The following is a 72089-nucleotide window of genomic DNA, read 5'->3' on the forward strand; positions in this document are numbered from 1 at the left end:
GATAGAGCAGATGAATGCATGGCTGAGGAGATAGTGCAAGAGGGAGGGCTTTATTTTCCTGGATCACTGGGTCTGTTTCTGGCAAAGGTGGGACCTGCAAAATTTGAACGGGTTGCACCGGAACCGAAATGTGACCAACATCCTTGCTGGGAGGTTTGCTAGTGCTGTTGGGGGAGGGAGTGTTAAACTAATTTTGCAGGGGGGTGGGATACGCAGTGGAGGTAGGAGGTGATGCACAGTCAAATATAAAACAGAAAGTGAGTCTGTCTGGAAGGCAGAGCAAATAGACCTGTTAAGGCACAAGTGAAAAATGCAAGGCTGGATTGCATCCATTTCAATGCAAGGAGTCTTACTAGTAAGGCAGATAAATTGAGTGCGTTAATTAGCAAATGGGATTATGATATTATTGCTATCACAGGCACATGGTTGAGGGAGGGGCAGGTCTGACTGCTCATTATGCCAGGGTATAGAATCTTCAGGCACGCCAGGGGAGGGGGTAAAAGGGGAGGGAGCATTGTACTGTTGATTAAGGTGTCAACTACTGTGGTAAGGAGGTATGATATCTTAGAAGGTTCCTCAAATGAGGCCATTCAGGTCGATCTTAAAAACAGAAAAGGGGGCAATCACTTGGCTGGGCGTGTACTACAGGCCTCCAAACAGTCAGGAAGAGAAGGAGGAGAAGATATGTAGGCAAATCTCAGAGAGGTGTAAAAATAATAGGGTAATAATAGTAAGGGATTTCAGCTTCCCCAATAATAACTGGGATAGTCTTAGTGCAATAGGCCTAAAGGGGGCAGAATTCATAAAGTGCATACAGGAGAGTTTTTTGAGCCAGTACTTAGTAAGTCCAACAAGAGTAGGGGCAGTACTGGACCTAATTCTAGGGAATGAAGCCGGACATTTTGTAGAAATGTCAGTGGGGGAGCATTTCGGGGATAGTGACCATAACTCTGTAATTTAAGGTAGTTATGGAAAAGTACAAAGATTGACCAGCAATTAAGATACTGAATTAGGGAAGGCCGATTTCAATATGATTAAACAGAATCTGGCCAAAGTGGACTGGGAACAGCAACTTGTTGGAAGGTCTCCATCACATTAGTGGGAGTCATTCAAAGAGGAAATTGTGAGAGTTCAGTGCCAACATGTTTCCGTTAAGGTGAAGGATAGGACCAACAGGCACAGGGAACCCTGGATGTCAAGGGATATAGAGGATTGGATCAAGAACCAAAAGGAGGCTTATGGCAGATTCCACGTGCTGAAAACAGCAGAGGCACTGGAGGACCATAGACAGTGTAGGGTGGTACTTTAAAAAGTAATTAGAAGAGCAAAGAGGGGACGTGAAAAAACACTGGTGGTCAAGGTAAAGGATAATCGTAAGGCGTTTTATAAGTATATTAAGGGTAAGAGGATCACCAGGGAAAGAGTAGGGCCAATATCTCTGCATCGCAATCCCCGACCAGGACGGTTTGAGGGCTCTTCCTTGAACAGAGGCCCAACCAGTCCCCATCCACAGCCACCCTTCTCTGCTTGGCTGAGCTTGTTCTCACATTGAATAACTTCTCCTTCAACTCCACTCACATCCTTCAAGTAAAAGGTGTTGCTATGGGTACCCGCATGGGTCCTAGTTATGACAGTGTTTTTGTGAGATATGTCGAACATTCCTTGTTCCAGTCCTACTCAGGCTCCCTCCCCCAACTCCCTTCCGGTACATTGATGACTGTATCGGTGCCGTTTCCTGCTCCCGCCCCGAACTGGAAAACGTTATGAACTTTGCTTCCAATTTCCACCCTTCTCTCACCTTTACATAGTCCATCTCCGGCACTTCCCTTCCCTTCCTCGATGTCTCTATCTCTGGAGATAGGCTGTCTACTAATATCCATTTTCAGCCCACCGACTCCCACAGCTACCTCGACTACACGTCTTCACAACCTGCCTCCTGTAAGGACTCCATTCCATTCTCCCAGTTTCTCTGTCTCCGACGCATCTGCTCTGATGTTGCTACCTTCCATGTGCTTGTGTGACTATGCCTGTTTTATCTGTAGGTTTATGTGTGTGTGTCTGTGTGTGTGTGTCTGTGTATGTGTAAGAGATTCTCAGAGTCACTGGTTCCATAATGTAATCCCAGTGCCCCCTCACACCCTGTCTCCCCTTCTGTAGGAACATAGGAGTAGGAGTAGGCCATTCAGCCCATCGAGCCTGCCCCGCCATTCAATACGATCATGTCTGATCATCCATTTCAATGCCTTTTTCCACATTATCCCCATATCCCTTTATATCATTTGTATTTAGACATCTGTCAATCTCTGTTTTAAACATACTCAATGGCTGACCTTCCACAGCACTCTGAGGTAGAAAATTCCAAAGATTCACAACCCACTGAGAAACGAATTTTCTCCTCATCTCGGTCCTAACTGGTTTTATCCTTATTTTGAAATTGCATTCCCAGGTTCTAGCCTCCCGAACCAGGGGAAACATATCATCTGCATCTACCCAATCTTTCCCTTTAGGTATTTTGTAAGTTTCAATGAGATCACCTCTCATTCTTCGCAACTCTACAGAATACTGGCCCTGTTTCCCAAATATCTTTTCAGAGGGCAGTCCCACCATCCCGGAAACAAGTCTGGTGATCCTTCGTTGCACTCCCTCTATGGCAATAATATCCTTCCTCAGGTAAGGGGATGAAAACTGCACACAGTCCTCCAGGTGTTGTCTAACCAAGATTCTGTACAATTGAAGGAAGACTCACTACTCTTGTACTCAAATCCTCCTGTGATAAAGGCTAACATACCATTAGCCTTCTTATTGCTTGTTGCATCCGCATGTTAGCTTTCAGTGATATATTGACGAGGACACCCATGTCCCCTTGTACTTCTACATCTTTCACCTGCTGCTAAAGTGTCTCAGGGTCTCCCAGCACTTTTGCACTTCCCACTGACAACATTTAAAGAACGAGAGTTAAACAGAACCTCAATTTCTCCTCTATTATTTACACTCCCTGGTGTGCAGCAAGGTTAGACTCAAACCAAAAAAGTTAAATCACTCCAAGCAGAAGGGCCGTGTGCACATCAACACTGGCAGAATTTCTCATCCACAGCTGTTACATAAGTTTCTAAATTCACTTGAAAAAGCCCTTCAAAACACTCCCACAGGGGATGCAGAGACCAAGTGGGCCCACATCAGAGATGCCATCGATGGCTCAGCAATTACCACCTATGGCAAACGTGAGAATCAGAATGCAGACTGGTTTCAATCTCACTTTGAAGAGCTGGAACCTGTCATAGCCGCTAAGCGCATTGCACTGCTGAAATACAAGAAAGCCCCCAGCGAGTTAACATCCATAGCACTTAAAACAGCCAGAAGCGCTACACAAAGAACTGCCAGGCGCTGCACAAATGACTGCTGGCAACAGCAGTCATATTCAGCTGGCCTCTGACTCCGGAAATATCAGAGGAATGTATGATGGCATTAAGAGAGCTTCTGGGCCAACCATCAAGAAGGTCGCCCCCCTCAAATCTAAATCAGGGGACACAATCGCTGACCAATGCAAACAAATGGACAGCTGGGTTGAGCACCAGCTAGAACTGTACTCCAGGGAAAATGTTGTCACTGAGAGCGCCCTCAATGTAGCCCAGTCTCTGCCAGTCATGGATGAGCTGGACGTCCAGCCAACCAAATTGGAACTCAGTGATGTCATTGATTCTCTAGCCAGTGGAAAAGCCCCTGGGAAGGACGGCATTACCCCTGAAATAATCAAGAGTGACAAGCCTGCTATACTTTCAGCACTGTACGAACTGTTTTGCCTGTGCTGGGACGAGGGAGCAGTATCACAGGACATGCGCGATGCCAATATCATCACCCTCTATAAGAACAAGGGTGACCGCGGCGACTGCACCAACTACCGTGGAATCTCCCTGCTCAGCATAGTGGGGAAAGTCTTCACTCGAGTCGCTTTAAACAGCCAGAACCTGGCTGAGCGGGTCTAACCTGAGGCACTGTGTGGCTTTCGAGCAGAGCATGAAATAGCTTGGCCATATGAGCCACATGGAAGATGGCAGGATCCCCAAGGACACATTGTACAGCGAGCTCGTCACTGGTATCAGCCTACCGGCCGTCCATATCTCAGCTTTAAACACGTCTGCAGACGCGACATGAAGTCCTGTGACATTGATCACAAGTCATGGGAGTCAGTTGCCAGCGATCGCCAGAGCTGGTGGACAGCCATAAAGGCGGGGCTAAAGTGTGGTGACTCAAAGAGACTTAACAATTGGCAGGAAAAAATACAAAAGCGCAAGGGGAGAGCCAACTGTGTAACAGTCCCGACAACCAATTTTATCTGTAGCACCTGTGGAAGAGTCTGCCACTCTAGAATTGGTCTTTATAGCCACTCCAGGCGCTGCTTCATAAACCACTGACCATCTCCAGGTGCTTACTCAATGTGTCTCGAGTCAAGGAGGCTAAAGAAGAAGAAAAGAAGATAGACATGACAAGGGACTTCTCTCCTCCTGATAACTCAGGGACAAGATTACTACCCACTGAGCAACATTTGGCTTCAATATTTCCTTTCAGATTGCATTGTTGAGTGCAGCCAGTTGTTTTCAGTGTGGAGTCCCAGGAAATTTTTATGAAAATTTGTTTTCAACATTATGAGCTGAAAATGTTTCTCCTACAACTCTCCCTCTCTGTCACTCTGCTTCTCCCTCTGTCTTTCTCCCACTGTCTCTGTCTCTGTCCCTGTCCATCTGTCTCTGTTTCTCTCCCTCTCCCTGTGTCTCTGTTTCTGTCCCTCTGTCACTCTCTCTCTCTCTCCCTGTTTCTCTCCCTCTCTCCATGGGGAATAGGAGGAGGTAGCAGTAAGTGTAGATCTGGGGGAGACAGGGACACCAGCAGATGGAGATGGTGAGAGTCGGCAGTAACTGCAGTGAGAAAAGGGACACCAGCAGATGGAGATGGTGAGAGTGGGCAGTAACTACAGTGAGGCAGAGACACCAGCAGATGGAGATGGTGAGATGGCGGCAGTAACTGCAGTGACACAGGGGCACCAGCAGCTGGAGATGGTGAGAGGGGCAGTTACTTCAGTGAGACAGGGACACCGGCAGATGGAGATGGTGAGAGTGGGCAGTAACTACAGTGAGGCAGAGACACCAGCAGCTGGAGATGGTGAGAGGGGCAGTTACTTCAGTGAGACAGGGACACCGGCAGATGGAGATGGTGAGAGTGGGCAGTAACTACAGTGAGGCAGAGACACCAGCAGATGGAGATGGTGAGATGGCGGCAGTAACTGCAGTGACACAGGGGAACCAGCAGCTGGACATGGTGAGAGAGGGGCAGAGCAAGTCCCACCTCAGTAGGTCAGATTCTGAATGAAATATAATATCAGGAACAGATTTAAAATCATTTCAGGGCTCTGTGCTTTGAATATAAAATGTGCTTTGTGTCCTGTGGGGAGTGAGGTGAATGGAATATGAAATAGGATTTAGTTCCAGTGTTTGTCTCTTTCTATGATTTCACTAATTTAACAACGAGATTGAGAGGGTCTTTCGCCACCCTCTTCAGCACCTCTCTGAATTTAGTTTGGGTCACAGTGTAAATACACGTGTTGGTGCAGGAACTGAGAAGCTGCAGTATCTTTGATGTATGATCTGTGATAAAGTGAGGGTCAGTGTCGGAGTAATAATGCTGAATATCTGCAATTCTCCTATAAATGATAAACGCAACCTGGGTCATCCACAACAATATAAAACTGCCGGATATAGTGAACAGTAAAATAATTGATTTTCTCCGATTCTCCATCTCTGCATCTTTGTAATTCACTCCACTGCTGTGGCCCCGGAATCCCCTGCGGACTTTATTGGAGAATAAAATACGTCTGACCGTCAGAACATTGAGCAGCAAAATCAGAAAGAACGGGACACAAGGGGTTAAAATGTAATTAAATAATTCAAATGCCCCCCATATGGGGGAAGTGAAATAGCTCTGTTTAGTGGAACAACCCATGGGAACATTATCAATAATGTAATCTTCTTCCTGTGTGAAGTACCAGGGGAGAGACTCGAAGCAGCCCAGCACACTCACTGTTCCTACAATCACAGCCGCCGTTTTCTCGCTGCAATATTTTGTTTTCAGCTTCTCACAACAAATGGCCACAAACCGATCAAAGGTGAAAGTGACTGTGAGCCAGACAGAAATAACTGTAGCTGCAGAATACAGAACGGTAATGAGAGAACACACGGGAGTAATGTTCAGGAATGAATGTGGGAAATAAATTAAAACAATCATGTACAATATGGGATCAGTGATAACGACCAGGAGATCAGACACTGCCATTCCCACCAGGTAGACACTGATACATTTGGAGAGACCGCACTTTCCTCGGGACAGGATCACAATCGCCACCAAGTTAACTGGAAGAAAGAGAAAAGGAAGCAGAGAAATTACTGATCAGACCTGCAGGCAAAGCAGCAGTTTGACAGGATCTGGGCTGAAATTTCCAGCTTTGTTGTTGCATCGAACAGTGAAAGCTGATTCATTGACCTGGGAAGTGCAGTGAAATGTTTGAGACACAATTATTAATAATTAATTTGGAGATCGATGCAGTAAGTGAATCTGGTCAACATCAGATTTACTGGAAGTAATGTGTGAGGATGCAGTGCAGGTGGCGAAATGAGAAGGGGTTTTACAGAGATGGAATCCAATGGGTTAAATGGGAATTTATCTCCAGACTATTGGTCAGGAAGGTTTGGGGACTGTGGAAGGTGCAGCTGGTTTGTTGCTGTGAGTTCAGAGAGCCGACAAGGGCTGGTACAAAATGGGATAAGGCTGAAAGCTGCTGCGGTGAGTTTGAGGGTTGGGATATATTTGGAAGAGGCAGCTGGAGCTGGAGCCAGTGAGCAATATTGGGAGGGAGCGAAGGAAAAGGACATGTTGGAGCTGGAGGGGAGACAAGATCAGATGGTTTGGGAAAGTGGATAAACTGAAGCAATGGATGAGGAGACAGCGGATTCAGTACAGTGAGAGGAGAGGCTGAGATTCACAGGGAGAGACTGCAGCAGAATGTTCGAGCAAATCTAATCTATAGATCCCAGTAACACAACTCAATTAATACATTCAAATAATAATTCATGTGGTTATTGGTGTTGGAGAACAGTTCATTGTTCATACAATATAGCCATTATATTTAGTTTGCACAGTCAATTAAGTATAAATTTAAATATATTTCTGATATCAGCCTCGCTCTTATTGAATTCATCAGTCACAGAGATTTTAAAGTGCAGTATTTAAATAATGAGTTCCCATCAGTGAAGAACTGATTCTTTGATGTTTATTCAGTCAGTAAGGAGTCAACAGGAAATTTCTACAAAACAAAATGAGGACCTGAGAGAAATATACACAGAGGATCAAGTCCAACAATAAAATTAACACAATCTGACAACAGACAACTTCAACTCAGTTTCTCTCACTACGTTTTCTGGATATTTCAGCACTTTGTGATAATTCATTATTTACACCGCTGCTTCTTTCTCTTTCTGTTTCCTTCTGGTTATTTTTTTCCATCGGTTTCGTTCTACCTGCCCCTTTTCTCCTTCCTTCTCTCAGTCACCTTCCCTATCTCTCTGGAGTACTCACACCCTGCAAACTGGTAGTTAATGCAGCTTTTCACTTATGATTTATTCCTAACGTTCTGTGCCTGTGTTCTGTTCACCAGCCCGCTGTTCGATGATTCGATTCTCAGAGTCATTTTGTTCAATGTTGAAACCTCTGTGAATAATTTACTCTGACTGCAGAACACACAAGTCTCCACCTGTTCATCAACACTCTTCACTTCATCTACAATGCATGGAATAAACAGAACCGAAAGCTTCTTCCAGACAAACCTCACAATCATTGAAATTCCTTCTCCTGGTATTATAAAGTACGCCGTTAGAATGTGGGATTGTTTAATTAATAAAACACCAACATCAGCGATGCAGCTAATAATCTACAGATAAATGGAAAGGCTCTTGATTCCAACTGATAGAGTGCAAACCAATAAAACATCACATCAATATTTTCTACTTTACAATGCTGTCCAGTGACAGTGAAGGCTCCACAGTGAATCTGAGAAGGAGATCTGAAAGAAGCAGCAGCAAACTCAGTTCAGAGCTGCGTCAGACACACACAGCATCAAATAATACTTTATAACAGTGATAACCAATAAATACATTGAAATCCCAGATAAATTATACCATTTTATTGTGGATGGAGGACATTGTGCTGTTGCCTTGTAACTCTGAGACTGTGAGATGTCTTATTATCAATAAGGGAAAAAAAGTATCATTAAAAATATTCCAGGACCAGTTACTTGCACATCGTGAAACTATGAAAATCTCCTGACTGTCTGATTCTTGATCCTAACTGAGACATCTGATTCAAATACATTCAATACACAGAATAATCCAGCAGAAATGCCAGGGTTACTTAAGCCAATACAATTGAATACAGCTCCTGCAAGACTGAAAGAGTAGACAATGAGGAGATTCCATCAGCAAATTGCTGGACAATAACAGGGGCTTGTGCAACACACACAGTGAGAAATCATATTGAGTACAGCAGCACAGTTAATATAGATTGACACCATTAACAGCTGAGATACAGGCTTACCTGGAACTCCAGTTGCTGCAAGTACAGGATAATAAATGTCTTCTATCCGATACATTAATGGATATCCCATTTCTGTGAGAAGCAGAGACTTCTGTTCGTCAGGAATCCACAGCTCCAGCAGGCACTCTGAGCTGCTCCATTCCAGTTGGTCCTGATTTATACAGGGGATACGTCTCTACTTAGACGGTTATACCGCTGATCATTGCTATTAGTTACACTCACCTGAACAAACACATTACATCAGCAGCTTTGACTCTAGTAAATAATGTGGTGGATTAAACACAATAATTTCAATGGTAAAGACTTTTTGTCAGTAAGACCTCTCTCGGGAATAAACCTGAAATCTGTACTCATACTGGACGGATGCTGCAATTATGAATGGCGTCATTTACATTTTGCATATTGTTGTATTGAACTTGTTCACTCTTGGCGTTTCTATTGCAAATGTAACTGATCTGACAGCAGTGGACACTGAATCCAGGGGAAAATGCAATCATGTTTCACTCTTTCCCTGCCTTTTCCCAGTTAAATGTGAACTTTGAGTCTCTCATTTGAGACCACATTCAGGGTTGCAGCCTAGAAACTGCTGTGGGTGATATTAGGGACAGACACTGTACACTTCCACTGGGGAGGAAGTCACGGAGTGACAGTAACACTGGGCTAGAAATCCAGAGGTCCAACTTAATGGCCTGGGGACAGGGATCCAAATCCTACCATGGCTACTGCAATTTGAGTCCAATTAATTAACAAAAGTCTGCAATTGAAAGCTAGTCCGTGTAATGGTGCCATGAGACTATCATCGATTGCTGTAAAATCCCATTTGATTCGGTAATTACTCTCAGGGAAGGAAATCTGCCATCGTTACCTGGTCTGGCCTACATGTGGCTACAGATCCAGAACAATGACTCTTTTATGCCCTCTGAAATTGCCCAGCAAGCTGTCAAGGGCAACAAATACTGACCTTACCAGCGGAGCTCACATCACATGAATGAATAAAAGAGAATCTTCGCTCAGTTATTTCACTGCAGATATTTCCCTGTTTATTCTAGAGTGGTTAATGCTTACAGTAAAATTAGAACTGTGCCAACTCCTGACACCTTTCCTGCAATTCACTGCTGACCAGACACCCAAATTCCACCTTCCCTCATTATCAACTGCTCCAAATCCCTGTTTCCATGACCAATCCTAGCCAAGTCCATTTCACCCAACTCCTTCAGCCTACCTGAGCTGCATTGGATCCCAGTCCTCTAAGTACTACAATTTATAATTCTTATCATTGGGTTAAAATTCGTTCCTGTCCTCACCACTCCTGATCTGCATCCACTCCTCCAAACACGCAGTAAACCCATCCATGATCTCCCCATCCCTCTGATATTGGTATCTTTCAGTGGGACTGCCCCGCCTGGTTCCAATATTACTGATCTGATTGGTCCCTCCTCTTCCTCATCTACACACTGCCCGCTGACGACATCACCTACAGATATGCGGTGAGCTTCCACATGTGTGCTGACAACACCCAGCTCCAGCTCTCCATCATCTCTCTCGACCCTCCACTGCCGCTGTGTTATCAGACTGTTAATATCTCTTTCCCATGAGCTGCTATTCCCTCCAATTTAACATAGTGCAGAACGAAGCCTCCACCTTTGGTTCCACCACAAACTCCATACCTTTGTCATTGATTCCATCAACATTCCTAGCTGTTGTATCAGACTAAATATGATGTTGTGTAAAATATTCTCCCTATTCATCCCTAACATGAGCTTCTGACCTGATATCGTCTCCATCAGAAATGACACCTCCTTCCACCTCCATAACACCTCTGGCCTCTGTCCCTACCTCAGCACATCAGGCACTGAAAAGGCTCAATCACTCATCTGTGTAAGATTATTAGGTTACTAAAATTTACTAGCCAGTTTACTGACTGTTAAAATCTAGTTATTATATATTAAAAATTGACTGATAATTATAAAGTAAGTACCCTTCTTTGTAGTATGGTAAAGTGGGGAAACTTAGGAAATAGGCACAGTATAGACAAGATGTCAACGTAGAGGGATTCTGGGAGTTCTTTGTCAAAAAGGATGAGACTTTGAGCGCAAACAGTGAAAACAGCTTCGGTGTAGATTTGTCTCGAAATGAGATAAAGAACCTCGAAATGTAAAAGTGTTGAGATAAAGTAGTCAACACAAAGGGATACTAATTGCACAAATACGAAAGGTTAGCAACCATCACAAAATTATTCCTGGTTGGCTCAGAAAGGCATCCTTTAATACAAGACTAATCACTGATTGGGAGAGAAGAAAGTTAACTGGAAAGCTGCCAGGATAAAATAAGTCATGTGCTGTATGGCAGAGACTTTTCGAACAACAAAGTAACAAAGTGATAAGAGAGTGAGACCGACCAATAACTTGAAGAGCAAAAATTGCAAGAGAATGAGTTCTGTGCTCTGCTGTCCAGTCTCTAACACGGGTACGAGAACTAGGGGTCACAGTTTAAAAATAAGGGGTCGCCCATTTAAGATAGAGATGAGGAGAATTTTTTCCTCTCAGAGGGTCGTGAGTCTTTGGAATTCTGTTCCTCAAAAGGTCGTGGAAGCAGAGTCTTTGAACATGTTTAAGGCAGAGATAGATATGTACTTGATAAGCAAGGGGTTGGAAGGTTATCGGGGGTAGGTGGAAATGTGGAGTAATCAGTTCAGCCATGAACTTATTGAATGGTGGAGCAGGCTCGAAGGGCCGACTGGCCTACTCCTGCTCCTAATTCGCATGTTCGTATGCAGTATCTGTGTTAGACTGTTTCCTGCCGAAGCTTGTGACTATGGCTTATCTGAAAACTGAACAAAGTGTCTTTCCCTTTATCTCAATAAAGCTGTTTCACAACATGCTTTGTGCTGCCAAGTCTGTTATCACTTTAGAAGAAGGTATAAACTACCCCTATCTTATTGAATCTTACATTCTGACACCCCAGATGGGACTTGGCACTTCGTGAATGCTTTTTGAGAGAAAAGACGGATCTCGAGTTAGAGAGACCGGCCAACAGGCGTCTTGGGAGGGAAACCCCTTTGGCGAATTTGGAGAAATTAACGGACCCACCAGTGATCAAAGGGACTTATACGAAAATATATAAAAATAATAAATGAATTCATGCTATTAAAGACGTTGAAACAGTCTTCCATGAAATATACAAGGAAGTTATAAAGTTCATTCAAGATAAGGGAGGACAGAAGAGGTTTTTCAGTCGAGATTTTTTTTCAATGAAGTTACATAAAGTAACTGAGAATGTTTTGCTCTGCCCCCTTTGGGAACAAGCAAAAAATTAGCCCCGCTGCAGCTGCTCTTTTCATTTAATTCACCACACAACATTTTCATTGCTGGGAGTAAAATTTATATATTAGACATGATTAGACTTTCAATTTCTAAATTGACAAATTAAATGGAAAACATTAACTCATTGGGTTTTGGAGCAGAACTATAATGTGTTTGTGTTTTTATTTAAACAGGTGACACGATTCTCCAGGGTCACGTGAGAGCAGATACCACAGCAAGAGATCCAGCAGCTTTAAGAATTACAGAACCTATCTGCAGACATCTAATGTCACAGCATTGTCACAATTTGGTTTAAAGGCTTCGCCTCCTCAAAAACTTTGGTCATTTGTTATCTTCAGAGACAAAATGCTTGAGAAGGAGAGACAGTTGCAGCATTTCTGTCATTAATGTAAAACTCCACGCAGTACCACCAAGTCTAGGCATAAGAAATAGGAATCTGTTAGCAAAATTAAATTCATATGAGTACGTTTTTCAAGCAATCATCAGATAATTCATTTGATGTTCAAGTAGATCCACAGAAACCTGGTGAATTATAGAGAAGCAGTGCGAGAGAAGCAGATTTAAAAGGCACAACAACCTGATGAATAAGAGAGAAGCAGCGTGTGAGGAGTGGATTTAAAAAGCACCAAAACCTGGTGAATAAGAGAGGAGCAGTTAGAGAGGAGCGGATTTGAAAAGCACCAAAACCTGGTGAACAAGAAAGGAGCAGTGGGAGAGGAGCGGATTTAAAAAGCATCAAAACCTGGTGAATAAAAGAGGAGCAGCGGGAGAGGATTGGATTTAAAAAGCACCAAAACCTGGTGAATAAGAGTGGAGCAGCGGGAGAGGAGTGGATTTAAAAAACACAAACACCTGGTGAATAAGAGAGGAGCAGCAGGAGAGGAGCGGTTTTGAAAAACACCACAACCTGATGAAAAGATAGGATGCTGACAGGAAGTCAGAATTTTTGCTGGGAGGAAAGTTTGGACAGGCTGCAATTGTTTTCTTTAGAATATAGGAGGCTGAAGGGGAGAATTAATGGATGTGTATGAAAGGAGTTCCGAAGAAGGGTCACTGACCCGAAACGTTAACTCTGCTTCTCTTTCCACAGATGCTGCCAGTCCAGCTGAGTGGTTCCAGCATTTCTTGTTTTTATTTCAGATTTCCAGCATCCGCAATATTTTGCTTTTATTTTAGAGTATTAAATGATGATGAGCCTAGATAGACTGGATAGGAAGGACCCATTTCCCTCAGCAGAGTGGTCAACAAGCAGGAGGGATAGATATAAAGTGATTGTTCGAAGGATTAGGAAGCGAGCTGAGGGGTAATTTTTTCACTCATGTAAGGACGGGAACTCGCAGCCTGAAAGGATGGTAGAGAAAGAATCCCTCATCATATTTTAAAAACACTTGACTATCCACTTGAAGGAATAACTTCTCCACGTCTACTCTGTCCCATCGAACACACTCAGAGAAGGTACAGCACGTGTTAGCTGCAGAGTAAAGCTCCATTTAAACTGTCCCTGGAGTATTGGTTTAACACGGGTCACTCACCTGCCTCAGGCACTGAGACGCTCCTGCATCACTTGCCTAAATGTAAGCAGATGCTGGGTTTGGGATCAGGAAAGGAACCCAGGATTAGGACGACTGCTCATGTGGAGGATAAGCACCAGGAATCTCTCAGAGAATCAGAATAGACCAGCGAGAATAAAAAAAAAGAAACTTGCGTTAAATTTGTGAGCCTCGCTTTCTGGAATGCTTTAGTATTTAGCGAGTATGTTGAGACAGTGAAATTTTGCCTCTGTACGATGAATTGATACTATATGAACTTATTGCAACAGTAAGGTACCGTGTGTACTGTAAATATCGACCTAAATGACTGAACTGAAAATGTAAATGATCAATTGTCAGCTGAATAGTATGACTACTGTTATACCTGCTATCATGTGAGAATGTACACAACACACGATTGGATGAAGTCAAAGTGGCCACTGTTGAATTTGCTAGCTTGATTTTTGTGGGAACACAAGGGTTAAGTAAGTTTAAAGTATTAAAGGGTCAATTCGCTTGTACAAGTAAACACTTAACAGACTATGGAATGTCCCGTGTGCTGCATTCTTACGACAGGAAATAGACAGTAAATGACCAAAGGCCTGGAATTACAAGGCAGGATATGGGTAATAAAATGGAGTCTTAATTACAAGAAATTAGGTACAGGTGAGGCTTGGAATGTTGAAGAAAATGCAATTTGTATGTGGGGTCATGTGCAGCGGCATGGGGGTATAGCTAAGTATATTGATCATACACAGTGATTGATCATGCAGGCAAAGACCCTAACACTGAGCCCAGTGGCATGGCGCACGAGGGGTGAGTGAGGGTCAGTTCTGGATACAAGGGACTCTCTTTCCTGTATCTGGCACTGCAGTCAGGATAGCTGGGCCAGCTATTGGAAGAAGATCCCTCCTGATTGACTGATCATCGATCAATGGGAGCTTGGTGAAATTAAAGACACAGACTCGGTCGGAGTCTGTGGGCATCATTTACAGAATAGATCTTTCCAGTAATATTGACTGGGATTTTAGTGCTATTTTACTGGAATTCTATGTAACCTAAGCAACGATTAATCTTTAATCTTGCAATGCATGTGCAATGTTTAATTTTTGAAAGCCATACAGAATAAAGATGATGGTACTCCAACAATATGTAGTTAAGTAGGACTAGACTTGTGAATAATTGTTTTTTTTAAGTTGTCTTTACTACAGAACTAGTTTAAATCGATGTGCAGCATTCCATCATATAATATACTTTGTTGTGTAAGTGGTATGGCAGCCACGGCATGCGGTAAGTCCATTGAGGTGAAGAAGGAGCTGCGGGACCCGAGAGAAGTCCTGGGAAAAGGTGCCCCGAACACCCAAAACATCCACGAACGGCCCCCCCGGCCGCAACTTCAAAGCGCCCGCGGGAGATGGCTCGGAGAGCATCTGCAGCGCACTGTCGGCAATGCTGCATGCCTTTATTTAAACCACTGCAAAAAAAAACCCTTAACAAATGTAATCACCTCTAAGTCTGCCAAATGATGCTTCACCTCCCGAAGGACGTGGATGAGCTTTCCGGACGTCGATGGTGGGCACTGAGGAAATGGCTTATTACCTGCACCAGATTCCACCCCCCCTCCCCCCCTTACCCCCCTTCCACCCCCCCCCCACCCCCGTCCCCTTCCCTGCTCCACCCTCTCAGCTCACCCCCTCACAACCCCGTCCCAGCCCGCCCCCCCCTCGCACCATCTTCACCCCGCACCCCCTTCCCCTGCACCCCCCCCCACCCCCTCCCTCTACCCCTCCCCCTTGCATCCCCTCCTCCCACCGGCACCATCCTACACCTGTGTAGGGGCCCCAACAACCCCACTGCCTTGTGGGCGTCTCGGGAGAGACCAAGGCTAAGGGAGTAAACCCTAACAGAAAATCCGGAGCGGAACCCCGTAGGCGGTCATGTGTCACCTTTGGCATGTTTCCGGCAGTTCCTGCAGCCATACTGGTGCCAAACGTCGTGTCCTGCACTCCTTTGGACCCCACCAGAAAGGCCGAGAGGGGGGTTTTGACGACTGGGCAACTCTCAACCTCCATAAATTTGCCCAGGCATGCGCCATGGAGAGGTCACTCCATAGTTGCCTCACAGCGACTGAAACAACACGGAAGGCAGCAGTTACGGGTTATAAGTCCAGATAAATTGGCGTAGAAACTGGGCGCCACGGGTTGCCTTTGTCGGTGGGAGAGGTCATTGCACCTCACTGGACAGCTACCGCCCGCCTCAAACCGGGCAGCCCCCGGTCAATAAGGTTCTGTCCCGCCACAGTCTGCCTGCTTCAATGGGTGCTTGGAGCTCAGGGTCATTGCCCGAAAGGTGGACTGATACACCGCACCAAACAACATGAAAAAAGGAAAGAAGGTACCAGCCCTTCGCTTTGCAAGCTGGAACGTCAGAACTATGTGTCCTGGCCTGTCGGAAGACCTTACACAAATCAACGATTCTCGGAAGACCGCCATCATTAACAACGAGCTCAGTAGACTCAATGTGGACATTGCAGCACTTCAGGAGACTCGCCTCCCCGCGAGTGGCTCTCTAGCAGAGCAAGACTACACCTTCTTCTGGCAGGGCAGGGATCCTGAAGAACCAAGACAGCATGGAGTGGGCTTCGCCATCAGAAACTCCTTGCTCAGCATGATAGAGCCTCCCTCAAATGGCTCGGAACGCATACTGTCCATCCGACTGCTCACCACCTCTGGTCCAGTACACCTACTCAGCATCTATGCTCCAACACTCTGTTCCGCACCTGAAGCTAAAGACCAGTTCTATGAACAACTCCATAACATCATTAGCAGCATCCCCAACACCGAACACCTATTCCTGCTGGGGGACTTTAATGCCAGGGTTGGGGCCGACCATGACTCATGGCCCTCCTGCCTTGGGCGCTATGGCGTTGGAAGGATGAATGAGAACGGGCAGAGACTGCTTGAGTTGTGTACCTATCATAACCTCTGCATCACCAACTCGTTCTTTCACACTAAACCCTGTCACCAGGTTTCATGGAGGCACCCAAGATCACGTCGTTGGCACCAGCTAGACCTCATTGTCACAAGGCGAGCCGCCTTAAACAGTGTTCAAATCACACGCAGCTTCCACAGTGCGGACTGCGACACCGACCACTCCCTGGTGTGCAGCAAGGTTAGACTCAGACCAAAGAAGTTGCATCATTCCAAGCAGAAGGGCCACCCGCGCATCAACACGAGCAGAATTTCTCACCCACAGCTGTTACAAAAATTTCTAAATTCACTTGTAACAGCCCTTCAAAACACTCCCACAGGGGATGCTGAGACCAAGTGGGCCCACATCAGAGACGCCATCTATGAGTCAGCTTTGACCACCTACGGCAAAAGTGCGAAGAGAAATGCAGACTGGTTTCAATCTCATAATGAAGAGCTGGAACCTGTCATAGCCGCTAAGCGCATTGCACTTTTGAACTACAAGAAAGCCCCCAGCGATTTAACATCCGCAGCACTTAAAGCAGCCAGAAGTACTGCACAAAGAACAGCTAGGCGTTGCGCAAACGACTACTGGCAACACCTATGCAGTCATATTCAGCTGGCCTCAGACACCGGAAACATCAGAGGAATGTATGATGGCATGAAGAGAGCTCTTGGGCCAACCATCAAGAAGATCACCCCCCTCAAATCTAAATCGGGGGACATAATCACTGACCAACGCAAACAGATGGACCGCTGGGTTGAGCACTACCTAGAACTGTACTCCAGGGAGAATGCTGTCACTGAGACTGCCCTCAATGCAGCCCAGCCTCTACCAGTCATGGATGAGCTGGACATACAGCCAACCAAATCGGAACTCAGTGATGCCATTGATTCCCTAGCCAGCGGAAAAGCCCCTGGGAAGGACAGCATTACCCCTGAAATAATCAAGAGTGCCAAGCCTGCTATACTCTCAGCACTACATGAACTGCTATGCCTGTGCTGGGACGAGGGAGCAGTACCCCAAGACATGCGCGATGCCAACATCATCACCCTCTATAAAAACAAAGGTGACCGCGGTGACTGCAACAACTACCGTGGAATCTCCCTGCTCAGCATAGTGGGGAAAGTCTTTGCTCGAGTCGCTCTGAACAGGCTCCAGAAGCTGGCCGAGCGCGTCTACCCTGAGGCACAGTGTGGCTTTCGTGCAGAGAGATCGACTATTGACATGCTGTTCTCCCTTCGTCAGATACAGGAGAAATGCCGTGAACAACAGATGCCCCTCTACATTGCTTTCATTGATCTCACCAAAGCCTTTGACCTCGTCAGCAGACGTGGTCTCTTCAGACTACTAGAAAAGATCGGATGTCCACCAAAGCTACTAAGTATCATCACCTCATTCCATGACAATATGAAAGGCACAATTCAACATGGTGGCTCCTCATCAGAGCCCTTTCCTATCCTGAGTGGTGTGAAACAGGGCTGTGTTCTCGCACCCACACTTTTTGGGATTTTCTTCTCCCTGCTGCTTTCACATGCGTTCAAATCCTCTGAAGAAGGAATTTTCCTCCACACAAGATCAGGGGGCAGGTTGTTCAACCTTGCCCGTCTAAGAGCGAAGTCCAAAGTACGGAAAGTCCTCATCAGAGAACTCCTCTTTGCTGACGATGCTGCTTTAACATCTCACACTGAAGAATGCCTGCAGAGACTCATCGACAGGTTTGCGTCTGCCTGCAATGAATTTGGCCTAACCATCAGCCTCAAGAAAACGAACATCATGGGGCAGGATGTCAGAAATGCTCCATCCATCAATATTGGCGACCACGCTCTGGAAGTGGTTCAAGAGTTCACCTACCTAGGCTCAACTATCACCAGTAACCTGTCTCTAGATGCAGAAATCAACAAGCGCATGGGTAAGGCTTCCACTGCTATGTTCAGACTGGCCAAGAGAGTGTGGGAAAATGGCGCACTGACACGGAACACAAAAGTCCGAGTGTATCAGGCCTGTGTCCTCAGTACCTTGCTCTACGGCAGCGAGGCCTGGACAACGTATGCCAGCCAAGAGCGACGTCTCAATTCATTCCATCTTCGCTGCCTTCGGAGAATACTTGGCATCAGGTGGCAGGACTATATCTCCAACACAGAAGTCCTTGAAGCGGCCAACATCCCCAGCTTATACACACTACTGAGTCAGCGGCGCTTGAGATGGCTTGGCCATGTGAGCCGCATGGAAGATGGCAGGATCCCCAAAGACACATTGTACAGCGAGCTCGCCACTGGTATCAGACCTACCGGCCGTCCATGTCTCCGTTATAAAGACGTCTGCAAACGCGACATGAAATCGTGTGACATTGATCACAAGTCGTGGGAGTCAGTTGCCAGCATTCGCCAGAGCTGGCGGGCAGCCATAAAGACAGGGCTAAATTGTGGCGAGTCGAAGAGACTTAGTAGTTGGCAGGAAAAAAGACAGAGGCGCAAGGGGAGAGCCAACTGTGCAACAGCCCCAACAAACAAATTTCTCTGCAGCACCTGTGGAAGAGCCTGTCACTCCAGAATTGGCCTTTATAGCCACTCCAGGCGCTGCTTCACAAACCACTGACCACCTCCAGGCGCGTATCCATTGTCTCTCGAGATAAGGAGGCCCAAAAAGAAAAAGAAAGAAAAAAAAAAAGTAAGTGGTATCAACACAGATATAAAATAGCCACAAATTGTGCTATATATGCCGCGGCAGACGGGTGAAGTGTTTATTTTGCCTGTGATTTAACTCTACCCCTAATGATAACCAACATGGCGGGAGAGAGTGATAGGCAGAGGGAGAGGGACAGAGGTCGAGTAACAGAAAGATAGGGAGAGATAGAAACGGAGAGATAACAGAAAGATAGTGAGGGATAGAGACAGAAACAAAGAGATATGAAGTGCCAGGAGACCCTGAGACACTTTTGAAGCTGGGGGCCAGGGAGACAGGATGTGTGGGGACGCTGGGATAACGTTATGGGAACAGTGACAGTGACACACACTGTTCCTGTCTACATGTAAAGTGAAGGGAACTCCCTCTACGTATAAAATGGTGGAGCTCTCTCTCTGTGTATAAATTGGAGGGAGCTCACCTTCGATATATAAAATGCACGGGTAGCCCACAGACAGCTCACCCATTTTAAATAACCTTTGATCAATCTTTATACCAGAGGCAGAGCGAGCACAATATAAACAGAGGCATGGTCAAGTCCTGTCTTCACTGCTTCGTTGATAACTGAGACTGGTGTTTAAGGTATTGAGGATGCAGAGGTATAAAGTACTAAAGTCAGGAAGTTATGCTGAACTTAATAAAATAATAGTTTGTCCTCGGCTGGAGTATTGCGTTCAACTCTGGACACAACACTTTAGGAAGGACATGGAGGCTTTGGTGAATGTACAGAAGAGATTTACTAGAACGGTTCCAGGGATGAGATTATTACAGTTACGCTGATTGACTGGAGAAGCTGGGGTTGTTGTCTTTCGAGCAGAGAAGCTTTAAAAGAGATTTAATCGAGGTGTTTCAAATCATGAGCGATTTAGATAACGTAAACAAAAAGAAACTGTTTCCAATGGCTGAAGGTGATTTATAAAATAAACAGAGGAACATGAGGGAAAACCATTTCTTTTTAAAAGCACCTGCTTCGGATTTGACATGCACTGTCTGGCAGGGCAGTGGATATTGATTCAATAGTAGCGTTCAATAGAATTGGATAAATAATTGGGGGTAACAGCGGGAGTGTGCAAATCTTCAAAAGAACCAACACAGATTAAATGGGTCGAATCGCCTCCGACTGTGTTGTACTACTCTATGATTCTACAGAGAGAGAGAGAGGAAGAGAGAGAGTGAGGGAGAGAGAGAGATGGTGTGAGGGAAAGCGAGAGAGAGATAGAGAGAAGACATGCTGATCGAGAGAGAGAGAGAGAAAGAGAGAGAGAGACGGGTGAGGGGGAGAAAGAGAGAGAGAGAGAGAGGGTAAGGGAGAGTGTGAGGCATAATATGTCCCAAAGGGATGGGAGCGGCTCTCGGGGCCCAACGGCAACGTCCTGTCTTCCGAAGAGTTGTATTAACATTACCTGTATTTATCAATTTATGAATATCCTGTAATAAACAAGGTCGTGACAATCATTTTGAACAAATGAAACTGAATTAATTAACAACAGGTTCTCCTTTAAAATTATTAATCCGAATTCACTGAATAAATGAATATTGAGAGATTCAATGTCATTATTTCCCATCCCTGAACCCAAAGACAAGAACAGGAAAGCTATAATTCTCCTGATCGCTGTGAAATCAGATTGGCAACAAATGGAAACCCCGAGAGTGAAATACAAAGAAGAAATGAGAGTTTATAATGTTTGTAAAAACTTTATTTTCACAGATGGAAGTGTCTGTGTTTAACTTTCTAAGTTGGTCAATCTGAATATATGCGTCGCTGTGTGGGTTTCTCTCTCTCTCGGTCAGTGGGAATGGATGTGCCTGGGTGTGGATTTCTATTGTGTGTGTGTGGTCTTCAGAGAGACAAAGAGAGAGATGGGGGGAGAGACGGGGAGAAAGAGGGAAGGAGAGACGGGGAGAGACAGGAAGAGTGGAGGAGAAATTTTACATCTAACAACATTAAAAATATCAAAACTTTAAAGAGACTTTGCACTGAAAATGATGGCCGCACCCAACAACTAACGTCACACACTATCCTGACTTGGAACTATATTGCACTTCCTTCACTGTCACTGGGTCAAAATCCTGGATCTCCCTTCCAAACGGCACTGTGAGTGTACCTACCCCACATGGACTGCAGTGGTTTCAGAACATGACTCACCACCACCCTCTAAAATTGCAATTAGGGACAGACACACACGTCACTCGAATCAATTAAGAAAAAATAAAAATTCGGCACCGAGCCACTTAACGAGATATTAGGCTAGGTGACTAAAATACGAGTCAAAGAGGTTGGATTTAGGGAGCGTCTTCAAAGAGGAAAAGGAATAACTGTGACGGAGAGGTTTTGGAATGGAATTCCAGAGTTCGGGCCTCGGCAGCCTGAAGGCACGGCCACCATTGGTGGAACGATTCAAATTGGGGATGCGCGAGAGGCCATAATTAAAGGATTGCAGATATTGGAGGATCGTGGAGCTGGAGGAGATTGCAGAGATAGGGACGGGTCATTTGTGGGAGACAATTCCAAACTTCTACCACCCTTTGTATGTAGAAATATTTCTTAATTTCACTCTTGAAAGAGTTTTAGAGTAATGTTCGATTTTTAGACTGCACCGCTCATCCAAGACTCCCCCAACCAGTGAGAAGAGTTTCTCTCTATCTGCCCCATTATCATCTTTTAAACTTTCATCAAAGCACTCCTTAACCTTCCTAGTTGTTGGAGCTGCGGTTTGAAAAGTCTCCGGGTCCTAGTGGTCTTAAAAGAAGTGGCTAGTGATATAGTTGATGCGTTGGGTTTAATTTCCCAAAATTCCCTAGATGTGGGAAAGGTTCCTTTAGACTGGAAAATGTCCAATGTAACTCCTTTATTCAAAAAGGGAGCGCAACAGAAAGCAGGAAACTACTGGCCAATTAGCTTAACATCTGTCTTCGTGAAAATGTTTGATGTTATTCTTAAAGACATTATAGCAGGGCACACTGAAAAATTCAAGGTCATCAGGCAGAGGCAACATAGTTTTGCGAAAGGGAAATCATTTTTAAAGCAATTTATCAGAGTTCTTTTAAGAAGAAACATGTGCTGTGCATAAAGGGAACTGGTGGATGTAATGTACTTGGATTTCCAGAAATATTTCGTAAGGTGCCACATCAAGGGTTATTGCGGAAAATAATAGCTCATAGTGTATTAAATAAACCTGGCTGGCGGATTTTATTGTGGAACTAAGACAAATCAAGTATAAAATTGGCCGTCTTCCCACCTACATCCGTGACTCTTCTGACGCCCTTCATCATTTTGACAATTTCCAGTTTCCTGGCCCTAACCGCCTCCTCTTCACTATGGACGTCCAATCGCTCCACACCTCCATCCCCCACCAGAATGGTTTGAGGGCTCTCTGCTTCTTCCTTGAACAGAGGCCCAACCACTCCCCATCCACCGCCACCCTTCTCCACCTGGCTGAACTTGTTCTCACATTGAACAGTTTCTCCTTCAACTCCGCTGACTTCCTTCAAGTGAAAAGTGTTGCTATGGGTACTAGTTAGGCCTGTTCCAGTCCTACTCAGGCCCCTTCCCCAAACTCTTTATCCGGTATATTGATGGGTGTATCGGTGCCATTTCCTGCTCCCGCCCCAAACTGGAAACTTGAGCAACTTTGTTTCAAATTTTCACCCTTCTCTCACCCTTACATGGTCCATCTCCAACACTTCCCTTCCTCGACTTCTTTATCTCCATCTCTGGTGATAGGTTGTCTCCTAATATTCGTTATAAGCCACTGACTCTCACAGCTACCTCGACGAAACCTCTTCACACCCTACCTCCTGTACGGACTCCATTCCATTCTCCCACTTTCTCCGGCTCTGATACATCTGCTCTGATGATGCTACCTTCCATGACAGCGCTTCTGATATGTCTTCCTTTTTCCTCAATCGAGGATCCCCCCCCCCCATTGTGGTTGAGAGGACCCTCAGCCGTGTCCACCCATTTCCAGCACTTCTACCATCATCCCTTGCCCTCCCTCCTAGAACATTGACAGTGTGCTGGAGTTCTGTAGGAGTTGCCACATGTGCCAGGTTGAGGGGAAGCTCCACCCTGCAGTGGAATATGCATCCCCAATTCCTGTACTGGCTTTGGGGGAATCATCCAGAAGATGGCTGGTGAATTGGGAGGGATCCCGGACCAGAACAAAAAGGGGCCGGCAAGCACTGGTCTGTCAGAGAGTTAGGAAGGAAGGGGGTGAAAAGAATCATGAGGACAGACGAAAGGACAGCTGGGAGGATTCCCAAATAAAACCCCGATCAGCCAACCCCGAAATGTTGGGAAAATTTGATGCCACACCCACCGACACGAATGCAGGGAAAAGAAGCATTCTACCACGGCTGCGAACAACCTTTACAGAAACCTATACGGACAAAGAATGCTCCAAAACAGGCATAGAAACAATGAGGGTGATGCCCCACCTAGTCGAAGTACCGCAGAGGAGTGAAATGGAATCTGGACAGAAACCTATGAGCAGAAACGTCCCAGAGGCCATAGGGAGATTAACAAAGAGGGCGTCCCCGCATTCAGGAGAATAGGTAAACAAAAATGCCCTCAGGTGAGTAACAGTTGTATTAATCACTAGAGCATTGTAAGTGAGGTCAGGATGGCTCTAACTACTGTACACTAGCATGGACATAGCTCAAGTCCAGAGCTAATTAAGTCCACCAATATTACTTCAGACTCCAGCAAGAACAAAGGCACCAAGAAAATCTCAAACATATCACAGGGGCTCAAACAAACTCAACACCAAATATTGCATAAGGAATGAATGAGCAAAGTACTGGAACCTGAAGGGTTCGAAACACATGTTGCAGAAACAGCAGCTAACGGGTTAAGCTTGTGCACTAAGAAGAACTCACCCGAGACAATTATGGAAATTGGCAGACACCAAACTCCCCCAACAAACACATGTTTATTTAGATGCCCATTCCCAGTTTATTACAAACTAATACTAAAGAAACTTTAAACCCATAGGACAACACCAAAGCATCACACTTCAAGGGCAAAGGTCCGTTTAAATCAGCACTGCTTCAGAAAGAAAAAGGCAAGCTTATACAATATTAAGATTTCTGAGTGGACGAGAGTGAAAGAAAAATGTATGTGTTTTCCTGCGTTTTCTCTTTTTAACCTATGATGAAATGTACCCCATTGTTACATTTCAGTCGTCGTGCTGTGGACAAGGATCCCACATGCCAAATGGAAAATATTTATTCATCGTATGGAACTTTGCCTGAGACTCTCACTGAGATTGCTCCAAATAACTTAAAAAAAGAACAGAGCAGAAAGGATGGCCGCGCACGTACTTGCATATGAAAAGCCAAAGGCCGACTGGAGACAAAGGCAATTGCCCAATCTCACCAGAACAATGGGGTTACTCTAAGATTAATTTGCCGAGACTGGTTTTGCTGATGTTGGTCATGAAAAACCATCAACACCCATTGGGTTTGAAAGAGCCAACCCCACTACCACACCACAGGTTAGGAGGATGCAAGCAGAGAGGGAATGGGTGACCAGCAGACTGTCTAAGAGAATCGGGCAGGCAATGCAGTAGTCACCTGACTCTGTTTTGCTTGCTAATTGTTTTTCCGTTGTGGCCATTGGTGAGGGCGATGGTTCCTCGGGGGAGAGCAGCCAGAGCAAAGTCCGTGGCACCACGGTGGCTCAGCTGCACAGTAAGAGAGGAAGAAGTGTGAAAGAGCAAATGTGCTTGGGGATTCGATAGTCCGGGGAAGCGACAGGGGTTTCTATGGCAAAAACGTGACACCAGGATGCTGTGTTACCTGCATGGTGCCAGGGTCAAGGATGCCATGGGGCGGTTGCAGGACATCCTTCTGTGGGAGGAGAAACAGCTAGAGGTCTAGGTTGGTACCAATGACATCGGTAGGAAGAAGGATGAAGCCCTGAAAGCAGATTGTAGGGATTCACAAAGGACATTTAAAAGCAGGAGTTCAAAAGCTGCAATCATGGGATTATTGCCAGTACCACGTGCCAGAGAGCCTAGGCATAGGAGGACTGAATGACTGAACACGTGTTTGGAGAGTTGCTGTAGGAGGGAGGGCATCAGATTTCTGAGGCATTGGACCCGGGTCTGGGGCAGCTGGAACCTGTACAAAATGGGCGAGATACATATTAACAGGACCGGAACTAACATCCTCACAGGGAGATTTGTTAGCGCTGTTGAGAAGGTTTAAACAGGGGGATGGAAACCTGGGAGGTAGCTCCAATTTGAAGGAAGTAAAACTGGCAACAGGAGGTAGGAAAGTAGCAAGTGACATCAGAAGACAGGCGAAACAAAGGCAAGCATCAACTAGGCTTAGAATGCAGAATTCAAGAAGACAAGTTTAAGGGGCAGTCTACCTAAACGCACGCAGAATTCGCAACAAGGTAGATGATTTAAAGGCCAAATAGTGGTAAATGGGTGTGATCTAATTGCCATAACAGAAACCTGTCTGCAGGGTGACAAGTCTGGAAGCTGAATATTCAAGGATATTTGACATCAAGGAAGGACAGGCAAAAAAGGAAAAGGAGGTGGTTTTGCGCTGGTGATAAGGGCTGGGATTAGTACGTTAGTAAGGGAGGATCTCCGATCGGAAGAACAATATCTGGAATCTGCTTGGGTGGGGCTAAGAAACAGCAAGGGGCAGCAAACATTGGCCGGAGTTGTTTACAGGCCACCAAACAGTAGTGGTAGTGTGGGACATGGTAGTAATCAGGAGCATAGAGAAGCATGTGGCATGGGTAATACAGTAATCATGCTGATTTATATCTGCATATAGAATGGGTAAACCTAATGAGCACTAATGCTGTGGAGGAAGAGTTTCTGGGGTGAGTTAAGGATGGTTTTCTAGAGCAGTATGTTGAGGAGCCGACTAGAGAACAGGCTACTTTAGATCAAGTGTTATGTAATGAGAAAGAGCTAACGAATAATATTGGTTTGAAAGAACCTTTAGGGATGAGTGACCATAATAGGATAAAATGTTACATTATTTTTGAAAGGGAAGTAGTTCAATCTGAAGCCAGGGTGTTAAATTTGAACAAAGGAAATTATGAAGGAATGAGGGGCAAAGTGGCTGAGGTGGATTGGGAAAATAGATTAAAAGGAATGACTGCATATCGGCAATGGATAGTCTTTAAATAAATATCACACAGTTTGCAGCAACTATACATTCCTTCAAGGCAAAAAAAAACCCAAAAGTAAAAACCACGGATAACAAAGGATGTTAAGGATTGTCTAAGATTAAAAGTAAAGGACTATAAAGTTGCCAGAAATAGTAGTAAACCTGAGGATTGGGAGTATTTTAGAATACAGCAAAGGAGTTCCAAGGGACTGATGATGAAAGGGGGAATAGAATATGAATGTAAGATAGCAAAACATATTAAAACGGACTGTAAAAGCTTTTATATGGATGTGAAAAAGAAAAGGTTGGCGAAGACAAATGTGGGTCCATTGCAGGCAGAGTCAGGAGAACTTATAATAGGGAACAGCGAAATGGCAGAGCAGCTAAATAATTACTTTGTAATAAAAACAAGAAATACTGGAAATACTCAGCAGGTCTAGCAGCATCTGTGGAGAGAGAAGCAGAGTTAACGTTTCAGATGAGTGACCCTTCATCAGAACTGGAAAATATTAGACATGTAAAAGGTTTTAAACAAGTAAATTTGGTGTGGGGCAATAGATAACGAAAGAGAAGGTGCTGATTGGACGAAGTAACAGAGAATAACTGACCAGTAGGTCAGGAGAAAAGGCAAGTAGTATGTTAATGATGTGCTGAAAGACAATGCGTCAGTACAGAGAGGGTGTTAATGGGCAGAAAACTGAACAGCTTGGTCCCAAGCACAAACATGAATAAACAGTGGTAGAAACAGTAGAAACAAACTAAACAGACCAAAATAAAATAAACAAAAAAAATAAAATAAATAAAGAAAAAAACTAAAAATGAAAATAAAAAGGGGCTCGTCATGCTCTGAAATTATTGAACTCAATGTTCAGTTCAGCAAGCTGTAGCGTGCTAATCGGTAAATAAGATGCGAAATCCTCGAGCTTGCGTTGATGTTAAGTGGAACACTGGAGCAATCCCAGCACAGAGATGCGGGCATGAGAGCAGGGGGTAATGCTTTCGAAATGAGCAGAGGTGTTTCGCAAAGCGGTCACCCAGTCTGCAGTTGGCCTCCCCAATGTAGGGAAGACCACATTGCGCGCAGCGAATACAGTATACTAAATTGAAAGAAGTACAAGTCAATCGCTGCTTCAACTGAAGTGAATGTTTGGGGCCTTGGATAATGAGGAGAGAGGAGGTAAATCGGCAGGTATTACACCCCCTGTGATTGCAGAAGATGGTGCCGTGGGAAATGGGTGATGTGGTAGGGGTAATAGAGGAGTGGACGAGGATGTCGCGGAGGGAATGATCCCTTCAGAATGCTGACAGGGGAGGGAAAGGGAAGATGCCTTTGTTTGTGGCATCACGCTGGAGGTGCCGGAAATGGCAGAGGATGATTACTTTGCGTCTGTCTTAGATACATAGAAACATAAAAAACAGGAGCATTACCGCAAGAGGAAATAAAAGTCAGTAATGTCGGTTGGAGTTTCTGTGTCGAATGGACAGCGTGTGTCAGTTTGGGGCGCTAAGTCGATCAGAGGAGCTGTTGGAGTGATTGTATTCATTGGATGGGGTTATATCAGTTTAGGCAGCTGTATCGGTTGGAAGCTATGCATCACTTTCAGGGCCTGCATTAGTTTTTGGAGATATATTATTTGGAGAGTTTGTATCCGTTTAGGCAGCTGCATTATTTGATGTGTTCTGTTGGTTTAAAGAGTTGATGAACTTTGCAGTGGTGCATTCTATTGCAATGCTGTTTCAGGGAATGTTGTTGCATTTCAGATGCTGTATTAGCTGAATTATGCAATGCATAGATATTATAATCCACGTTAACCACCAAACTGAATGTCCACAGAGGACAGGCACATACCAGAGTGCAGTAGAACAGGCCTGAGCGAGAAACTCTTACATTTGAAATGCAATTACTGAATTTCCACAGTTAAAGATGACAACCACATCTCAGAGTGCAGTAGAACTGCCCTAGAGAGTGACACTCTAACATTTGGAGTTTAATTACTGAATGGTCACAAAAACAACATGAGATGTAGAAATTGGGACTAGTGGTGTTTGAAAACAGAACCTCATTCCTGGGAGAATTGCAGCAACTAATTTTCATGAGTTAATTGAGTTTCCAGTTCAATCTGAGACTTCACTATATTCTAACACAACACTGACCTAACGCGTTGACATAATATATTTGTTCAATTTCAAAGAAAGTGAGCAATGTTGCAAGCTCAGTATCCCTGGGGCCATCCCACAGGGTATAAATCAAAGGTTCTAGGAATGTAGCACTTCAGAACTGAATACAGTGACATTGTCTGCAAGCAGGAAAGGACAGCTCACCTCACACAGAAAATGTATTCAACATTTTACAGTATCAGGAAAATATATTATCTGATCCTTGCCATCATTAGCATTCCTGGTAAGTGGCTAAAGGCACTGAATTTGTGTCAATATGTCTGTGAGCTTGTTTCTGGTTTTGTGATGTGACTGATGAAGTTATGACCGCTTTTGTTGACAACGCGAACGGTAGGTGGCGCTGTTTTGGCACATGCGCAAATACGCTAAAACGTCACAGCTTGCGACTGGAGCAGCTGCCAGGACTAAAGATGGCGCTGCTCAAAGAATCACACGGAGGAAACCTAACAAACACGTGGCAGCATACAATGGCCGGAGTGAGAGAGTGGAGCGGACCGGGGAGAGCAGCGCGGGGGGCGGGGAGAGCAGCGGTGACGGTGACGGCGGCGGGGGAAAGAGGGAGAGAGGGGGGAAATAGGGAGAGGGGGGGATAGGTGAAGGAGCACATCTAATCGGTGCAGGAGCAGGTGGCTGTGTGTCAACGTTCACTGCTCTGCTGGGTGCAGGAACAGAGCAACTTACAACAGGGACTGGAGCACATGTACTGCCTGTACACAGCCCCAGACAATGGAAAGAATTTTAGTGCTGTGCAGTGGACTGCAGCACATGCAGTGCCACTGACAATGAAAATGTTTTCAGATCAACTTACACCAGGGACTGGAGCCCATGTAGTGCCCCAGACAATGGAAGTGTTTTCAGAGCAACTTACCTTGGAGCAATCTCCTCTTTCTGATAAAAATGCAGCAGACTGAAATCTTCAAAACGACTAAATAATTGCGATAAAATGCGGTAAAATGCCCACAAAACCTCCCCTCCTTCCACTTTCAGAAACTCACGCCAAAGCTTGACGCATGCGTGCAATATCCAAGGGTTGGCTTTGCACAATGCGCATGCACAGAGGCCGACCAGGTGCGTTGCCCGAAGATTGACACGTCACGCGTTGGCGTCATCGGCGCATGCGATAACCTATCCTGGCAAGCCGGAACGCAGCGCATGCACAAAGAGCAAGAGACCATCTGCGCATGTGCGCATCTCGGCGCAGCCTGATGACGGCAGTGGCGGCCAGCGTTGTCAGGAATCACTTTGTTGAGAAAAAATGCGAGAAAATGGCCGACGAAACCTCTCCTCCTTCCACTTTCAAAAACTCGCGCCTGAGCAGTGAATATCGGAAGATTGACGCATGCGTGAATATCCGGTGGCCTTGCATGAAGCGCATGCGCATAGGCCAACCTGGCGCGTTGCCCGAGGAAGAGACGTAACGCGATGACGTCACCGGCGCAAGCACAACCTGGTCCCGGCAAGCCGGGAAGTAGCGCATGCGCAGAGAGCAGGAGACCGTCTGCGCATGTGCGCACCGCGGCACAGCCTGATGATGGCGGTGCTGGCCAGCGTTGTCAGGAATCACTTTGATAAATTAATTATCAACATGACCTGAAAAGAACAGTTCTAAAAGATCCCTAAAATATCTAAATGAACTTGCCAATATCCCTTTCAGAAATCTATCGTTGTAAGAAACATAGCACTGCACACTATGCTGATGCAGTCTTCCAAGCGAGGAATTAGGTAGGAGTCTGCCTTCGTTACTTCATTGAGTTTTTGGTCATCTATGAAAAGTGTGGTTGACCTATCAGGTTTAGACACCAATACTGTGGTGAGATAAAAACAAGAAGTGCTGGAACCACTCAGCAGGTCTGGCAGCATCTGTGGAAAGAGAAGCAGAGTTAATGTTGCGGGTCAGTGACCCTTCTTCGGAACGGATGCTGCCAGACCTGCTGAGTGGTTCCAGCATTTCTTGTTTTTATTTCAGATTTCCAGCATCCGCAGTATGTTGCTTTTATAATACTGTGGTAAGCTCCAGCTGCTTTGACTAGGATCAATTAAATTGTTGTCCAGCATGTATTGGATTTCTGCTTTTAAGTGGACCTATTTTTTCCTGTATGTAAGTGGTAAGAATGGTCTTTCTTGGATCATATTCCTTTACATCCATAATTTGAGTGGATAACCTCGAACATCCAGCCTCTCCCTGCTGTTTGTAGCCTCGTAGGTTTTCTAGAAGTCTTGTCTCTAAATACAAAAGCATGTTGTCCACTCTTCCTTGCCATTCAAAATTAGCTCACCAGATAGTAGCATGTTCAATTTGAGAATTGTCTACGCCTCCTTCTGCCTCATCCTCACTGTACCTTTCATTCTTAACTTTCCCCATTACCTGACATACCTGCACTTGCTTATCCTCCTCCCTGCGATAATACTGTTTTAACACATTGATATGATGCAATCGACTCTTTTCCGATGATATGGGGTGTCCATCAAATAATTTACCTTACCAATTCTTCTAGCTGCTTTATATGGACCACTGAACGGTGCTTTTATTGGTTCACCCTGGAAAGGGAATAATATGAATACCAGATCTCCCAGTTGAAATGTTTGGACCTTAGCGTTTTTGTCTGCCCTTTTTTATCATAGTGCTTTGGAATGCTTTCAGGTGTTCCTGATCCATGTTACAAGCTTTGTGAGTCTTTCCCGGAACACGGATACATCGTCTATTACAGAAAATGCATCCGTCTGTTCAAAAAAACTGTCTTTGAATAGCTTTGGAGGACCTCTGATCTCATATCTGTAAACCAATTCATAAGGAGTAAAATGGGTAGACTCATTGGGTGAATCTAATGGGAAAAGGAAGAATGTTTAGCCCGTTATCCCAATTATGGGGATATTCATAACATTAAGCCATCATCATTACTTGGAGTTTTATAGCAGTTTTCTAAAGCTCCCACTGTCAGTGGGTTTTCACTGAAGATTTTCACTGCTTCATTCCCAAATTACCCATGAAGTTTTGAAACATTTTAGATATAAAGATGGAACATTTATCAGACTGAACGTCAACTGATAATCCATATTTCATAATGAATTTGGTTAACTTCTCTACTACTACCTTAGTAATTGGCCTCAGGGGAATGGCCTCTTAGAATCGAGTAGCCATATCCATGATAGTGAGTCTATATTGGTCTCCCGCTTTCGTTTTTAGCAAGGGTCCTACGCAGTTATCCCATACCAGACTAAATAGTTCTGCAATAACTGGTATGGGAATTAGAGGTGCAGCTTTCCCACAACCTGGCCTGTATGGCATGTATTATAAAACTGCACCACGTCCTTTATAAGACCTGGCCAGTAATACTGTTGACATATACAGGAATTGATTTTCCCAATTCCCATGTGCCATCTATAAGAATAATTCCCAGTGATACTTTGATGGTACCACTACCTGTCGAACAATCATCCATTCTTCGGCTGAAGCTCGATGAGGTGTTCTCCATTTCCTCATCAGAACCCCGTCTTTGACATAATAGTCTTCTGAAACCCCTATTGCTTCAGCTTCTATCAGAGCTGACTGTGCAATTTCATGCAACTTTGGATCAGCTTGTTGTGCTGCGATTAGAGAAGCTTTGTTACACATCTCATTTGGATTTTCTCAATTCCCAAGGAATGTTTCAGATATTCAGCTGTCTGTCTGTGGTGCAAATTTTACCTCCGACAATGGAACTTGCTCAGGTTACTACACACAAACGAAATATTCCTGCTACGTTTTCCTGCAATGGCTCCATTTAGAACATAGAACATAGAACAATAAAGCACAGTACAGGCCCTTCGGCCCACGATGTTGTGCCAAAACTTTAACCTACTCTAAGATCAAAGTAACTACCTACCCTTCATTCTACTATCATCCATGGTACCTATCCAAGAGTCGCTTAAATGCCCCTAATGTATCTGCTTCTACTATCACCGCTGGCAGCGCATTCCACGCACCCACCACTCTCTGTGGAAAGAACCTACCTCTGACATCTCCCCAAAACCTTCCTCCAATCAACCTAAAATTATGCCCCCTGGTGATAGCCCTTTCCACCCTGGGAAAAAGTCTCTGACTATGCACTCAATCTATGCATCTCATCATCTTGTACCCCTCTATCAAGTCACCTCTCATCCTTATGTAATAAAAGCAAAATACTGCGGATGCTGGAAATCTGAAATAAAAACAAGAAATGCTGGTACCACTCAGCAGGTCTGGCAGCATCTGTGGAAAGAGAAGCAGAGTTAACGTTTCGGGTCAGTGACACTTCATCGGAACTCTCATGCTTCTTTGCTCCAATGAGAAAAGCCCTAGCTTCCTCAATCTTTCTTCGTAAGTCATGCCCTCCAGTCCAGGCAGCATCCTGGTAAATCTCCTCTGCACCCTCTCGAAAGCTTCCACATCCTTCCTATAATGAGGCGACCAGAGCTGAACGCAATATTCCACGTGTGGTCGAACCAGGGCCTTATAGAGCTGCAGCATAACCTAGCAGCTCTTAAACTCAATCCCTCTGTTAAAGAAAGCCAACACACCAAGCGCCTTCTTAACAACCCGATCAACTAAGGTGGCAACTTTGAGCGATCTATGGACATGGACCCGAAGATACCTATGTTCCTCCACACTATCCACAACTCCAGCAACCTTCGTGTCATCGGCAAACTTGGTAACCAAGCCTTCCACTTCCTCATCCAAGTCATTTATAAAAATCACAAAGACCAGAGGTCCCAGAACAGATCCTTGTGGAACACCACTGGTCACTGAGCTCCATGCTGAATACTTTACATCTAATACCACCTTCTATGGGCCAGCCAATTTTGTATCCAGACAGCCAACTTTCTCTGAATCCCATGCCTCATTACTTTCTGAATGAGCCTACCATGGGGAACCTTATCAAACGCCTTGATAAAAATCCATATACAACACATCCACAGCTCTTCCTTGATCAATGTGTTTTGTCACATCTTAAAAGAATTCAATAAGGCTTGTGAGGCATGACCTGCGCCTCACAAAGCGGTGCTGACTATCTCTAATCAAATCATGCTTTTCCAAATACACATAAATCCTGTCTCTCAGAATCCTCTCCAATAATTTACCCACTCCCGACGTAAGACTGACTGGTCTATAATTCCCAGCGTTATCCCTATTCCCTTTCTTGAACAAGGGAACAACATTTGCCACCCTCCAATCATCCGCTTCTACTCCAGTGGACAGTGAAGATGCAAAGATCATCGCCAAAGGCGCAGCATCTCTTCCCTCGCTTCCTGTAATATACTTGGGTATATCCCGTCTGGCCCCGCGGACCTATCCGTCCTCATATCATTCAAAATTTCCAGCACATCCTCCCTCTTTACCTCAACCTGTTCGAGCATATCAGCCTGTTGTACACTGTCCTCACAAACGACCAGGTCCCTCTCACTAGTGAATACTGAAGCAAAGTATTCATTTAGGACCTCCCCTACCTCCTCCGACTCCAGGCACAAATTCCCTCCACTATCCCTGATCGGCCCTACCCTCACTCTGGCCATCCTCTTGTTCCTCACATAAGTGTAGAAAGCCTTGGGATTTTCCTAAATTCTGCCCACCAAGACTTTTTCATGTCACCTTCTAGCTCTCCTACGTCCATTATTCAGTTTCCTCCTGGCTACCTTGTAACCCTCTGGAGCCCTGTCTGATCCTTGATTCCTCTACCTTAAGTAAGCTTCCTTGTTCGTCTTGACCAGCTGTTCCACATCTCTTGTCATCCAAGGTTCCTTCACCATACCATCCCTTCCCTGTCTCGTCGGGACAAACCTATCCAGCAGTCGCAGCAAGTGCTCCCGAAACAACCTCCACATTTCTGTCGTGCATTTCCTTGAGAACATCTGTTCCCAATTTATGCTCCCCAGTTCCTGCCTAATAGCATTGTAATTCCCCCTCCCCCAATTTCATATTTTACCATCCCGTCTGCTCCTGTCCCTGCCCATGACTATAGTAAATGTCAGGGAGTGGTGATCACTATCACCGAAATGCTCTCCCACCGAGAGTTCTGCCACCTGGCCTGGTTCGTTGCCAAGCACCAAGTCCAACATAGTCTCCTCTCTAGTCGGCATATCTCCATAATGAGTCAGGAAACCTTCCTGGACACACCTGACAAAAACTGCTCCATCCAAAATATTTACACTAAGGAGGTTCCAATCAATATTAGGGAAGTTGAAGTCACCCATGACAACAACAATGTTACTTCTGCACCATTCCAAAATCTGCCTCCCAATCTGTTCCTCCATGTCGCTGTTGCTATTGGGGGGTCTATAGAAAACTCCCAACAAAGTGACTGCTCCTTTCCTGTTTCTGACTTCCACCCATAATGACTCAGTAGACAAACTCTCCTCGACGACCTCCCTTTCTGCAGCTGTGATACTATTCCTGATTAACAATGCCACTCCCCCACCTCTTTTACCTCCCTCCCTATTCCTTTTGAAACATCTAAGCCCCGGAACATCCAACATCCATTCCTGCCCCTGTGCTATCCACGTCTCCGTAATGGCCACAACATCGTATCTCCAAGTACTGATCCATGCTCTAAGTTCAACACCCTTATTCCTGACACTTCTTGCGTTAAAATAGACACACTTCAACCCATCATACTGGCTGCAACTTTGCCCTGTCAACTGTCTAACCTTCCTTACAGGCTCTCTGAACTCTGTATCTGCCGTTTCAATAGCTACCCCATCCACTGACCCGTGGCTCCGGTTCCCATCCCCCTGCCAAACTGGTTTAAACTATCCCGAAGAGCTCCAGCAAACCTCCCGCACAGGATATTGGTGCCCCTCCAGTTCAGATGCAACCCGTCCTTCTTGTACAAGTTCCACCTTCCCCAGAAGGTATCCCAATGATCCACATATCTGAATCCCTCTCCTACACCAGTTCTGTAGCCACGTGTTCAGCTGCACTCGCTCCCTGTTTCCAGCCTCACTAGCACATAGCACCGGTAGCAATCCTGAGATTACTACTCTGCTCGTCCTGCCTTTCAGCTTCCAACCTAACTCGCTATATTCGCTTTTCAGGTCCTCATCCCTTTTCCTAGCTATGTCATTGGTACCGATATGTCCCACGACCTCTGACTGCTTCCCCTCCCCTTAAGAATCCTGTGGACTAGATCCGAGACATCCCTGACCCTGGCACCCGGGAGGCAACATACCATTCGGGAGTCTCGTTCGCGACCACAGAATCCCCTGTCTGTTTCCCTAACCATTGAATCTCCAATCACGATCGCTCTCCTATTCTCCCCCCTTCCCATCTGAGCCACTGAGCCAGGCTCAGTGCCAGAGAAGCCACTGTGGCTTTCCTCTGGTCTGTCGTCACCCACAACCATATCCAAAACGATATGTGTATTATTGAGGGGAACGGCCACCGGGGATCCCTGCACTGTGCGCCTATTCCCTTTCCGTCCCCTGACAGTTACCCAGCTACCTTTATCCTGTAACTTAGTTGTCACTACATCCCTATAACTGCTCGCTATCAACCCTTCAGCATTCTGAATGATCCGTAGTTCATCCAGCTCCAGCTCCAGTTCCCTAACACGGTCTGTGAGGAGCTGGATTTGGGTGCACTTCTCACAGGTGACGTCAGAAGAGACACAAGTGGTGACACTCACCTCCCACATCTGCAAGATGAGCATGCAACTGCCCTAGCTTCCATCCCCTCCGCACTAAATTGACAACAGATATTTAAAAAAAAGGAAAACCTTTCCAAACCCTCCACACAAGAGTCATTTTTTTTGGTTCGAGGAGGAGGATGGGTGGGAGACACTACACGTGTAGTGTTTCGGGTTTAGCCACTGCCCGAATGTATAGTTTCACTTACCCAGCAGTCCCCTTGTCCGCCGAAACAAAAGGTAAGTTATTTTAAACTGAAACTCACCTTCCCAGCTGACACCTCGCTCGCACTATCGCTGCTTCACTTGGTTTCTCTGTGACTGTGGGAGAAACTGACAGATTTGTTCCAGCCAAATGATTTCCGAAGAGCAAGTTAATTCCACCTACCGGCAAACTATGGACAACTCCTACAATTACCATCGCTGGCATTAGATCACACTCTCAGTCTACTCGATACAAAAGTATGGGTATAGACTCCCGGTCAATACCATTATCTGATAATTAAACATTCAGTGTGTCTTCTGGTGGAAATGATATACCTTTCCCCAGCAGAACAGGTTGAGTAGCTCCTGTACCCATCAGTATAACTACAAGTTTGCCTGCATAACTAGAGGGATATGGAGTTACTTTTCCTTTCTAAAAGATTTCCCTCTAACTTTCAGGTATCTTCTTCTCAATGGCTACATTCACTTTGGTTTTTGCATCTGGTTTTACAGCGGTGTCAAAGCTACATCCTGATTGCTGTACTCTGAGTCAGAGCCCCTTTCACTGCATTAGCTTTTTGCACCCCAACAAGTCCCATGGGTTTAGCTCACAACTTCCAGCATTCTGAAGGAAATTGCCCCACCTTGTTTAAAAATGATATCACTTCCATTTGTAGACCTCATTTTTACCCTCAGCACCTTTCTTTCTGGTCTGAGGAGAGGATCCTGGGGTGTTCCCGTCCGTCTATTCTTGTCCTCAGTTACCTGCCATCCGTTCACTCTCCCACCTTGTCGGGTTTGTGGGGGTGATGGAAAATGGGTTTTGGCTTAGACACGAGTTCAAATTAATCAGCGATTTTCGCTGCTTGTCTGGCTTTTGGAGCTTTTTGTTTCTCTGCATGAGTTCTCACTGCTGTAGGGATTGAATTTCTAAAATCCTCCGAGAGAACCCGTTCTCTGAGGTTCTCATACGTGGCTTCCATATTTACTGCCCATATCCAACGATCAACATTCATTTTCTTTACTCTCTCAAATTCTACATAAGTCTGCCCAGCCAATCTCTGGAGGTTCCAATACTTCTGTTGATAAGCTTCAGAGATTATCTCAAATGCAGCGAGAATTGCAGCGAGAATAGCCTTTTTTGCCAACTCATAATCTGCAGAAGACTGTTCAGAAAGCATGGCATAAACCTTATGAGCTCTACCCATCAACCTGCTTTGCGTAAGGAGTGTCCAGCTTTTCTTTGGCCATTTCATTTGTTTGGTTATTTTGTCAAATAAATGGAAATGCCTCCACGTCCCATTCCTCACTTGGTTTGAGGTACAAAGCTTCTGCACATTTAAACAGCTTTTAGCTGGGTCCTGGGCCGGATTCAGATTCGTCCTTACCAGAGTTTTCCATCGAGTCAAGACCACACTTTTATCTTAGTTCCATCGCTCTTAATTTGAATACCCTTCCTTATATTTCTTTTTGAAATGTGTTCTCTTCCTCCCTTTCCTCTTTATGAAATTCAGTTTTCTTATTGCTATTTCTTTTTTCTGTTGAAACTCTAGTGGTTTCATCTGTAACTGATTTTTAGCTAATTCAACTGCAACACCCTCTGACTTACTGACTTCTTCTTCTTCTTCTTCTTCTCCCTCTTCTTTCAATTCCAAATGTTGGGCTATTGCTTCAGTATGTCTGATTTTTAGCACTTGCTTTCAATTCCAACCCCAATTGTGTTGCAAATCTTTTCGTTTAAACTTGGTTAAAGTTTTCATTTCACTGAGAGACGCATTCTCCTTCCCCAGAAAAGTTGCAGTAACTGCGAAAGCCAGTCCACTGGTGTAGACCTTAGCCTACTCCGCAAGAAGCCTAGTTATTTTATTTTCTATTTGAATTATTATTACTCCCCTTGCAATTATCGTTCTCAAAGTTGGATTTGATCCCTCCAAAAGCTCCCAATTAAAGTGTCACGTTCGAGCCGGGAGGAGTGCGCTGTTATTTACATCCCACTTCTCAACGGGTCACAGCATATCGATTATTTTTCGCACCTACCGAATAAAAGCCAAGTGCATGTATTATTAGCCCCCAGGGTAAAGCACACCAACCAGGTTTCATTGATCAAGAACAACATTAACTATTTATTATAATAAAAGTCTCAACCAAAAAGCAAATAAATCTAAATATGAAAAGTTCGATATTTCCCTAGCCCTCACGCACGCACACATATATCCAAAGAAAATTAACATGGGGAGAAATTACTTTGGTTTACAGCTGTTTTGTAGGAAAACAAGGAATAATACAATAACTTTGCATGTCATGTTTTCGTGGGACATTCTGTGGTTTGGTGAGGAGTCCCAAAGTCGAAAGGTTGGAGGCCAGTCGATGTCAGTCCAGGTGAAGTTGATGAACAGTCAGTGATGGATGGGCATTCGAAGCAATTCAACTGCAGCAGGCTTCACATCGGTCTTCCATCAGTGGTGCAGCAACAGATCTTCTTAGGTTTTACAGCAGCAGTAAAGTATTAGAAGATTTCTTCAGATTTCAGGATTTCTTAAAACACAGGAGGCAACAGGAACCACACTTGATACAGGGATTTTTCAGAGGCAGGAGGCAATAGGAATCTTGCTTCAAACACAGGATTTCTTCTCAAGAGATGCAGGATTATTTGCAAAGAGATAACACTTTTTAGTTTAGAGATACAGCACTGAAACAGGCCCTTCGGCCCACCGAGTCTGTGCCGACCATCAATCACCCTTTTATACTAATTCGACACTAATCCCATATTCCTACCACATCCCTACCTGTTCCTATATATTTCCCTACCACCTACCTATACTCGGGGCAACTTATAATGGCCAATTAACCTATCAACCTGCAAATCTTTGGCTTTTTCTGGGCCTTCCTCTAATTTCTGGGCAGGTCAAAATGTTAATTTTAACTGCTCTTGGTCCAACTCACTGGCTTTTTAACAGTTGAAAGCTGAAACTGAAACTTTCAGAACTCAGTAATAAATTCTCCCTTGTCAATCAAAGAGTAGCCATGACGTCAAACATCTTGCTGGCTTCCATGAAATTACCTGCATTCCTGTTCTTGTGTACAATTTCAGCTCCCTTTCAAAACATCCATAGATTTCAGCTTTTGTTTTGAACATATTTTCAAAATATTCATACATTTCAGCTGTTATCTGGTGTCTCAATCGCCATTGATTTTTTTCAGCCTTTGAAATCACACAGAATTCGAAGTTTTTAATGCAAAAACAAAAGAAATGGCCTTTTAGCAACGTTTTGACTCCGATTGAGTCAGAGGCCATGGAGATGCAGTGTTGTGGATGGAGAGACAGGGGCACATTCCCAACACGTTAAGGTCACCATGGGGCACAAGGATACATGAGCAGCGATGGAGCCATGCTGCTTGCCAAGCATTCGGTGTGTACTGTGATATCCAATGTGAGGGTGTGCCTTCCGTCGGGATAGAATGCCCTTGGAATTTCAATGCTTCTGCTCTCTGACGCAGGTGACATGGGACCTACTGGGAGACCCTGCTACTCCTGAGGGGGATGACGCACCGTCAGAGGTTCCAGCGTTACCTCATAATCATGCACCCTCCCCTCACTAAGCTACATACAAAATGTGCTCATGATTAGATATAGGTGTACAACCTGGTGAGCAGATCACACTAACAGCAGAGCAACCGATGGAGACTGTGATAGCTCAACGGAATCAGTGAGTGTTTTTTTATATTCAATCATGGGCCGGGGGCGTCGCTGGCTCGGACATAATTTATTGCACATCCTTAATTTCCATTGAGAAGGAAGGAAAGAATGGGACAACAGGGCTGCATAAAGCTAAGTCTTTATTAGTCAATGTACAACTAGCAGGAAGGATCAATGTTAAAGATGATTGTATGCAGGTCTGGATGAATGTCCTACAGGCTTTGCTTGCCGTGCTGGATGTGGCTCGGTTTCTGAGTGGTCAATCTGTCAGCTGAATAAGCCACTCACGTACATGTCAGCGACACTACAGCACCCTGGGCTTGGATGGAATCCATCATTAACTGTGCTTGGGCATGCATAGCCTCTGGCATCTCTGCTGTCATGCTGCCTAACCTCTCACTGCAAAAGCAGAATTTCCAATAATGCTGTCGACACCAGAGGAAAGTCATGAGCCTGAGCCTCAACATGGGCCTAGCCTACCACTATCCTCCGACTGTCCTCAAAATGTAGACTTTGTGACCACTTCCTAGGAAGTGTACACAGACCTGTTGGATTCGCCTCTGGCAATTGCAGACCAGTTGTATATTGAGAGAGTGGAAGCTCTTCCTGTTGATGAAGGCCGCTGACTGGTGTTCAGGAGACTTGCTGGACACATGCCTGCAGTCGATGACACCCTGCACCTGTGAGAATTGGGTCATGCCCACGAATCCGATGGCCCTCTCAGCTTGTGTGTGGGTTACCTTGAGGAAGCATACACAGTAGTCGGCCTTTCTGAACAAAGCCTTTTTCAACTCCATGATACACTGATGTGCCACGAATTATGACAGCCAACGCATGTACCATTGGATCTCTGGAATGATCCAGAGATGTAGCATTCAGCGCCACGGTAACTTTCAACATCACTAGCATTGGATTTTCAACAAGACCCCTTGTGTATAGATCGTCCTGCCTCATAGTGTGCAAGACAGTGACGGCCTCCTGAGAGAGCAGAAGTCTTCATTTTCACTGCCTCTCTTCTCGGACATCTATAACTAGCTGAACCCCGACATATAGCCTAGCCCCTCTTTGTACTTCCCATCTGGGCAGTTCTCCATCGTCTGGCGGCCGCTGCTGACCGCCCTGCTTGCTCAAAGGATGTGGCCGCGCTGCTACACGTGCCTGGCTCCCCTTCTCTATTTGCTGCACCTCCTCTTCAATGGGATGACCGATCCTATATGAATTAGGCCGATGAAACCTGGCCTCTCCCTAAGAACAAGCAAAGAACAGTACAGCACAGGAGCAGGCCATTCGGCCCACCCAAGCCTGCGCCGATCTTGATGCCTGCCTAAACTAAAAACTTCTTCACTTCCAGGGACCGCATCCTTCTATTCCCATCCTATTCATGTATTTGTCAAGATGCCTCTTAAACGTCACTATCGTACCTGCTTCCACCACCTCCCCCGGCAGCAAGTTGCAGGCACTCACCACCCTCTGTGTAAAGACCTTGCATCGCACATCCCCTCTAAACTTTGCACCTCGTACCTTACACCTATTCCCCTAGTAACTGACTCTTCCATCCTGGGAAAAAGCTTCTAGCTATCCACTTGTCCATTCTGCACATAACTTTGTAAACCTCTATCATGTCAACCCTCCACTTCCGTCGTTCCAGTGAAAACAATCCGAGTTTATCCAACCTCTCCTCATAGCTAATGCCCTCCAGACCAGGCAACATCCTGGTAAACCTCTTCTGTACCCTCTCTAAAGCCTCCACGTCCTTCTGGTAGTGTGGCGACCAGAATTGCACGCAATATTCTAAAGTGTGGCCTAACTAAAGTTCTGTACAGCTACAGCATGACTTGCCAATTTTTATACTCTATGCCATGACCGATGAAGGCAAGCATGCCGTATGCCTTCTTGACGACCTTATCCATCTGCGCTGCCAGTTTCAGTGACCTGTGGACCTGTACGCCAAGGGCAGCACAGTGGCGCAGTGGTTAGCACTGCAGCCTCACAGCTGTGTGGAGTTTGCAAGTTCTCCCTGTGTCTGCGTGGGTTTTCTCAGGGTGCTCCAGTTTCCTCCCACAAGCCAAAAGACTTGCAGGTTGGTAGGTAAATTGGCCATTAAAAATTGTCACTAGTATAGGTAGTTGGTAGGGAATTATAGGGACAGGTGGGGATGTTTGGTAGGAATATGGGATTAGTGTAGGATTAGTATAAATGGGTGGTTGATGGTCGGCACACACTCGGTGGGCCGAAGGGCCTGTTTCATTGCTGTATCTCTAATCTAATCTAATCTCTCTGCCTGTCAATACTCCTAAGAGTTCTGCCATTTACTGTAAACTTCTCACCTGCATTAGACCTTCCAAAATGCATTGCCGCACATTTGTCTGGATTGAACTCCATTTGCCATTTCTCCGCCCAAGTCTCCAACCGATCTATATCCTGCTGTAACCTCTGACAATCCTCAGCACTATCCGCAACTCCACCAACCTTTGTGTCATCCGCAAACATACTAATCACACCAGCTACATTTTCCTCCAAATCATTTATATATACTACAAACAACAAAGGTCCCAGCACTGATCCCTGCGGAACACCACTAGTCACATCCCTCCATTCAGAAAAGCACCCTTCCACTGCTTCCCTCTGTCTTCTATGACCGAGCCAGTTATGTATCCATCTTGCCAGCTCACCTCTGATCCCGTGTGACTTCACCTTTTGTACCAGTCTGCCATGAAGTATCTTGTCAAAGGCTTTACTGACGTCCATATAGACAACATCCACTGCCCTTACTTCTTCATTGCATTTGCCCCCTTCTTAACCCAGCTTCTGTGCTTTGCTGAGGTTGCACTTGCCTATTGACCCCATTCCAATGCCCCTGCCCAGCAGCTTAGATACCGTTGCCCTCACTCCTCATGCAATTTGCGCTGGCATCCACCTGCAACCCTGCCTGCAATTTATTGGTTGTCCTCCTGATGGCCTCCCTAGCAGGCAGACATGCTCTCCCACCTCCAAGCGGCCCTTGTTTAAGTGAGACTTGAAGTCCCGTGAATCCGATTAGCCATTTGTGAAATGCAATCCCAATCATAAAATTGTTTTGAATTGGCCTTTTAACTATCTTAGTAGCCTGTCATTTACTTAGCTGAATCCTGCTTCCTTGCTCTTGGTCAGTAGACCTGTACTTTATAGTGCCTGAAGTGCATATCCAAGCTTTTATCTTTATTGTGACGAGGGTTTCTGCATCGCCATCCTTTCAGGCAGTGAGTTATAAATCCCACCACACTCTATATGAGAAACATTTCTCCCAACTTCCCTCTAATTCATTGATTTTTTATAAGGTTATTCTATTTAGGATCCACCTAATTGGATAAACCTCAATTAAATCTTCCCTCGTCCTCCTTTGTTCCAAAGACTATATTTCCAGTTTATCTAATCTTCCTCATTGTTAAATTCTCCAGTCCTGGCAACACCAGCTGTAAATCTAATTTACACTCTATCTAGTTTGATCATATGTTTGCTGCAATGGTTTGACCAAAACTGTACACAGTACGTCAACTGTCGTCTAAGAGTGTTCAGCACAGGGTGGTCATAAATGGGGTGGATTGCGCACAGAATATGAAAGTTGGAACTGGCTGCTTGAATATTCGGAGCTGAAGGGAAAGCTGTTTTTCCCTTCAATCAATGTGTTAGTGGTTCAAGTTCCCAGTAAATATTTAACTTAATCTACTAATAACTGATACGGGATGAAGTAATTAATAAAATAAAGTTTTCCTTTAATTTTGTGTTTTTCTCCATAGCATTATATTTTGTGTTGGTTTTGAGGCAGAAATTGTGGCATTAAAATAGAAAGCCTTGCCTTTCTGCAACGCCAGGCAAAATATTTTGAAAGATGTTGCAACTTCATTACCCCTGTGAAGGTTCCACAGGGTATGAATTATCGACTCTGGGAATATATCACCTCAGATTTGAACACAGAGCCATTACTTGCAGCACGAAGAGGCAGATCACTTCATGGATAATATGCATGAAACATTGTACCAAATCAGGAAAATATATTACCTGATCCTTGGCATCATTGGCATTCCTGGTGAGTGACGACAACCACTGAATTTCTGTAAATCTCTGTGCGAGCTGGTCTCCGGTTTTACTCTGTGAATGATAATGGTACACTCTGACCAAGTGGTCAATAACAAAACAGACACCAGAACAGTGATGTCACTTTGTTCACTCAAATAGCCTGAAATATCACCACATTTTTACGTCATTGCCTCAACCGAAATTACAAATCTGTATCTATCTCACAGGCTTCCTCGATTATCAAGCCATTGTCTTTAGTGGAGATTCGTGTACTGTTGAATCAGATCTCAGTGACGGCAGCTCTCTCAGCAAGGTGTTAGTGATCGTATCAATCAGTGTAAATCTTACTGAGTGTGGATCACTAACCGGAGTGGAACACATGACCCCAGTGGCTACATAGTACTGTGAGTACCTGTCACGGTAAAATTGTACAGAATGTGGTTACGAGCGGGACTGGACCAGTTGATCCTGGTGATCATGCCTCACTGGGAGTATCAGCCACGTAGAATGGTACTGAGTGTGTGTCACCAACGGGAATGGAACAGTTGATCCCAGTGATCATGCCTCACTGGGGGCTATCAGCCACTGCTGAATGATACTGAGTGTGGGTCACTAACGGGAATGGAACGGTTGATCTTCGTGACAATATATTACTGGGAGTATCAATCACTGTAGAATTGTGCGGAATGTGATTACGAACGAGACTGGACCAGTTGACCCTGGTGACCATGCCTCACTGGGAGTATCAGCCACTGCAGAATGGTACTGAGTGTGGGTCACTAACGAGTATGGAACAATTGATCCTAGTGACAATATATTACTGGGAGTATCAATCACTGTAGAATTGTACTGAATTTGGATCACTAACCGGACAGGAACAATTCGGTTCTATTTTGAAATAATTCTTTCAGGTGACTGATCTCTCCATTCCATGTAGCTGCCTTTATATTTTACGAATGTCGGTGATGACAAAGTGGAGGATTTTGCTGATGTTTGGTGATAAATTTACAAATTAAAAGAGATTGGTATTGCTCTGTTTCCTTTTGAACTGCTTCAACAGAAACAGATGTTGAATGTCTGCTGATAGTTAAACTGCAGACAGCACTGCGAGAATCTTCTCATCCTCTGTGGAATGACCTAACTGTACTTTGACTGTAGTTCCTGTAAACACGTTAGTTATTTTAGTGCTGATTAATCCCCTTACCCCAAAACCGTCCTGAGAATCTGTGAGTCGTGAGTGCGAAATTTTATTTATTTGCTATTGCAGTGAATGATCATTGAATATTCCACATCCATAACTGATTGGCATTTGACAGGCCTGCACTTATCTAGAATTGAGAATCTTTACATACATAACCTAGACAAACTCTGCCGTCAGCTCAGTGAAGTGTATCCCTGTGAGGAGCGACACCTGCAACTGAGGAAAATACATATCAGGATTTCATAGTACAGAAATCACAATTGGGGCAGTAGATAGCAATACTAGTTAACAATTCATTTTGAAGTAAACAGTACACTTAACTCAATTCTGGTATCATTCTGGTTAATATAATTGCATCTTCTCCAGTGCATCAGTATCTTTTTTGTAATATGGAGGATATAACTGCACACAATGCGCCAATTGTTATATAACGAAGGTTCATTATTAGTTTAATATAAGCTCGTTGCTTTTGATATTACATTCCTCTAGAAATGAAGTCCAATGAGTTGTTTGAATTTGTAGGGTCCTATTAACCTGCCATGCTACATTAAATGATTTGATAATCTGTCCCCCGAACCCCTTTTCCCCTTGAAACTATTCAGTCACTTATTTTCCAATGAGTGTTTGGGAAGCTTTTTGTGACAACAAATATCCAACAGCTCGCACTTCGCTGTACTAAAATTAATTTACCATTTAAATGTTCATGGTATACCTGTGTTCATTATTATGAATAATATCTTCAGGTTTTTGTTGCATTATTCCTTTGCAATGTGCATTCCCAATTTGAATTTGTTTGCAAAGTTTGAAATTGTGTTTCTGCATCCCAAGTAAATAGTGAACGAAAATGATCCCAGCGATGATCCTTGTGGAACACCATTTCCCACCTTCCACCAATCTGAGTAAATGTATTTAACCCCTTCATTGTGTTTGAACTTCTTAATCAAGGATTAATCAAGAATAGTCAGCACGGATGTGTTAATGGAATATCGTGTCTGATTAAATTTATTGAATTTCTTGAAAAAATGCAACAAGGAGTATTGATGAGGTAGTGCAGTTGATGTGACCTACATGGATTTTAGCAAGGCTATTGACAAGGTCCAACATGACAGACTGGTTAAAAAATAAAAGCTAATGGGATCCAGGGAAGTTTAGCAAGCTGGATATGAAATTGACTCTGTGGCAGGGAACAGACACGGTAGCCAAGTTGCCTTGTTCTGTGTTGTAAACTTCCAATGATTCTATGAATCTAGGATTATTATAATTTAGTAAAAGCATTCACTCAGCTGTATATTGGAAGAGGAGTAAACGCAGATTGAGTGATTGCTTTGTTGAAATTATCCATCAGTCCACAATGGTCGTGAATGCTGTTGGACAATTAAACAACTAACAGGTGGTGGAGGCTCCACAAGTATTGCCAACCTTAACCATGGGTGAGCTCAGCACATCAGAATAGAAGGCAAGGCTGAAGCATTTGAATCCATCGTCAGTCAGACGTGCCGAATGGATAATTCATACCAGCCTCCTCCTGAGAGTAAATTTGAACTATCCACCCAGCTTGTCTGGCGCTTGCAATTGGCCAAAGGATCGTCTTCTGCGACCACACTTCTGCCTCTGTGGCCCCAGCGCAGCCTCTGTGCCCTTCACACCCACACTGCCAAACACTCCAGGATCATGTCGTCCCACTATCCCAAATCGACTCAACAACCTCACACTAGCCGATGGTTCCACTGTCTCATCTCCACTTGGCAGAATCACATCGACATAGAAGAAGGCATGTCAATTCAATATATTTGCCTTAAATGTTTTCAAACATGGTATGTCTACAACCCTCTAGGGTAGCGAATTCCAAAAAGCCATAAGACTTTGAGTGAAGAAATGTCACCTGACTCCATCCTAATTGATCGACCCCTCATCCTCAGAATGTGCCCCCATGTTCGAGATTCGCCAGCCAGCGGATACAACCTTACAGTGTCTACCATGGCAAACCATTTGCGAACCATTTCTATTTCAATGAGGTAACCTCTCATTCTTCTAAACGAGAAAAGATAGGCCCAATTTACACAGCCTTTCTTCATAGAACAGACGTCTCATCTCAGGAACTGAACGAATGAACCACTGCTATAGCCTCTTTAATGCAGTATATCGTTCCTTAAATGAGGAGACCAATACTGCAAACAGTATTCCTGGTGTGCTCTCGCCAAAGCTCGGGATAATTGCAGCCAGACTTCTTTATTCTTGTACACCAATCCGCTTGCAGTAAAGTTCAGCATCAGTTGTCTTCCTAATTGCTCGCTATAACTGCATGTTAACTTTAGATGTTCCTTGCATGAGTACCTCAACGTTCCTCTAAACATCAACATTTACAAGTTTTACACTGTATAAAAAATAACATTGCATCTTCTATTCTTAAGGATAAACATAAGAATTTACCCGCAATTCACCACTTCATACTGCATCTGCCATCTTGTTGTCCAGGCACTTACCTGTCTAGATCACACTGCAGCCTCTTTTTGTCGACCTCAAAACTTACTTTCCCACCTAACTTTGTATTGTCAGTAAACGTGGATACATTACACTCAGTCTCTTTGTCTAAGTCAGCAATTTGGATTGCAGCTATCTGAGGCCACAGCAGTGATCACTGTGGCATTCCACTAATCACAGTCCGCCATCTTAATAATGCCCTATTTAAAGATGAGATGAGGTGACAGTGATTGCCCTTGGCATCAAGCCAGCATTTGACCGGGTATGGCATCAAGGAGCCTTAACAAAACAGGAGTCCATATGAATCAGAGGGAAAACTCTTCGCTGTTTGGAGGTCTCGTCATCTCAGTCCCTGAGCATTACTGCAGGAGTTCTGCAAATTAGTAGCCTAGGCCCAATCATCTTGAGCTGATTCAACAATGACCTTCCCTTCATCGTAAGGTCTGAAGTGGGGATGTTCACTGATGATTACACAATTTTCAGCGCCATTCGTGATTCCTCAGATACTGAAGCAGCCATGTCCATATGCAGTGACGCCTGGACAAAATCCAGTCTTGGGCTGATATGTCTCGAGCAACTTTTGAGCCACACAATTGCCAGGCTTCTGAAACTAGCAGAGTGGTCAGATCCCAGGAGAGGGCGTCCGAGTCTGCTGGATGGTCTGTTCATGCATGGAATTCCAATACTGTGCTGGTGGTGGTGGTGGGGGGGGGGGGAGGGGTGGGAGGGGGTGGATCCTGGGGAGGTGGAGTCCAATTCTGAGGGTTTTGATGTCTGCGGAAGTGCTTGCGGAACCTAGGGGTTCTGGCTGCGTAGTTTGTGTCCTATCCCATGGAAGCTTGTATTCGATCCCAGGTTGGGGCAATTCTGAGGCAGCAGACCAATCCCGGGGGATGTCCAATCGCAGGCGTTGTCCGATCCCAGGGAAATGTCTGATCCAGAACGCGAGGATGGTTCTGATTGCTAATTTCAGTTTCCTTTCTATGTGGTGTGGCTTTGCACTGGGAATACCCACCTGGCCAGACGTTATCCCGTAAAACTGATTAACTTGGACAGTTACAGCCTCATTTTAAAAAATATTGTTAACCTGCTTTCTGGGACCTATTGTCTGTCCATCCCCTGTCCCGACTCTGCTCAAACCGGAGGTGGGCGTGTTGGTGGTCAGGGATGAGATTTTTAAAATTTGAACCTCGGAGTCACTCCCAACCCACACATTTTTTTTTCTTAAAATCCTTCCTTTTCTGTCTCAGTGAAGCACGGAGAATGTTTGATCAGTAACTTCCAGTTTTTGTTCTCTTCTGTCTCTTACAGTTAATTTACTGGCGATTGTGATCCTGTCCCGGGGAAAGTGCGCCCTCTCCACCTGCACCACACGCTGCCTGGTGGCCATGGTAATAATGGATCTACTGGTCACTGACAGTGAGAACATACTGTGGCGGACTAGTAATTTTTATTTCACGGGATCTTTTCTGGACATCATCCCTGTATGTACTGTTATCAATGTCCTGATTCGTGCAGCCACAGACTGGTCGGTCTGGTTCACCATTACCTTCACCTTTGATCAATTTGTGGCCATTTGTTGCCAGAAACTGAAAACAAAGTATTGCACTGACAAAACTGCAGCTGTGGTTCTAGCAACAACTTGCATTCTGTTCTGTTTCAAAAACTTCCCCTACTTCTTTATATTTGAACCTCGAGAGTTAAATACTGTGGGGCTGTATTTTAAAGTCAAGCTATTACATTGATCCTGGATGGGTGGGATTTGATTGGTTTGATACGGTTTCATCCCCATTGCTCCCATTCGCTTTAATTTTGTTTCTCAAAGCTCTGAGAGTCAGAGACATTTTAGTGGCCAGTCGAGTCCGTAAAGGACTGAGGAGTCAATGCATGGGAGAGAATCGCAGAGACCCAGAGATGGAGAACAGAAGGAAGTCTGCGATTTTACTCTTCACCATATCAGGGAGCTTCATAATTCTGTGGTTGGTGTATGTTACAGAATTCTTATATTATAACATTACTGGATCAGATCCTGCGGGTTACAATGATTTTATATATATATATATATATATCGGCAGTTGCGATATATGCTGTTTATTTTAAGTTGCTGCACAAACACATTTATTTATCTGGCGACTCAGTACAAGTTCAGAGCGCAGGTCAAAAATGTGTTGAAATATCCGATTACCTCAATTATTCAATTAATGAATAAATAGAACAACTGAGAGCAGCTTGGAGGCCGGTCCTAGTACTGTCAAACCATGAATATCTTATTGCTTCTCAAGGGACCAGCGGTGACTGACAGCTGGATGACACGAAACACACTGCCAGTTGACGGGTGTGTTTGCGGGGGTCATATACGCCAAGGAACAACTGGGCAGAGGACAAGAGCTGCTCTGTGGAGGATCGAATGGAATAGGGACATGAGGAGAGTCAGACCTCCCTGAAGGGCAGGAGCAGAAACAGCAGTCACAGTTTCTGCTTGTCGATACTCAGCTCCTCACATCTGCTCTAAAACAAACTTGTTTTTATAGAAGTAAAATGCAGCAGATACTGAAAATCTTCTTCTGTTAGTTTATTATTGTTGTTTGTTTTATTTTTACAAACACTTTATTGAGTTAGTTTCTGTTCCATACCGGCTGCCAAGTCGCTGCCCTATGTTTCTCTCCCTCCCCATGTCAGACACTGCTGTCGGATGGAGGAGCTTGCAACTGACCAAACCCAGTCGATGGGGCCGGGCAGGGACATGGGACCAGAGTGAGGGACTGGAACCGGGTTCAGTGCAGGAATGGATAGGCCCAGTGCCACAGCTTAACGGTTGCTGGAATAAACAGGGCTGAGTCACTTCCTGCTCCCCATTTTAGCTGAGATTATTAATGGCTCTCTCCATTCAGGTTCTGTCCCTCTCTCCTCAACATCTGCTACCATCTCCTCGCCTAAAAAAAAATCAAGCCTTGTCCTCTTGGCCCCTGCAGACTATTATCCCTGTCTGCAACCTGCCAAAAGTCCTTGAATGTGCTGTTTCCTCCCAAATCTGTGTCAATATTTCTTGGTACTCCATGTTTGTGTCCTTCACATCAGGTTTCCACCCCTTCTGCAGTATTGAAACACCTCATATCTAAGTCACAAATGATATACTATGTGATTTAGACAAAGGTAAACTTGCCCTACTCGTCCTTCTTGACCTATCTGCAGCCTTTGACCAGTTGACCACACCTTGTTCTCCAAACATCTCCACTGTCATTCAGCTGGGTGGGACAGCTCTCACCTTGGTCCCATCTTATGTATCTATCCGTAGCCAGAAAATCACAATAAATGGCGCCTCTTTCCTCTCCTGCATCCTTACATCTGGTGTCCCCCAGGGATCTATCCTTGGTGTCCCCCTCCTATTTCACATCTCCATGCTGCCCCTTAGCGACATCATCTGGAAGCACAAAGTCAGTTTCCAGATGCAAACTGATGAAACTCAGCTTTAGCTCACCACCAATTGTCTGGACCCATCCAGTGTCTGTAAATTATCGGCCTGCTTATCCGACATATAGGACTGGATGAGTGGAAAGGTCCTGAAAATAAATATTGGGAAGGCAGATTCCATTGTCTTCAGCCCCATTCCCAGTACCATTCCCAATCTACTGAATCCATCCCACTCCCCACCATCTGTCTGTCGTAGAGCTGGTCTGTTCACAAACATCATATTTGACTTGACATGAGCTTTTGGTCACATACTATCACCCGCTTTCAGCTCCACAATATCGCCAAACTTCGTCCCTGCATCTGATGCTAAAAACTCATCCATGCCTTATTTGCCTTCAGTCTTGGCTGTTCAGATATATTCCTGGCCGGGCTCCCATATCTGACTTTGTAAACTACATCATTCCAACTATGCTGCCCATGTGTTAACTCGCACCAAGGCTCCCTCATCTGTCACTCATGTGCTTGCTGATCTACACTGGCTACCAGTCAGGCAATGCCTTGATTTAAAAGTGTTTTTTTCTATGTTTTAATTCCCTCCATGTCCTAACACCTCCCAGCACTGTAATCTCCTCCAGTCCTGTCTAACCTCCCTATCTCTGTACACTCCTCCAGCTCCTATCACCTTCCCTATCTCTGTACACTTCTTCAGCCCCTCCAGCCCTCCTGAACTCTTTGAACTCGTCCGGTACTGACAACTGCTTCTATCACTATAACCTTCTCCAGTGATACAACCCTCCCTATGTTTGTAAACTCCGCCCGCCCCTACAATCCTCCATGTCTCTGTAAACACATGAAGACCGGTAGTGAAGCCTTGCTTCAATTGTTTAAAACCATACTTGGTGTACTGTGTGCAGCTTTGGTCCTCCTATCTTAGGAAGCATATTGCTGTCATAGAGGGAGTACAACGAAGGTTTATCAGACTTGTTCCCAGGATGGAGCGACTGTACTTTGAAGAGCGACTGGAGAAACTAGGCCTGCATTCTCTACAATGTCGAAGAATGCGAGGTGATCTCATTGAAACCTACAAAATACTTAAAGGGATAGACAGGGTAGATTCAGGTAAGATGTTTCCCCTGAATGGGTGTCTACAACCAATAGACACAATTTCCAAATAAAGGGAAGCCACTTAGGACAGGGATGAGGAAAAAATACTTTACTCTGAAGGTGTGCATCTTTGGAATTCTCTACCCCAGAGTGCTGTGGAAGCTCAGTCATTCAGTACGTTTAATGAACAGATTCACATTTCTAAACCACCGATAAAGGGAGTTGGATGATCAGCCATGATCTTATAGAATGGCAGAGCAAGCTCGATGGGCTGAATTGCCTACTCCTGCTCCTATATTCCTGTGTTTATATGTTCCTATGTTCCAAACCCTCCCTATCTGTGTAACCTCCTCGAGCCCATACGAGCCTCCCACTCTCTGTAAACTCCTCCTGTCCCTAGACACCTCACTCTATTCCTAACCTCCCACAGCCTCTTCAACCCTCCAAGGTGCCTGCACTCCTACAATTCTACTTTTTGAGCTCCCTGATTTTAGTCACCTCACCATTGGTGGCCTACTCCTAATCTGAACAAAAACTGCAACTGTAAGTCTAAGCATAACACTAAGTCTAATCCCAAACCTAACTGTAATATTGAAGCTAACTGCAACCCTTAAACTAACTGTAATCCCAAACATAATCATAATGTTAACTGTAACACTAAACATTACCAGAGCCCAATCTTAATTTTAATGCTAAATTCAAAACTAACACTAACCCGAAACCTAATCATAACACGTGCCCTAACGTTAGTCGTGCACCAGCTGTAAAACAAATCCCAAGCCTTTCCATAAACCGAGCCCTAACCCAAAACCTAAATTTCAGCATAAACCGAACACAAATCCTAACCGTAAACCTAACTCCAATCATATCATGAACCTTAAACCTAACCCCAACCTTAACCTACACCTCAATCTTACCGTAAGTTCAAAGTGCCAACCTAACTTGAATGGGAATGAATGTGACCCAGATCTGATATGAACCCTAAACGCAAGCTGAAGACTCACCCTACACGAACTGGGATGCTGGGTCACATGTTGCTCACTGCTGGCCACCCAAGCTTCTCAGCCTCCCAAGCAGTGATGATATTGTATACATTTCTACATGGCACGTTCGGGTGATGCAGCATACCAGACAGGGATCATGCATGTGGGACGATGAAGAAGGAGGCAAGGGGAGGGGTGAGAGCATCGTGAAGCGCTCTGAAGAGGATAGCCGAGGAGCTTGGAGAAGGTACTTGTCACAGAATTTGATCGTGACAAAGAGGACGTGGGTGGAATAAGGGAGAGGGGACCTCTGATGGCCTAAGATCCTGTGACTCAGGTACTGCTTCACCTGTCTACTCTGTGCCTCCCTGCAGTGGAACAGCTCTCGTCCACTCCCACGACCAGGGTCGGGGAGCTAGTTACCAACTAAAAGGTCAGTTGCCCTTTTTTGGACCCAACATCTGAGATGAGAGGATTGCCCAGTAAAAAGTCCATGAGCAGCAATGGAATTTAGAAGAATGTGATGTAATCAAATTGAACTGTATGTAACTCTGAGTAGCTTGACAGGATAGATACTGAGAGGTTGTTTCACCCTGGATGGGGAGTCTAAAACAAGCGGTCATTTTGTCGGTTGAGGGGTCTGCCATTTCGGACTGAAATGAAGATTTGTTTTCACTCATAGGGTTGTGAGTCTTTGGAAATCTCTATGCAAGAGTGTTGCGGATGTGCAGTGCGCTTGCACCACCCTGCATCTCGGGAGGATTGCTAGATTATGGCAAGCCCTCACGCTATTTCTAACCGCACTTCCTTGTTCATGCGTTTATTCAACTTCCTCTGAATCAAATCGACGCTATTTAGCTCAATCACACAGTCTGACAGCGAGATCCACATTATCACCACTTTCTGGTTGAAGAAGGTTTCCTGAATTCCGTTCTGATGAAGGGTCACTGACCTGAAATGTTAACTCTGCTTCTCTCTCCACAGATGCTGACACAGGTGCTGCGTATTTACAGCATTTCCAGTTTTTTGGTGTTATTCCTGATACCCTCATTGGGTTTATTAGTAACTATCTTATACTCATATCCCCTAGTTCTGGTTTCACCTGCAAGTCAAAACCGTTTTTTCTGTGTTCACCTGACCAAACCCATTCACAATGTTAAACACTTCTGTCAGTTCACCCTTCTGCCTTGCCTTGTTTGGAGAAAAGAGCCCCAGGGGCTCTTCAATATTACCTGACAGTTGTGACCTCTCAGTACTTTCTTTCCTAAAGTTGTAATCTTAATATCACAGATGTTGCTTCATCCGCTGTTCTTTTCTATAAATGTTCATCTGTCTCGATATAGACGTCACAGACATGGTCGGTATTTATTGCCCATCCCGAGTTGCCGTTTGAGAATATGGTGGTGAGCCACTCATGCACCACTGTAGTCCATGTGGCCTGCGTACACCCATAGTGCTATTAGGTAGGAAATCACAGGATTTGATCCAGAAACAATGAAGGGGTGACCTATGTATTAGCAAGTCGGGATGGTGAGAACGACCCAGAGGGAAACTTGCAGGTGGTGTTGTCCCCACGCGCCTACTACTCTTGTCATTACAGGTGGTAGAGATCGTGAGTTTGGACGTTTCAGACGCCATGCCTGTGTGCCTGTATTCAACCACACACACACACACTCACAAATAGATGCATAAAGTGACTCAACTCCGATCAGGTCTCGAAGAAGCCATTCGGTCTTTGCAGTCTGTTATCCAATGGAACGGGGGGAGGCTATTAAGCCCCGCCCCGAGCCTGTTATGCAGGAACCGAAGGAAGCCATTGAACATCTCAATTCTGTTACTCTGGAAAAAGAGGAGGTCATTCAGCCTCTCGTGATTTTTAGACAGGAAATTGAGGAGGCCATTCAGGCTCTAGATCTTGTTGCACTGGAACAGGAGGAATTCATTCAACCCCTTGAGCCAGTTACACAGGATCAGGAGGGGATCAGTCAGTTACTTACCAGGCGAGATCTTCTAACTCAGTCTCGGCTGGTGTGATGAACCCAGGGAACCTCGAGGTCTGTGATTGTGGGCCTCAGTGCCTACAACACGGCCATAAAAGGCCAATGCTGCAAACATAGAATGGGAAAATTATTGAGAGAATTCAGGTGGGGAATCACTAGACCAACACGGATATAGAAGCATCAGGGTTTGCTTACACGCCCGTGGCCCCTTTCACTCGCATGCTCGCTGTAAATGACCGATAGAATCTCCGTGGTTCATTCATTATCACCCCACCATCTTTCATTGCAGAAAGGTATCGATGGACCAACCATTTACAGAGTGATTGAGATGTTATTGGCTCATTCTGCAGCAAGCACTGTCTGTTCACCGCAACCTCCATCCTGCCCCCAGGATTGTGTTTCCTGATTTGGTCGATTAACCCTTATTAATGTCACCCCTCACCTCCGCAAAGTCTGCAATTCTTATATCGGTTGATGATCTCCTACCCACCCCCACTCTCTGCCGGATCTAGTCGATGGCTCCTTTCCCCATCCTGATTAACCAGTTAGCATTCACTGACTCAGCGAGAGACTCCCTGGGAAGGAACAAGAAGATGTGGTAGCCAATCGCATCCTCTGGGCAGCATTGAACCATCATGCATCCCATGTCCTTGGTGTAAGTGAAGTCCTGGGCGCTGGACAGGAGCTTGTTGATGCCCACTCCTAGTTCGGTGCTAAGGACATCAACTTCCAGCTGCTCCCTACCACCTCCACGTAGACCATAACCTGTCACTGGTTCTTTCTGAAGTGCAGCTTGGCGGAGCCAACATTAAATTAAGTGAGGCTTCCGAGGGCTTGTTAATAAACTATCTACGAAAGTGACTGTCTCCACAATAGTCGAACCCTGAACCAGAATTCTGCTGTTCCGGTACAGCTACAGTACTGGTATCTACCAGATAATGCGGAAATTTGTTCAAATATCTCCTGTTCACTAAAAGCAAGCAAAATCCAATTCCGACATTTACCATACTATCAGTCTACCCTCAATCATCAGCAAAGTGATGGAATGTTTCAACCTACCTCGTTGTCCAATATCAGGTCTAGTATAGCCTTTATCTAGTTGGCTCCAGAACGTGCTGTTACAAGAAACTATCCCGAAAATATTCTATGAACTAACTTTGCCCATCTGATTTTTTTTTTTTATTCGTTCATGGGCTGTGAGAGCCACTGGCTAGGACAACATTTATTGCCCACGCCTAAGTGCCCTTGAGAAGGTGGTGGTGAGCTGCCTTCTTGAACAGCTGCAGTCCATGTGGAGTATGTACACCCACAGTGCTGTGAGGAAGGGAGTTCCAGGATTTTGACTCAGTGACTGTGAAGGAAATTCGTTTTCGATCCTCTGGGGAGGCGGTGGAGTAGTGGTATTATCACTGGACTAGTACCCCAGAGACCCAGGGTAATGATATGGGGACATGGGTTCGAATCCCACCACAGCAGAAGGTGGAATTTGAATTTAATTAATACATCTGGAATTAAAATCTGGAATCTAATGATGGCCATGAAATTGTTGTAAAAACCTATCTGGTTCACTGATGTCCTTTAAGGGAGGAAATCTGCTGCCCTTAGCTGGTCTGACCTACTTGTGTTTCCAGACCCACAGCAATGTGGTTAACTCCTAAATGCCCACTGATATGGCCTAGTAAGCCACTTAGTTATACCTAACTGCTATGAAGTCAACAAAAAGTAATGAAACCGGATGGACCGCCTGGCATCGACCGAGGCACTGGAAACGACAACGGCAAACCCAGCCCTGTCGACCCTACAAATCCCTCTTTACTAACATCTGGAGGCTAGTCTGACACTTTCACCTCTTTACCCTCTCTACTGCAATCATATCCTTCTGTAATGTGGTGACCAGAACTGTACGCAGTTCTCGAGCTGTGGTCCAACTAGTGATTTATACAGTTCTCGCATAACCCCCTGCTCTTATAATCTATACATCGGCCAATAAAGGCGTGTTCCATATGCCTTTTTAACCACATGGTCCACCACATCGGGGATGTGAACATACATTCGGAAGTTCCTCTGTTCACAAACTGGGAGATAATGCTATGCGAGGGAAATTGTTAAGTGAGTTTGTAAGAACAATTGTAAAATATGCTCTCACTTTGAAGTAATTTTTATTCCTGTGTACGCAGAGATAGAAGAGATACACGTGGGGTGTGAAGTTCCGCAGGAGAGGGAGAAATATAGATTTAGAGAGAGAGAGAGTAACAGATAGGGAGTGTTAGGCATGGATAGAGAGGTAGGAAACCACTCTTGCTGGTAATCTCTCCCTATCTTTCTCTCCCACTTCCTCTCTCTTTAAGTCTCTCAATTCCTTTTTCCATTCTCTGTTCATCTCTTTTTTTTTCTCCCCATCTCTTCCTCCTGCTGTTCCGACTCCATCCCAATCTCTCCCTCTTGCTTTCCAGAGGGGGAGATGGTGAAAGAGAGACAGAGACAGGTGGTTGCAGGCAGTGAGAGATGGGGAGACTGGAAGAGAGAAGGGGGCATATGTAGAGGGAACTTTACTCTGTATCTCTTCCTGTACTGCAGCTCTCCTTAGTGTGTTTGATGGGACTGTGCAGAAAGAGCTTTTTTCATTCATTCATGGGATGTGGGCGTCGGTGGCCAGGCCAGCATTTATTGCCCAGCCCTAATTGCCCTTGAGAAGATGATGGTGAGCTGCCTTCTTGAACCGCTGCAGTCCATGTGGGGTAGGTACACCCACAGTGCTATTGACTTTGCAGCGGTTAGATACAACTGAGTGGCTTGATAAGATAAAAGCAAAATACTGCGGATGCTGGAAATCGGAAACAAAAACAAGAAATGCTGGAATCACTCAGCAGGTCTGGCAGCATCTGTGGAAAGAGAAGCAGAGTTAACGTTTCGGGTCAGTGATCCGAAGAAGGGTCACTGACCCGAAACGTTAACTCTGCTTCTCTTTCCACAGATGCTGCAAGACCTGCTGAGTGATTCCAGCATTTCTTGTTTTTGTTTGAGTGGCTTGCTAGGCCATTTCAGAGGGCATGTAAGAGTCAACCAAATTACTGTGGGTCTGGAGTCACATGAAGGCCAGACCAGGTAAGAGCAGCATATTTCCTTACCTAAAGGACATTAATGGACCTGATGGGTTTTTACAACGATCCACAATGGTTTCATGGCCATCATTAGACTAGCTTTTTTTTAAATTCCAGATTTAAATTCCTTCAGCTGTGGTGGGATTTGAACCCTGTACAACTCTGTATCTAACCTTGTGCTGTTACTGTCCTGGGACCGTTTGATGGGGACAGTGCAGCGGGAGTTTACTCTATATCTAAACCCATGCTCTACCTGTCCTGGGACTGTTTGATGGAACAGTGTAGATGGACTTAACTCTGTATCTAAGCGAAGCTGAACAAAGAACAGTACAGCACAGGAACAGGCCACTCGGCCCTCCAAGCCTGCGCCGATCTTGATGCCTGCCGAAACTAACACCTTCTGCACTTCCAGGGCCCATATCCCTCTATTCCCTTCCTATTCATGTATTTGTCAAGATGTCTCTTAAACATCGCTATCGTATCTGCTTCCATCACCTCCCCTGGCAGCAAGTTACAGGCACTCACCACCCTCTGTGCAAACAAACAGCCTCGCACATCCCCTCTAAACTTTGCCCCTCACACCTTAAACCTATGTCCCCTATTAACTGACTCTTCCACCCTGGGAAAAAGCTTCTGACTATCCACTCTGTCCATGCCGCTCATAACTTTGTAAACCTCTATCATGTTGCCCCTCCACCTCCGTCGTTCCAGTGAAAACAATCCGAGCTTTTCCAACCTCTCCTCATAGCTAATGACCTCCAGACCAGGCAACATCCTAGTAAACATCCTCTGTGCCCTCTCCAAAGCCTCCACGTCCTTCTGGTAGTGTGGTGACCAGAATTGCACGTAATATTCCAAGTGTGGCCTAACTGAAGTTCTTTACAGCTGCAACATGACTTGTCAATGTTTATACTCTTACTCTGTGCCCCGACCGTTGAAGGCAAGCATGCTGTATGCCTTCTTGACTACCTTATGTACCTGCGTTGCCACTTTCAGTGACCTGTGGACATGTACACCCAGATGTCTCTGCCTGTCAATACTCCTAAGGGTTCTGCCATTTACTGTATACCTCCCACCTGCATTCGACCTTCCAAAATGCATAACCTCACATTTGTCCGGATTAAACCCCATCTGCCATTTCTATGCCCACGTCTCCAACCGATCCGTATCCTGCTGTATCCTCTGACAATCCTCATCATTATCCACAACTCCACCAACCTTTGTGTCGTCCGCAAACACACGAATCACGCCAGCTACATTTTCCTCCAAATCAATAATATATACTACAAATGGCAAAAGCCCCAGCACTGATCCCTGCGGGACACCACTAGTCACATCCCTCCATTCAGGAAAACACCCATCCACTGCTTCCCTCTGTCTTCTCTTTCGTTTATAGATACAGCAATGAAACAGGCCCTTCGGCCCACCAAGTCTGTGCCGACCGTCAACCACCCATTTATACGAATCCTGCACTAATTCCATAATTCTACCTCATCCCCAAATGTCCCTATATTTACCTGCCACCTACCTATACTGGGGGCAATTTATAATGGCCAATTTACCTATGACCGAGCCAGTTCTGTATCCATCTTGCCAGCTCACCTCTGATCCCGTGTGACTTCACCTTTTGTACTGGTCTGCTCTGCGGGACCTTGTGAAAGGCTTTACTAAAGTCCATATAGATTACATCCAATGCCCTTCCTTCATCAATCATCTTCGTCACTTCCTCAAAAAACTCAATTAAATTAGGAAGACACGACCTCCCCTTCACAAAACCATGCTGTCTCTCGCTAATAAGTTCGTTTGTTTCCAAATGGGAGTAAATCCTGACTCGAATAATCCTCTCTAATATTTTTCCTACCACTGACGTAAGGCTCACCGGCCTATAATTTCCTGGATTATCTTTGCCATCCTTCTTAAACAAAAGAACAACATTGGCTATTCTCCAGTCCTCTGGGACCTCACCTGTAGCCAATAAGGATGCAAAGATTTCTGTCAAGGCCACAGCAATTTTCTCCCTGGCCGCCCTCAGTATTCTAGGGTAGATCCCATCAGGCCCTGGGGACGTATTAGAATTAGAATTAGAATTAGAGCATTACACCGCAGTACAGGCCCTTCGGCCCTCGATGTTGCGCTCGATGTATCTACCTTAATGCTTTGCAAGACACCCAACACTTCCTCCTTTTTGATAATGAGATGACTAAGAATATCCGCACTCCCTTCCCTAGGCTCATCATCCAACTGAGTCCTTCTCTTTGGTGAATACTGATGCAAAGTACTCATTTCGCACCTCACCCATTTCCTCTGGCTCCACACATAGATTCCCATCTCTGTCCTTGAGTGGGCAAACCCTTTCCCTGGTTACCCTCTTGCTCTTGATTTACGTGGAAAAAACCTTGGGATTTTCCTTAATCCTGTTTGCCAATGACTTTTCATGACCCCTTTTAGCTCTCCTAACTCCTTGCTTAAGTTCCTTCCTACTGTCTTGATATTCCTCAAGTGCTTCGTCTGTTCCTAGCCTTCCAGCCCTTACAAATGCTTCTTTTATCTTTTTGACTTGGCTCACAATATCCCGTGTTATCCAAGCTTCCCGAAACTTGCCAAACTTGTCGTTCTTCCTCACAGGAACATACTGGTCCTGAATTCTGATCAGCTGACGTTTGAAAGCCTCCCACATGCCAGATGTTGATTTACCTTCAAACAGCTGCACTGCCACGAACCTGCCATGGAAGTGTTTGATGGGACAATATAGAGGGGGCTTTACTATGTATGTACACCCGCATTTACTTATGTCTTAACTTCATTAAAATTGAACAGATAAAACACAACTCAAATTAAAATGTAATTCGCGGTGTCAATGATGCTCTCCGCTTCTGCAGTGCCCACTGGGCACGGATGTCCTCAAGTGAACCAGTGGAAACTACATGCTCCTTCTTCAGGGACATCTAGGCGTGAACATAATCATAGAAGAAGGGTAGGCAATCAAGGTCTACAGACCTCCCGACGTCCCGCAACTTGGACCTGCAATTTGCCACATTTGCCAAGTTCAGAAGCAGAATGACAGGGAGATGCTGTTCCTGGCCCATGACACTCCACACAGGGTGCACAAAGATCAGGAGCGTGGGGCTGAAGTGCAGCCAAAACCTGAGGAGAAGCCCCTTCAAATTCGTGAACAGGGGCTGAAAACTAGCACATTCCATGTATACATGGAACATGGACTCGTCCGGGCCACAGATATTGCAGGAGGACAGGGAGTCCTTGAACCAGCTTAAAAGTCTATTGCACGGAACTGCCCTGTGCAGCACCCTCCACCCCAGGTCCCCGATGTAAAGGAGGATGTCTCAAGCGTAGAGAGACCTCCACCAGGGCTTCCTCTTGTCGCCAGATTGCAGCCCGCCACCACAGTCTGTCCTGCTGGAAAACGAGTGCGAGGCAGTGGAGACTGTGCAGGAGAAGCCCATACAGGAAACCTCTCCACATCACGTGGAATGGCATGGAGGGCATTTCCGAGAGGCAGCTCGGGTTGTGTGGGTTTGGATTCTGATGCGGGTTTTGGGACCTGGGTGCGAGGAGCAGATGGCCAAGCGGGGTCAGCATTCCAGACTCCCATCACCACCCGCCATGAGGGGCGTCACAGGGGCTTCAGCTATTCCTCCACCCGTCGGCCCGTCCCTGGAACCAGCCGCCCGAACATCCGAGGCCTTCTCCTCCGCCAGAGGAGGAGCACCCTGACTGGAGGCGACCATGCTCCAGACTCTGAACAGATCCCGATAAAAAACAGGGAACTCCCTAAAAGAGGTGTGGCTAATGTTCTCCACGGAGAGCTGCGTGTCGTCTTGAAGGCAGTGACACTGGCGTAAAAAATATATCACCATTGCACACCATCTGGGACAGCAGGTATCTCCGCAGGTGCCGAAGGTGGAAAGTTTCAGCCTGTGTCTGTACGCACACGAACGGCAGGCTGCCCTCCTCAGTCAGAAGAATCAGGCCCGTGGCAGAGATCCAATGTTTCCTCTTGCCCCAGAAGAACTCTATGAGCTTCTTCTGGATCTTGGTGGCTAATGCAGGGGGTGAGCCAGAAGTGACCAACCGGTAGCACAGCATCGAGGACATCAGTTGGCTTATGACCAGTGCTCAGCCCCTGTAAGAAAGCACTCGGAGCTGTCCTGTTGAATGCCCAAACCGTCAACGCCTGCCAGTTTGCCGACCAGACTTCCTCAGTGGGAGTAAGGTGGACTCCCAGATAGAGGAGGTGCGTGGTGCACGACGCAAAAGTTGTGAACTCCTCCGGCAGGGAATGCACGCACCACTGACCGACCAGGAGTCCAGAACATTTCTCCCAATTTATCCCTGCGGAGGACACAGAAGAAAAGGTGTGATGGCACTCGTGCATCCTCCACAAGTCAACAGCATCAGTGCGAGGAGCACGTCATCGGTGTATGCCAAAAGGAGGACATGCATGGCCAACCCGCGCAGAGCCAAACCCATCAATCACCTGTGATGCCAGCACAGGAACGGCTCCACGCAGATGGTGTACAATTGGCCTGACATGGGGCATCCCTGATGTACCCCGCCCTGAAAAAGAAGGGGTGCCATCAAGGACCCACTAGCATTAACCAGACACTTTGTGACAGCGTGTAAAAGTCAGGCCCGGGGCACAAAATGTGGCCTGTGTCTAAATGCATGCAGTGTCCCAAAAAGATATTCGTGCTCCACCGTGTCGAACTCCTTCTCCTGATAGAGGGAGTGAAAGGTGACTGGATGACCCCTGCTGTGGGAAAGATGCAACAAGTCCCGAACCAGGTGGATGTTGTCCTGGATGGACTGGCCCGGGACCAAGTAGCACTGGTTGTGGTGTATCATATGGCCAGAAAGGGGCCCAGGCGTGTAAACAGCCTGGACAAAGATCGTACAATCTGTGCTGAGGAGAGAAACTGGACGCCAGTTATTTTGCAGCCGGTGATCGCCCCTCTTCGGCAGCAGGAAAATGACCGCCCTGTGCCACGAGAGCAGCATCCCCCCGTTCGCCAGGCTTTCCCCCAGAACCCGCGTGTAGTTGTCCCAGGAGGTAACATAATGCTCTGAGGAATGCCACGGTCAGGCCGTCCATCCCCGGGGATTTGCCCCTCGAGAGCTGGTAGAGGGCGCCAGTCAACTCTACCAACGTGAGCGGACCCTCCAGTCATTCGGTCGGGATTCTGGGCTGACCTTCGGCAGGGCATTCCACAACGCTCTGCATACGTGCTTGCTGAACGGATATGGAGAGAACAACGCACTCTAATAGGTACAGACCAGGAGGCGCATTCCATCCAGATCCGTGATGAAGGATCCGTCATCAGCCAGCCCCTCGACGAGAAGCTTAAAGACCCGTCGCCATTTTTTCAGCGAGTGGAAGCAGGGTGAGGCGTGGTCCAAATCTTCCAGGATATTGATCAGTGACCACATGAACGCACCTTGGGACCGTATGAGTTGCAGGCCCCTCAGCGCGGCCTTCTTCTCTTTGTCCATCTGTGACAGCATGACCGAAACTGGACTCTAAGTCGAGAACCTCCCTCTCTAGGCGCCCGCTTCTTGCCCACCTTGGGACTGGAGCATTCCGTCAGCTCGGGGGTAATGTTAAAATCCACCCGCCCGCCGCAGATGATGCAATCGCCGTTACCGATAGAGCTCATTAGACTGAAGCACATGGGCGCTAGCGGTGGAGGACCACCTCCACCTCCGTCCACCAGGCCAATGAATGGCCCAGGGGACATGGAAGATCCCGACTCCGGAAATCGAGCCGGAGCCGAGACCGTAGGTGGAGAGAGGAGGCCATCACCTGCTCCATCAGAGACCACAGACTCATCAGATGGGCGGAACACCCAAATGGGCCTCAGGAAAAGGCACATCCTTGATGGCAGCATCAAGCTACTGAGAGGGTTGACGCTCACAGGTCTCGCCCCCACCCATTACACCCGACCAATTGGCTGATGGGATATTTTCTGGTGTGTCCACAGTCTCCTCCAACATGGGCGGGCTCCCCATCTCGGGCGTTGACTTGATTACAGTTGCATCTACCCTCCTTCGTTCTGAAGAATGGAGAGCTTTTGTCCAGAGATCGAGGCCCTGAACGTGCTTGTGGCAGGGGGAGCCTATCTTTAGGCCAAGGAGAGAACGTTTGGATTGTTGGGGCACAGTGTGCCACAGCTGCACTTTTTATCCTAGGCAACAGCATTAGAGAGAGGCCACTTGGTATAATGTTTCCACTTAACTGTGTTAAGCTGCCAAAAACCGAACCAATTTGGCTTGAGAGACATTCCAACAAGGCATGCTACTGAAGAGCTGCCTGCTTTGATTCATCAAATCTTCTACAGGAGATACGGGCACCGTTGATTGCCTGTTGAGGAGGAAAAAATGCCCTTTCTTTTAAGAGACTGAAATTGTAAATCTCCTTTTCTTTACGTCCAAGGCAGAAGTATTTGCTTCAAGATTGAATCTCTCTTGGCTGATTGATTGTTCTGAAATTCGAAGTATAGTTTTAACTGAGATACAGTCAGTTTTAAAAATTCAAGGTGACCTATTGCTCTGCTCATCGTTGAAGGAACTGTTGATGCCTGCTGAAGCTGAAGAGTTTGAATGCCTATCAAAAAAGATTGCGTCATCAAATCCCTGTGAAGACTTCACGTAGCATTTGATTAGTTCCATATTAGAATACCTCAACCATCGGAAACATAACCCAGAAAGACTTATTTATCTATTTATTTTTAAGAAACAGCTAATTTTTAAAAACATCACTTTAAAAGCCGGATGACTGCTGTTATTGTTCAATGTGTGTGTGTGAATAGGGAAGTGAAGTTAAAATAAGAAATTATAAGGTCTTAGGCATACGTTTACCTTAATAGTGTTTAAAATTTAATTTATTAAATAACTAGATAATTTGTTGTTGTCTAAAGATACCCAGATTTGTCTGTTTTATTCTGTGAGTTACGGAAGTTGTTAATTTGGCAGTTTTCCGATTGGGTGGTGACACTTTAATAATATGCTGTGACCTGTGGAGTGATAAGACTGAATTGACAGTGATTTGCTCCGGCCTCGTTCGTAATAAATGTCACTGAACTGGTATTCCAGAGGTCCAGGATAATGTCAAAGAACAAAGAACAGTACAGCACAGCAACAGACCATTCGGCCCTCCAATCCTGCGCCGATCCTGGGGACATGGGTTCAAATCCCACCATGGCAGCTCGTGGAATTCAATTAATTAATTGTAATACAATATGGAATTGAAAGCTTGTCTCAGTAATGGTGACATGAAAGTGCCATTGAATGTTGTAAAAACAAACATTAAGTTCAGTAATATCCTTTAAGGAAGGAAATCCCTTCCCTATCTGGTCTGGCCAGACCCACATGTGATTTCCGACTTACAGCAATGTGGTTAACTCTAAACTGCCTTCTGAAATTGCCCTTCAAGCCACTCTGCTGTTATGGGTAATATGGGTTGGGCAGCAAATGCTATCCTTGCCTTTGATGCCCACATCCCATGAAAGAAGAAAAAAGATGCTATAATTTTTATAGTGCAGATATCTTGGAGGGTTGTTGGGCCGAAGGAGTTTTCAGAGATAGAGTGAGACTAGGCCATGACTGATTTGAAAGCAAGGCTGGAATTTTTGATATCAAGACGTTGCTTGAGCGGCAGCAGGCGCAGGTATGATGAAGGACATGCGAACATGCAGACATACAAACATACGAATTAGGAACAAATGGAGGCCATTTGGCTGCACGAGGCAGCTCCACTATTCAATAAGTTTATGACCCGGCTCCACCTTCTGAGGCAGAGAATTCCAAAGTCACACAAAGCTCTGAGAGAAAAATAAATCTCCTCATTTCTATCTTGAAAGGAAGACCCCCATTTTGAAGCAGTGACCCCTAGTTCTGGACTCAGCTTCAAGAGGAAATATCCTTTCCACATCCACCTTGTCAAGACATTTCTCGATCCTATCTACTTCATGCAATTCTCCCCTCACACTTCTAAACTCCAGTCAAATCAGCCCAGTCTGTCCAGCCTTTCCTCATAAGACAACCCGCTTATTCCAGGTATCAATTATATAAACCACCTCTGAACCACCCACCCCGCCCCCCCCAACGCATTTACATTCTTCCTCAAATAAGGAGACCAAAACTGTACACAGTATTCAAGAAGTGGTCTCAGCAATGCCCCGTATAGCTGAAGCATAACATGCTTACTTCTATTTTCATTTACGCTTGCAACAAAGGATAGCATTCCATTAGCCTTCTTTATTACTTGCTGTAACTGTGTATTAACTTTTTGTGACTAAAACACCTATTTTCCTCTGCAACCAGGAATACAGAAGTCGTTCTCCGTTTAAGTAATGCTCTGCTTTATTATTCATCCTGCCAAAGTGAACAACTTCACATTTCCCCACATTATACTCCATCTGCCAGCTCACTCAACTTATCTATATTTGTTTAAAACCTCCTTATTCACAACATATTTTCTTCCCATTTTTATTGATTCAGGTGATGTGGGCATTGCTGTCCCGGCCAGCATTTATTACCAATACCTAATTGCCCTTGAGAAGGCGGTGGGGAGCTGCCTTCTGGAACCGCTGGAATCCATGTGTGGTAGGCACACCCACAGTGCTGTTAGGAAGCGATTTCCATGATTTTGACCCAGCGACAGTGAAGGAACGGCAATCTCGTTCCAAGAGGATGTTGTGTGACTTGGAGGGGAACTTGCAGGTCGTGGTGTAACTACACATTTGCTTCCCTTGTCCCACTAGTTGGTAGAGATCGCGGGTTTGGAAGGTGCTGCCGAAGAAGCTTTGTTGCAATGCTGCAGTGTATCTTGTAGATGGTACACACTGCTGCCACTGTGCGTCGGTGGTGGAGGGAGTGAATGCCTGTGAATGGAGTGCCAATCAAGCGGGCTGCTTTGTTCTGGATGGTTCGAACTTCTTGAGTGTTGTTGGAGCTGCACCCATCCAAGCAAGAGCGAAGTATTCCATCATACTCCTGACTTGTGCCTTGTAGATGGTGGACAGGCTTTGGGGAGCCAGGAGGTGAGTTACTCGCCTCAGGATTCCTAGCCTCTGACCTGCTCGTTTAGCCTTGGTATTTATATGGCTGCTCCAGTTCAGTTCATGCTCAATGGTAACCAAGGATGTTGATAGTCGGGGACTCAGCGATCGCAATGACATTGAATGTCATGGAGAGATGGTTAGATTCTCTCTTGTTGGAGATGGTCATTGCCTTGCACTTGTGTGGCGCGAACATTACTTACCCTTATCAGCCCAAGCCTGGATATTTTCCAGATCCTGCTGCATTTCTGCATGGGCTGCTTCAGTATCTGAGGAGTCACGAATGGTGCTGAACATTGTGCAATCATCAGCGAACATCCCCACTTCTGACATGATTGAAGTAAGGTCATTGATGAAACAGCTGAAGATGGTTGGGCCTAGGACACTACCCTGAGGCACTCCTGCAGTGATGTCCTGAAGCTTAGGTGATTGACCTCTTACAACCACAACTATCTTCCTTTGCATGAGGTATGACTGCAACCAACAGAGTTTTCCCCCTGATTCCCATTGACTTCGATTTTGCTTGGTCTCCTGGATGCCATACTTGGTCAAATTCTGCCTTGATGTCAAGGGCAGTCACTCTCACCTAACCGCTTGACTTCTGCTCGTTTGTCCATGTTTGAACCAAGGCTGTAATGAAGGCAGGAGCTGAGTGGCCCTGGCAGAACCCAAACTGAGCGTCACTGAGCATGTTATTGCTAAGCCAGTGCCGCTTGATGTAACTGTTATTTACACCTTCCATCATTTTACTGATGACTGAGAGTCGACTAATGGGGCGGTAATTGTTTGGGTTGGATTGGTCCTGCTTTTTGTTTGCAGGACATACCTGGGCAATTTTCCATATTGCCGGTTAGATGCCAGTGTTGCCGCTGTAATGGAACAGCTTGGCTAGTTTCACGGTAAGTTCTGGAGCACAGGTCTTCAGTACTATTGCCAAAATGTTGGCAGGGCCCATCGTCTTTGCAGTGTCTGATGCCTTCAATCGTTTCTTGATATCACGTGGAGTGAATCAAATCAGCGGAAGTCTGGCATATGTGATGCTGGGGAGTGCAGGAGGAAGCCGAGATGGATCATCAACTCGGCAATTCTGGCTGAAGATTGTTACAAATGATTCAGCTTTATCTTTCACACTGATGTGAAGGGCTCCCCCAGCTTTGAGGAAGGGGATATTTGTGGAGCCACCTCCTCCAGTTAGTTGTTTAATTGTCCACCCCCACTCATGTCTGGATGTGGCAGGGCTGCAGAGCTTAGATCTGATCCGTTGGTTATGTATTGCTTAACTCTGTCGATAGCATGCTGCTTACGCAGTTTGGCACGCAGGTAGTCCTGTGATGTAGCTTCATCAGGTTGACACCTCATTTAAAGGTATGCCTGGTGCTGCTCCTGCCATGCCCTCCTGCACTTTTCATTAAACCAGGGTTAGTCTCCTGGCTCGATGGCAACGGTAGAGTGGGGAATATGCCGGGCCATGAGGTTACAGATTGTGGTTGAGTACTGTTCTGTTGCTGCTGATGGCCCACAGTGCCTCGTTGGTGCCCAGTTTTGTATGGCTAGCTCTGTTCTAAATCTATTCCATTTCGCATGGTCATAGTACTGCACAACACGATGGAGTGTTTCCTCAATGTGCAGGCAGGACTTTGTCATCACAAGGCCTGTGCAGTGGTCACTCCTACCAATACTGTCATGGATAGATGCAACTGTGGCCGGCAGATTGTTGAGAATGATATCAAGAATGTTTTTCCCTCTTGTTGGTTCCTTCACCAACTGCTGCATACCCAGTCCAGCAGCTATGTCCTTTAGGGCTCAGCCAGCTCGGTCAGTAGTGTTACTACCGAGCCAGTCTTGGTGATGGATATGAAAGTCCCCCACCAAGAGTACATTCTGTGCCCTTGCCAAATCAGTGCTTCCTCCAAGTGATTATCGAAACGGAGGAGTACTGATTCATCAGCTGAGGGATGATGGTAGGAGGGAATCAGCAGGAGGTTGCCTAGCGCATGTTTGACAGAATGCCATGAGACTCATGGGGTCCAGAGTCGATGTTGTGGTCTCCCAGGGCAACTCCCTCCCGACTTTATCAAACTGTGCCGCCACGTCTGCTGGGACTATGCTGCCGGTCGGACAGGACATACCGAGGGATGGTGATGGCAGTGTCATAGACATTGTTTGTCAGGTATGATTCTGTGAGTATGACTATGTCAGGCTATAGATTGGCAAGTCTGTTGGAAAACTCTCCCAACTTTGGTGCAATCCCCCAGATGTTTGTAAGGAAGAGTTTACAAGGCTGGGTTTGCTGTTGTTGCTTCTGGTGCCGAGGTCGACGCTGGGTGGTCCGTCCAGTTTAATTCTTCATTTGTTTTGTAGCAGTTAGATATAACTGAGTGGATTGCTAGGCCATTTCAAGGGGCATTGCAGAGTCAAAGGCATTGCTGTGGGTCTGCAGTCACATGTGGAGCAAAGCCAGGTAAGGACTTGGAGGGCCGAATGGCCTGTTCCTGTGCTGTACTGTTCTTTGATCTTTGACGGCAGATTTCCTTCCCTAAAGAACATTAGTGAACCAGTTGGGTTTTTATAAAAATCGACATTGTTGCGTCACTGGCAAGGACAACAATTATTGCTCATCACTAATTCCCTTTGAGAAGGTGAGAGTGTGGCACATTCTTAACAACTGAGTGTCTTGCTCGGCCATTTCAGAGGGGCAGCTGAGAGTCAGCCACACTCTCGTAGGTTTGGAGTTATAAGTAGGCCAGACTGGGCAAGGATGGCAGATTTCATCCCCATTAGGGCATCACTGAACTAGATTGGCTTTGACAACAATCCTGTACTTTCGTGGTCAACGCAGCGACACGATAATTTTATTCCAGATTTATTTAATTAACTGAATTTGAATACGGCAGCTACCATGGTTTTGAACTCGTTTTTCTGGAGCATTAATCCAGGCCTCTTGGTCACTAAACCAGTAACATAACCAACATGCTGCAATAAAAACAAGAAATGCTGGAAATACTCAGCAGGTCTGGCAGCATCCGTGGAGAGAGAATCACAGTTAACGATTTAAGACAGTGACCATTCTTTAGAACTTCAGCATGCTGCAATTATTGGCCGTGTCTTTAGCTGACTGATGTCGACTCTCGCAAACCATTCTGCTCACATAAAGCCAGTTTGAACACGGCTCCACAGCCTTTGCTGCAGCACAAAAAGAAAATAAAGGAAGAGATTTGGTTCCAGCAGCTGAGAGGAAAATATCTGCTCCATTACAGAACATCTAACTTTTGCCAGTTGGAGTATTTGGACCAGTCTGGGGTTATAATGCATGCTTCCTGAATGGCTGCATCTCGTGAGGATTTGCAGCTTTTTCTTGGAGTTCTTCATTTGAAACAGAAAAACACATCATGCTAACCCATTTCAGAGGGCAGTAAAGAATGAACCACATTGCTGTGAGTTTGAACGCACACATGGATTAGACCAAGTGAGGACTGCAGATTTCCTGTGCTGAGGGCATTAGGGAATCAATAATCCGCTTGTTCCATTGTCACATGACATGTGCCTTGCACATACTGGACTGGCGTTTGGGTATCAGGAGGTGGGTTAGTCACCGTAGAATCACCAGCCTCTGAACTGCTCTTGAAGCCACTGTATTTATATGGCTGGTTCAGCTCTGTTTCTGGTCAATGGTAACCTCAAGATGTTGATAGTGGGGGATTCAGCGATGGTAACCAGAGAACCATTGAGAACTTATGGCTCTGAAGGAGAAAATTCAGCCTAATCTCTCCAGTTGGCCGGAAAATAAACTACCTGCCCAATCTAATCCCACCTTCCAGCCCTTGGTCCATAGCCTTGCAGGTTACAGCACTTCAAGTGCATGTCCAGGTACATGTTAATTGAGTTGAGGGTTTCTGTCCCCACCACAATTCATGACAGTGAATTACAGACACTCACCACCCTCTGGGTGCAAAGCAATCCTCATAAATGGGCGACACAGTGGCGCAGTAACTAGCGCAGCCTCACAGCTCCAGCGACCCAGGTTCAGTTCTGGGTAATGCCTGTGCGGATTTGCAAGTTCTTCCTGTGTCTGCACCGGGTGCTCTGGTTTCCTCCCACAGCCAAAGACTTGCAGGTTGATAGGTAAATTGGCCATAGTAGGAAGGTGGTAGGAGAATGGTGGGGATGTGTTAGAGAATATAAATGTAAATTGTCCCTAGTATAGGTAGGTGGTAGGGAATTTGGGATTGTGGGCGGGTTAGTATAAATGGGTGGTTGTTGGTCAGCACATACTCGGTGGGCCGAAGGGCCTATTTCAGTGCTGTACCTCTAAATAAAATAAATATCCCCTTTCGTCCTTCCAACAGTCATCTTAAATCTGTTCTCCCTTGTAATTGATCTCAAAGCAAGCAGGACCAGTAAACAGGCCGGGCAGGGACAGAACAGGGAGCGTGGAAGGTCTGGTCGGCAAAACTGCACTTGCTTTAATGCAAGAAGCCTTACTGGTAAGGCAGATGAACTCAGAATATGGACCGGGAGTTGGGACTGTGATATTGTAGCTATTACGGAAACTTGGTTGAGCGATTGGCATGACTGGCAGCACAATGTTCTGGGGTACCGTTGCTTCCAAAGTGACAGAGGTGGAGGTAAGAGAGGAGGGGGAGTTGCACAATTGATTTTGGAGGACATCACGGCAGTACTT

The sequence above is a fragment of the Heterodontus francisci genome, unplaced genomic scaffold (genome assembly GCF_036365525.1).
Source record: "Heterodontus francisci isolate sHetFra1 unplaced genomic scaffold, sHetFra1.hap1 HAP1_SCAFFOLD_99, whole genome shotgun sequence".
Taxonomy (NCBI): Eukaryota; Metazoa; Chordata; class Chondrichthyes; order Heterodontiformes; family Heterodontidae; genus Heterodontus; species Heterodontus francisci.